Raw genomic sequence first — 72,089 nt, 5'->3', positions numbered from 1 at the left:
ACTTTAAAAGTTATTATGCAGATACAATATTATTCAAGACAGGTTGTTATACCTTCACTAAAAAACTTCATTAAAATATAGAAATAAAAAAAAAATCTGTTCCTAAAAAGAGCAGTCCTTAACAGCAGAGGGAAAATACAACTATACTCATCTGTTCTGGTAAGCAAACAGTGGAGGGGGGACATCAGCCGTTATTAATGAAACAGTTGATGTCCCACTCCACATTTTGGCCATCTGGCACATTTTGTATATCCAGTTAGTCTCAGCTCTGGATATAGTCCTCCTTCCATTGCTACCACGCCAGTGGGGTACATATTTTTCCAGCGCAATGAAGGTGGTACCCTTAGGATCCCTATTATGTTTTAAGTCATAATGCTTTGAAACATTGTGTTTATCGAAACCCTTGCGAATGTTGGTTATATGCTCCGCTAGTCTAATGTGTAACATCCAGGTAGTGCGCCCAACATACTCCAGGCCACAAGGGCACCTCAAAGATAAAAAACGCATTTTGTTGTGCATGTGATGAATGACCTTATAGGATGTGACTCCTGTGCCCAATGAAGTGAATTCAGTCATTCTCTTACCTCGGTGGGCATTAATTTTACACACTTGACATTTCCCACACAAATAGTACCCTTTAAGATCTCCAAAAAAGGTCGGTCTAGTTGGTGGGTCTGGGACATTAGGTGCTATGGAGTGCCTTAGATTAGAATTTCCCCTAAAGATGACACAAGTACGTTCTGATAATAAGGGACCGAGAACACGGTCATTCTTGATGATCGGCCAGTGTCTCTTATTAATAATTTAAAACACCCAGTGTTGGCTGGAATATGTGGTGAAAAAAGACAAACCAAAATCCTGCTTATTATCTCCTAAACAAGGTCTGTCAATCAAGAGATCATGACGATCTCTGTTGCCAACTTCCACTATGAGGGAATCTAGATCTTCACCATCATAACCCTAGCTTTTAGGACCGATGCCTCTTTAAAGAAATCAGTTAATTTGGTACAGTTCCTTTTGAGACGTAGAAACTGGCCACAAACTGCCATGAATGATGGTGGCAAGAGTCTAAAGGGATATACCCATATACCCAAGAAAGTGGAGGTAGTAATTCTCCCTTCTTGTACCGAGATTTTTAGGTCCAAGAAATGAATTTCAGTGGAACGTATCACATAGCTAAGGACTATGCCCCTGTCATTATTGTTTAAGTGAGTCAAAAAGGCGTGGACGGATTCAGATGTTGTCAATTAATCATTTCCGCAAGATCAATTCTGGTCGTTTGCTATGCAAAACCATATCTTCCTCCCACTTTGGACATGAAGAGATTAGCCATGCTTGGAGTAAATTTAGCTCCCATGGCTACTCCCTTGATTTGCAGGTAGCAAGCCCCATTGTGCCAAAAATAATTGTGTTTCATTGAGAAATCCAGCAATTCCATGATGAAGTTGCCCTGTGTAACTGAAATAGTAGAATCATGAAAAAGAAGAAAAGTGCCGTACTGCATTATGTCCCAGCTGGTGCGATATCGCCATGTACAGCGATGCAACATCATCAGTTATCAATAGATAAGTTGATTTCCATTCAGCAGTATCCAATGTATTGATAACATGTTTGGTAGCCTTTATAAACGATGGAGTACCCATCACCAGTGGTTGCAGGTAATGATCTACATATTTGCCAATACGCAAGGTTATAGAATCAATATCACTGATGATGGGTTATCCTGGGGGATTAACCAAGGTTTTATGAACCTTAGGGAGTGAAAATATCATTGGCAGACGAGGGGCTAGAGGCACTAGATATTCTTTCTCTTTTTTATTTAAAATTTCCACGTCAAAGCCCTTCTCTACAAGCTCTCTTAGCTTCTGTTTAAACTTGGACATAGGATCCATAGGAAGGAGAGAGTAAGTGTCAGAATCAGACAAGATTCTCATAATTTCCTGCGAATATACCTCTCTATCCAGGATCACAATTGCACCCCCTTTATCCGCAGGGCGAATAACAATGTCCTTCCTATTGCAAAGTGTGTCCGTTCCCATTTCAATATTTCGCTGGGGTTGCACCAATTTTGTTTTCAAAAGTTTCAGATCCTTGATCACCAATTCACGGAAAACATTTATATTAGGGAACACATTACCTGGAGGCTTGAAGAGCGATGCGTTAGATAAGCCCGAATAAGCAATAGCCGGTGAATCCCTAGCCAGTTGCCTGGCTGGGTTGGTTAAAAGATATGTTTTAATATTAAGTTTGCATGTATATTTCTGTATGTCAATGAACGTCTGGAACTTGTTAATGTTCCGCGGTGGTGCAAATTTTAATCCCTTACTAAGAGTGACCAATTCCTCTTTAGAGAGTTCTTTAGTGCTGAGATTGATAATACCACTTTCGCCTATATCCTCCTTCTCTTTGGGGTGAAGGTGCCTTCCCCCTCTGCTCCCTCTCCATTTCTTTTGTGCCCTCCTCTGAAGGCCCCCTGAAAATCCGGTTGATAGTGATTTTCCAACGGATGTTGGTTAAGAGAGGGGTGAAGGACTGGATAATTGTTAGCAATACCAGGTTCCATTGTTGTAGTGTCATTAGCAAGTGGGCTATACCTGTTACAAGTATCAAACTTATACTGGTCCGGGGGGTCCCTCATGTTGCGAGGGCCCCGCGGGTCAGTGTGGTTGTAATATATATCGTGACCCCCTCCATGTCTCCAAGGTGGAGATGACTGGTAAGATGGGTGTGAAAAAGAACCACCCCTGCCACCATGACCCTTATGGGTATTGGAATGCTGATGTGAACCAGTCCATCTACCATGGGGTTTAGGGGAAACACGATGCCCTTGACTATATGTATCATAAGAAATGGATTGATTATAATTTCTTATAGTTGTCCCAGAGGAGGCCACTGTAAGCGCCATAGTCTGTCCTGCCGAGTTATCGAGTTATCGGCAAATAAAGAATTGGCCTGGGGTGTAATTTGCCATTTACACAACACATTATCCTTGTAATCCTTTATATCTGTTATATTTCCTTTTTTTCTTTGTTTTTTGCTCTGATTCCTCCTTAATGAGTATAGTTTTCAAAGTTAATTTTCGTGTCTTTTTTGGTATTAAAAATTTTAAAAAATTAACACCAGCCTCATTGAAATATTTAAACCATTTGGCTATTTCACTATCCTCCTTCTGGGGATTGACTTCCCATCTGAGACTTCTGGGAACCATATTTTCCTTAACGTATTCCTCAGGGTATGCTATATCGCATCTAGTGTGAACCTCAGTGATAGTTAGATTTTTAAGTCTTAAAAAGCATCCTGATATATCATCCCAAGGGGCCATCATTGCCATCAATCATTGCAAGTATACACCAGCAGCGGATATAGTATATCAAAAAGTAAAAAAAAAAAAGTATAGAAAATGATATCTGCGCTAGGTGAATGAAATGATATAATAATTAAGTAATGAAAAATAAATTAATGAGATACCCTGCAGCTGTGCACTATAACCCCAATACTGGGCACCAAAATGCAATACAAATAACAGAGTGCAGAGCTGGGTTAGTGTAAGGAATACAGATATCCCGTATCAGATAAATTATGCAAACAAAAGGTATTACCCAAAGGTGCAATACAGTACTAATAATACGTAATAAAGTGCAAATGTGCAATGCAGTCATTTGAAATGAGCAAATGTGCAGTTCATATGCGATTAAATGCAAAAAATAAGTAAGTAAGTGAGTAAATAGAAAAGCTGCCAACAGAAACGCACGCTATATAGTGCTAAAGTAATGAATTCCATATGTGACCCAAAAGTTACAATGTCTACATGTGCAATCCTGTGTAATAAATGTCCAATAAGCAAAAAAGGGCATATAGGAAAAGTTTAATGCAGTAAATACTAAAAAAAAAGTGCAATATATGTGCAAACAAAGTTCTTAAGTGGCTGATGAGTGACTTCAAGTGCAGCATGGAGCTTCGATCAGCTGGTTGACCCCATGATACCCATCACCTTGATAAGATAAAAGGCTTACCAGAGAGCCTGCTTAATGAAATCAGGGATTTCCCCTCCCATCATCTGTTGGCAGCCGGCCATCGTAAACAGCAATGTGAGCAATGAAAGTTCATCAGTCCATAAGGTAACAGTTCTAAGAGTGGAATGGTAGGCGGCAGCTGTCCTCAGAGAAAAGCCAGCTATGTAAACAGATTTGAGAAGATGGAAACACAGGAAGCACCAACCTGAGTGTAGTATATTTGATGCAATTAGCAAGGTAAGTAATGCACTTACAGAACACAAGTTAAAAATTCATCTGTCTAGGGTGGCGTTGCAGGTGTAGTTCGGCATCCAACACGAGCGTCCATGGGTATGGCAGGTTGTAGGTGAGCCATGATCCATCCTGTGAACGAATAAAGCAGTTGCTTTATGTTTCTCAGTTTGGAAAAAAGCAATAAATGGTACGGATGGGTCGAACACCCCTCCGTTTCGGTTCGCACCAGAACACCTTGAACAGGCAAAAAGTTCTAGTGAACATGCAAACCCTATTAAAGTCTAAGGGACACGAACATGACAAATCAAAAGTCCTCATTTTAAAGGCTTATATGGATGTTATTGCCATAAAAAGTGCATGGGGACCCGGGTACTGCCCCAGGGTACACGTATCAATGCAAAAAAAGTTTTTAAAACAATTGTTTTTTCAGAAGCTGTGATTTTAATAATGCTTAAAGTGAAACAATGCAAATTAAATATTCCTTTAAATATCGTGCCTGGGGGTCCCCTTAGTCTGCCTATAAAGTGGCGCATATGTGTGATGTGTAGAACAGTGTCGCAGAAATAATGGCATTTCTAAAGGCAAAAATGTAATTTAAACTTGCTCGCGGCTGTAATGTATTGCTGGCTACCTGAAATATAGATGAAAAATCAATGAAAAAAACAGCGTGCACCCCCCCCCCCCAGTTCATACCAGGCCCCGAAGGGCCTGGTATGGGTTTTAAGGGAAACTGCACGCCAAAATTTTTTAAAAAATTAGCGTGGGGTCACCCCAAAATCCATACCAGACCCTTATCTGAGCATGCAGCATGGCAGGTCAGGATAGGGGGGGTGAGCGAGCGCCCCCCTTTAACCATACAAGGCCATATGCCCTCAACATTGGGGGGTGAATGCTTTGGGGCAGGTGGGGCTCTGCACCCCCCTGCCCCACAGTACCTTGTCCCCATGTTGATGGGGACAAGGGCCTCTTCCCGTCAACAATGGGCTGTGGTTGTCGGGGTCTGTGGGTAGGGAGCTTAGCAGAATCTGGAAGCCCACTTTAGCAAGGGGGCCCCCAGATCCCGCCCCCTCACTATGTGAATGGGTATCAGGTACATTGTACCCCTATCTATTCACCAAAAAGTCAAAAAGTAAAAACCACAAGAGACAATTCCTTAATTTAAAAAAAAAAAAAAAAAAAGTGTCCCGCGATGTAAATCCATCATCAATCACGCCGCCCGATGGACCCGAAAAAAAAGGAAAAACTCTGCTGTCTTTTCGCTTTGACACTCTTATATAGGCAAGGGCAGGGCCACCCGCTGATGTAACCGGATGACCCCACCCCCACTTACATCACATGACGTCAGAAAGGGTTGTGGTCACTCAGTTACGTCACCAGATGGCCCTGTCCTTGCCTATATAACAGCTGTCAAAGCCAAAAGACAGCAACCACCAGGAGGCCATGAAGGTGGAGCTTTTTTTTTTCGGGTCCGTTGGGCAACGGGATTGGATGGATGGACATTGCGGGACGCTTTTTTTTTTTTCAAGGAATTGTCAAAAACTGTATTTTTGGTAAATGGGTAGGTGTGCAATGTACCCGATTCCCATTCACATAGGAGAGGGTCGGGATCTGGGGGCCCCCCTTGTTAAAGGGGGCTTCCAGATTCCGATAAGCCCCCAACCCGTAGACCCCGACAACCACCGGTCAGGGTTGTCGAGAAGAGGCCCTTGTCCCCATCAACATGGGGACAAGGTGCTTTGGGGGAGCACTCAAAAGCACCCTCTCAATGTTGAGGGCAAGAGAGAAATGCCCCAAAAGGGATACTATGGGCAGAAAACCAACACAGGATCAAAGTATGGTAAATAGAAAAACAGATAAATATATAAATTTTATTCAATATAGAAAAATGACAAATAACATTACTAAAAGCATTGAATAGCAAATTAAGAACAGGAGTATTGCACAATATTACACGCTGCAGCAAAAACCACTTCTGAAAACTGGGAAACAGAGACCAGAAATGGCTGTATGAGGACCCAACATGTTTCGGAGAGCATAAAAAGATAAATTTCCTTTCATGACACTATATTTCCTTCTTCAGGGGTTCATATAAAGCGTGCTGTTGTGTTTCTAACAGAAAAAGAAAACATATATATGCACATAATAGGTATTGATTCCATACTTGTAATAATTAATCTGGCATTATCCAGAAAGACAGACATAAAAAGCATGTATCATTTACAATGGTACTCACAATAAACGCATGTTCCCCTGCAATGACAATGACAAGATACACAGCAATATTGATGATAGATGAACTCCCACATCCAAAAGTCCACTAGGTTGATTTATCAAGTTGGAATAACCCAGATAGATTTAACTTTTTACTGCCTGCTTGGGTGCAAAATGAGTGGGACATGCGTCAAAACATAACTTGGAGAGACAGGTGAGCTGGACCCCGAGAGATTGGAGCGGTAAGTCAGAGCTCACAGGAACCGCCAAGAAGATAAGGAGGGTGCGAGTCTAGCAAATAAAAAAATATATACATGCGTGTCATCAGTTTATGTGTATATTCCTGCCAAATATAGTATAGGTGCAGAGATAGGCTTGTTAATAGATAGTACCCAGAGTAGGAGTGAATATGTCATTTCAATGTGGATGGTAAAATACCAAAACACATAGTAATAGGTAAGAAACAAAAAAGGAAAAGAGGAGAAAGAAAAGGGAGAGACATAGAACAAAAGAAAAAGGAGAGAAAGAAAGAAAAGGAAAGAAAAAAGGGAAAGAAAAATACAGTGTTGTTTCTACCTCTGAATGAACTAGCCTCTCATTTTCCTGCAGGAGTGATGTTCATCTGGGCTGTGTAGCAGTGCTGTGCTGCGTTCACCTGAATTTAAATAGCTCCCAAAGTGGAGGTGGTGGTATGGCAACAGCCAATCGACTGAGTGTTGACCAAATAAGGGCCATAGGTAAAGCATGGCCTAGCAATTAGGCCTATTATATACAGAGAAATGCAGCGCTGGCAACTATAGCACACTCAAGAAATATATATATGAATATCTGTGATAGAACACATAAACAAAAAAATTTAAAAAATAAATATATGAATAAAAGGTGATCAAGGAAAATTAGTAAAGATAATATAAGTGACCAAAAGAGATTGGAATAAAAAATGTTGCAGCTGCTGCATGAAAAGTGCTAGACCTCAACATGTGGCAATGTTGAGGGCAAGTGGCCTGGTATGGTTCAGGAGGGAGGCGCTCACTCAACCCCTCCCTTTCCTGGTCTGCCAGGCTGCATGCTCGGATAAGGGTCTGGTATGGATTTTAGGGGGGGACCACACAGCAATTTTTTTTTCAATTTTGCCATGGAGTTCCCCTTAAAATTTATGCCAGATCCAAAGGGCCTGCTATGGATTTTGGAGGGGGGGCCCACACTGTTTTTTTTTATTTTGGCATGGAGTTCCCCTTAAAATGTATACCAGACCCAAAGGACTTAGTATAGATTTTGGGGGGGATGCCACGCTGTTTTTTTTTTTTAATGTTGGCATGGAGTTCCTCTTAAAATCTATACCAGACCCAAAGGGCCTGGTATGGATTTGGAGGGGACCCTATGCTGTTTTTTTTTCTTAATTCTGTCATAGGGTTCCCCTTAACCACTTCAATACAGGGCACATTTACCCCTTCCTGCCCAGACCAATTTTCATCTTTCGGTGCTCTCACACTTTTAATGACAATTACTCAGTCATGCAACACTGTACCCAAGCAATATTTTTTTTTTCACTTTTTTTTTTCACTTTTTTTTCTTTTTAATTTTCTATTATAAAATTTTGCAAACAAGTAATTTTTGTTCATACATTTGGGCCAAAATTTATACTGCTACATATCTTTGGTAAAAATAACCCAAATTAGTGGATATTATTCAGTCTGTGTGAAAGTTATACAGTCCACAAACTGTGCAAATCATAAAAACTTGATCACACCTGATATACTGAAGGCCTATCTCATTTCTTGAGGCCCTGAAATGTCAGGACAGTACAAACACCCCCAAAATAACCCCTTTTTGTAAAGTAGACAGTCCAAGATATTTAGTATTTGGTGGTGTGTTCACATATGCATTTTCCTTAATAAACTTACTTTCACCTATTTATTTCTGGTTCACTCAGTCGCAGTCACACAGTTCTGGTCACATCTGGTTTATGACAATATGCATACTTCCAATTAAACCCCAAAACACATTCTGCTACTCCTGAATATGGCAATACTACATTTGTGAGACTTTTTCACACCCTGGCCACATGCAGAGGCTCAACATGCAGGGAGCGTCATCAGGCGTTCTAGGAGCATAAATTACACATCTAATTTCATTCCTACCTATCACACTTTTGAAGGTCCTGGAGCACCAGGACAGTGGAATTACCCACAAAATGACCCCATTTTGGAAAGAAAACACCCCACGTATATTCTGTGAGGCATAGGCTGCAGATAGGTACTCGGGTACTCTGGTGGGCTGCAGGAGGGAGGGAGTGTTTCTGCTGGTGTCATTTTTACAATGCGCGGGTAAATTCCATAGCAGGCCCAAAGAGTCAACCCACAACAATTTTTCCCCAATTTTTTTGTACAATAATTTTTTTAAAATTTAGCTCTCAGCGGGGAAGCTTTAACAACCTATTGACTGTGCGCTCAGCGGGTGAACATCCCACTAAGTGCCCAGAAAATGCGGGTGTTAGGCGAGTACCTGAATGGGTGATGTTCAGGCCAAACTTTTGCTCGGCCCAAACCGTTCGCCCATCCCAAGTGGTGCCTAACCCCACACAGTTACTCTTGTTGGGCGCAGGAACAGGCCCTGCTGTTAAAAATTTGAAAAAAAATTGAACTTACATGCCCCCATCAAACAGGTGCAGAAAAATCGGACCTTGAGTGTTGGTGGTGCCTGAACACTGTAACCCCTCACAGTTACTCTTGTTGGGAGCAGGAACTGGCCCTGCTGCTAAAAATTAGCAAAATATTGTTGGAAGATAGCATAATCAAGATTCAGGAATAGGATAGGAAGCATAGGCAGTCTTCAAGGGATCCCAGATCCCTAGCAAATTCAATCAGTTACATCAGCATTAGGGGCTTGATAGCTGCTGAACCAGGACTGATTCATTTTGATAAATGTCAGCCTATCAATGAAGTCTGTGGACACTCTTTGATCTGTCACAAACCCTCCAGCAGCACTGAATGTCCATTCAGAAAGCATGCTGGATGCAGGACAGGCCAGTAGATCGATTGCATATTGAGCAAGGTCTGGCCAGTGGTCCATACCCAAGACTCAGTAACCCAGTGGATGCTCAGTTGTAAGGGTCTCCAAGTCTGCTCTTGCACCTAGATATTCCTGCACCATATAATGCAGATGCTGCTGATGGTTGCTTAAACCTGACAGCCCTGGGCACTGAGGACTAAAGAATTGCTTAAAGACATCGGTCAGCCGGCCACCTTCTCCACTACTCTTCCTCTGATCGAATGAAGCCTCAGAAACACGTTGTCCAGGAGATTGTAACCTCCCAAGGTCTGGAAAGGCATTACACAAATTTTTCTTTATGGGGTCCTGAAGATGTTTCATCCTCTGCTCCCTCTGTGAAGGCAGGATGAGCTCTGCAACTTTGCCCTTGTAACAGGGATCAAGAAGGGTTGCCAGCCTGTAATGATCCCTCTCCTTGATATCACAAATCCCCGGGACCTTTCGCAGGCTTTGCAGAATCAGGAAGCCCATGCAGCGTAAGTTTGAAAAGGCATGAGATTCTGAGTCCTCTGTGTCACTAAGGATGACGTTGTCAGGAACTACCTCCTCCCAGTCATGTACGACTCCTTGGGTTTCTTGGGACTGAAAACCATCCCTTGAAGACTGCTGTATGTTATCCTCCACATCCATGCTGACACAATCCTCCATCTCCACCTCTTCCTTCTGTGTGTTTGGCGACCCAGCAGGAATGGTATCTGCATGAAGGGGACCTTGAGAGAAAAAGAAATCCCAGTAAAGCAAACTAGTATGAGCCTGGATGACAGAGGATGCAGAGGATGAGGATGGCTTAGTCATCCACTCCACTAACTCTTCTGCATGTTGTGGCTCAATAACACGGCCAGCAGTGAAGAAAAAGAACAAGCGTGCCCCACCTGCAGGGATGCACAATGTTCGTGACCACCACTTTTCACTGTAGACACAGAGGCAGCTTGCCCTCTTTTAGTGGCCTGTGAGAGTCTGCCTCTCCTTGTTGGCATTCTAGACATGATGGGGATTTTTGGGGTTTTTTTTTTTTTTTTTGCTTGGTGGACTATAAACTGTTTTATTATTGTTTTTTATTTTTGGGGGGGCTTTTTATAACTCTTTATTACAGAGTGTGGGAAGGAAATATGGTGCTTGGGTGCTATACTTTTGTGCTTGATGCACTATAAACCGTTTTATTATATTTTTTTATAAAGAAAATAAGGATGCAACTGTGGAGAATTTCTCACTGCTGCTGCTGCAAAAAAGCTAAAATAAAATAAATGTAAAAAAAATAAGAAAGGCCAAAAAAAAGGGAACCACTGCTAATGCAGAAAGAGAAACACCTGCTATGCAGAAGGAGGGGACATCAATTATGCCCTAAGTATTCTTAGTGCTGCTGCGCCACAGAAAAAAAAAAAATCAAAGATGTACCACTGCTGTACTGACGCAGAAGGAATAACACCTGCGACACAGAAGGGGGAGTGCTAATAATACAACAACAGAACCTGATACTGCCAAAAAAAAAAAAGATTAATGAAAAAAAATGGGATCAGTGGTGACACACCAACACTTCAGTAGCACCACGACACTGTGTTATTCACACTACACTGCACTGTATTTTATACACTGCACTATATTGTGTGCACGCAGTGCACTGTATTATACACTTTGCACTGAATTATATACTGTGCACTGCACTGTAATATATACATTACACTGTAGTATGTACTCTGCACTGCACTATATACTGTGCACTGCACTGTAGTATATACTATGCACTGCACTATATACTCTGCACTGCAGTATATACACTCTGCACTACATTGTAGTATATACTATGCACTGTGTTTATACACTACACTGCCTGCACTGTATTATGTATTATACACTGCCTGCACTGTAAGTCTGTAATATATATATATATATATATATATATATATTACACTGACTGCACTGTACGATATATTCTACACTGACTGCACTGTAGTATGCATACTACACTGTCTGCACTGTACTATATACTACACTGACTGCATTATAATACAGTGGGGACGGGAAGTATTCAGACCCCCTTAACTTTTTCACTCTGTTATATTGCAGCCATTTTGCTAAAATCATTTAAGTTCATTTTTTTCCTCATTAATGCACACACAGAGCCCCATATTGACAGAAAAACACAGAATTGTTGACATTTTTGCAGATTTACGAAAAAAAGAAAAACTGAAATATCACATGGTCCTAAGTATTCAGACCCTTTGCTGTGACACTCATATATTTAACTCAGGTGCTGTCTATTTCTTCTGATCATCCTTGAGATGGTTCTACACCTTCATTTGAGTCCAGCTGTGTTTGATTATACTGATTGGACTTGATTAGGAAAGCCACACACCTGTCTATATAAGACCTTGCAGCTCACAGTGCATGTCAGAGCAAATGAGAATCATGAGGTCAAAGGAACTGCTTGAAGAGCTCAGAGACAGAATTGTGGCAAGGCACAGATCTGGCCAAGGTTACAAAAAAATTTCTGCTGCACTTAAGGTCCTAAGAGCACAGTGGCGTCCATAATCCTCAAATGGAAGACATTTGGGACGACCAGAACCCTTCCTAGAGCTGGCCGTCCAGCAAAACTGAGCTATCAAGGGAGAAGAGCCTTCGTGAGAGAGGTAAAGAAGAACCCAAAGATCACTGTGGCTGAGCTCCAGAGATGCAGTCGGGAGATGGCAGAAAGTTGTAGAAAGTCAATCATCACTGCAGCCCTCCACCAGTCGGGGCTTTATGGCAGAGTGGCCCGACGGAAGCCTCTCCTCAGTGCAAGACACATGAAATGGGGTTTGCTAAAAAACACCTAAAGGACTCCAAGATGTTGAGAAATAAGATTCTCTGGTCTGATGAGACCAAGATAGAACTTTTTGGCCTTAATTCTAAGCGGTATGTGTGGAGAAAACCAGGCACTGCTCGTCACCTGTCCAATACAGTCCCAACAGTGAAGCATGGTGGTGGCAGCATCATGCTGTGGGGGTGTTTTTCAGCTGTAGGGACAAGACAACAGGTTGCAATCGAGGGAAAGATGAATGCAGCCAAGTACAGGGATATCCTGGATGAAAACCTTCTCCAGAGTGCTCAGGACCTCAGACTGGACCGAAGGTTTACCTTCCAACAAGACAATGACCCTAAGCACACAGCTAAAATAATGAAGGAGTGGCTTCACAACAACTCCGTGACTGTTCTTGAATGGCCCAGCCAGAGCCCTGACTTAAACCCAAATGGCTGTCCACCAACGTTTACCATCCAACCTGTCAGAACTGGAGAGAATCTGCAAGAAGGAATGGCAGAGGATCCCCAAATCCAGGTGTGGAAAAACTTTTTGCATCTTTCCCAAAAAGACTGATGGCTGTATTAGATCAAAAGGGTGCTTCTACTAAATACTGAGCAAAGGGTCTGAGTACTTAGGACCATGTGACATTTCATTTTTTCTTTTTTAATAAATCTACAAAAATGTCAACAATTCTGTGTTTTTCTGTCAATATGGGGTGCTATGTGTACATTAATGAGGAAAAAAATGAACTTAAATGATTTTAGCAAATGGCTGCAATATAACAAAGAGTGAAAAATTTAAGGGGGTCTGAATACTTTCCGTCCCCACTGTATATATTCTACACTGCCTGCACTCTGTATATATACACTACACTGACTAGTCTACACACTCTATCCACTAACTAACTTTCCTAATCTAACTCCAGTTCTCCACTTCAACACACTACATATGCCCCCGCCGTGTAAGCAGCCTTATATGGTGTGGGGCGCGGACTTAGCCCCTGAGCCCAGATTGCAAAGTTACCCTGCATTTGGCCACTCAAAGCTCTAACAGCACATCACACTGTGATTGACCAAAGCATGCAGATCAGGTGCATGCTTTGGGCAATCAGCAGCCGTCAATGCACTGCAATCTAGGCGGGCGAACTTGCGGCAGGCACCCCATATGTTCATTTGTTCTAGGAACAAACGAACATCCAGCCCGTCCTTAGTAAAGGGGAATATTTTTCAGTCAAAATTACATGTCTGCCAATAGTATAAGATTATATACGTTTTTTCTTGAGTTACACCCTCAGAGTGCACAAGCTCCTCTTAGAAACAATGGCTTAGGTTTTAATTTTATGGGTTAGGTTATACTGTATGTTAAAAAAACCCTCTTGACACACACAAAAAAAAATTAAAATAAAACATTCCTGTAAAATAAGAAGGTTTTTTAGCAGGCCGTGTGAACAACTGGAAAGCAAAAGTAGGAGAGAGAAGCGCCAAGCCGATCCTTTAAACAGCTTAGGAATTTATTCAGTGTATATGTTTAAAACAACACTAAAAACGTGAAAAATCGTGAAAAATCTTGGAGCACTTGTAGAGTGCTAGAGCAGGTGGGAGCTATCATGTCCAGTGTCACAGGAGCACAGGAGGACTGCTGGGAAGTGTCTATTGAGGGATCCATGAGCCCCATGTGTTAGCTGCAGCTGTAGCCTCAGTAAGCCTCATGGAGACATTGGCTGTGTGTCTCTGGGTAGGAGTAGTCCTGGGCTGTCAAACTGGGGAGCCGCCCACACGTTGTCTGGCCAATAACAACGCGTTTCGAGGCACGGCCTTGCCTTCTTCATCAGCTGAAAAGCTGCTCAGGGCTGTGGTTTCTCCTGAAGACCTCTACATTACTGCACACACTGTGATTATTCTTTAAGAGTTTAATATAAAAGGTTTGTTAAGTATAACAAGAGAAATACAAAAATTGTATAAGAAATATACCCACAAACCAACTTGGTCATAAATACATTGATGTACCAAGAAAAAAGGTCTTGCTGTGGACCATGCACACACTGGCGATGGGACAGAATTAGCTGTCACTCCTCAGCAGACACAAGCTTACACATTTCAAGGGATATGTCTTTCTCATGAGATAAAGAGGGCATGTCCCTCAAAACGTGTAAGCTACTGTGTCTACTGTGGAGGAGTGTCACCTAAGTCTGCCCTATCGCCAGTGTGTGTGTGGTCCACAGCAAAGCCTTTTTTCTTAGTACATCTATGCATTTATGACCAAGCTGGTTTGTGAATATATTTCTTATATATTTTCTAAAATAAATGCTATCTGAGGTAATGCACAAGGCTGGTGCAACCCATTTTTGTTTCTTTTGTTCAATTTGAAGGATTCCCTTGATCTGAAGAGGACGGCAAGGCTAGAAGCTTCCATGGCTTCCTGTTGGAATTTGAAGGCTTTAAGATAGATGGTCAAGTCTGCAATGTGTACTTGTTGCTGACACTTTAGCATTGAAGACTTTTTATTGTTTTTTAAGTATTAAAGGAGTTGTAAAGTCTTGAAGTTTTTCACCTTTTTAACTGTAGCACCCTCTACCAATAGGTAGGTGCTAGTAATGGGTTTTTACTAGGAACTCTAATCACAGGCAAATTTAGGCAGGCCTATGCTGTAAGCTAGGCCTGTCTGTTTTGATCTGGGGGCTGGGAGTGGTCAGAGTAGCAGTGGGTGTGACTACCTGTGCTCCAGATCTGAGGTTCCTCCCCTGCTACCAGGGAGAAGGTTCTGGAAGAGGGGCTGGGCCTGGAACTGGAGTGGCAGGCAGCTCATGTGGGAACCCTGACGAATCCCCAATTGGTATTGGCAGGGGGCAGGCCTCCTATATAAACTGAGGTTATATGCCACTGGGGGGAGGTCAGCTGAGTGAAGTGAGGAATGGAATGCTAGGCAGCCGTAGGAGGACACCCCCATCTGGGGGGGTGTACCAATCACAGGAGAAGGCCCAGGGAGAGCTCTGAGGGAACTTTGCCTCTACACAGTCATTGGCAATGTCTTTTCCACCATGCGGTCGTTGGTAGAGAACTCCTAGAGCAGACGCATGGTCCAGTCAAGTTCCTCATCAAGGACTCAGGACAGTGGAAGGTCGGTGTGTGTTACCACAGTGGAGGGCTGGATGTGCCAGGAAGTCTGTGAGGGAACTCTGCTTCTACACGGTCATTAGCAGAGTCTTCATCATACACACGGTGAATGATGGGGAGTCCTGGATCAGAAAAGAGACTACGGGGATCTGTGTCAAGTCGATGTGGCCTGAGGGCACAGGATTTGTAAGTTGGGCTGGCTGGAAACAGTAGTCCACTATCAAGAAAAATGCTTTTAAACTACTAGGCTTCTGGGGAGAGGTACTGCAGGCCTCAGGCCTAGTGGCGGCGAGCAACCAGAGCCTGTCTAGGGGCTTATTCAGAGTGGGTCCCTATTACACCATAGAAGAAGATGTGATATGGCTCTAACTCAGTAATTACAAGTGTGTGCGGGAGGTAACAAGTCTGTGTAAGGAGGAAACAAGTTTGGGCTGGAGGAGAAAGAGTTCTAAGACCATCATTTTTACACGGTCAAAAGTGATGTCTTCATTCATCACACGGTGATGGGTGGGGATCCCTTAGAAGGAATATTCTGCGGGAGTTGTGTAGAGGAGGAGCAACAGTCTGCAGGTAAATGCAGGAGGAGATTCACACTCAGTTTAAATGCACATCTAATCTTCTGGCTCTAACTTTGTGCTGTTTTACTCAAATCTTAAAAATATGATGGCAATGATATTCTATGGGCATCCCATATCCCTATTCACTATCCAAGTTGTACCCCCCAATAAAACAACAAAAACAAAACCAGCAAAAGACTGTTCATTGTCTCTGGAAACGATGTATGAAGCGGGGAGAATTGGTGGATTGTTTGTTACTAGCGGGAACTACATCGCTACATAACCTAATGCATCTCACTGGCAGAACACTAGTTGCTACTGATGATACATACCGTTTATAAAATGCTCCTAGTGGGGGCATCTGTTAGTGAAGCAAATAGTTCATTTTGATCAGCTTGGTCAATACAAACTATTTAAAGTCAAAAGAAACGTACAGTCAGGCTTTGAGGCATTCATTATGCCTTGTTAATTTAAAAGAAACAAAACAACCACAAAACAGTAAAGCCGCGTAAACACGGCCAGAAAAAGTCCGATGGGAGCTCTCTGTTGGACATTCCGACCGTGTGTATGCCCCATCGGACTTTTTCTGTCGGCATTTCCGACGGACTCAGATATAGAACATGTTCTAAATCTTTCCGTTGGAAATGCCGACGGAGTTTAGCCCGTTGGCAAGTTCGGCCGTGTGTACGCGGCATTAGGGCTTATTTACACTTGCTTTGGCTTCAACAAACATTAACGGCTAGTTTACATTTGCATCAAAACGAGGCACTGGACAGGCTTTATTAAAGCTCTCTGAAATCTAGTTAAAGCTCCTGTTACTAAATAAAATGGTTAGCTTACAGTCCAGTTTACACCTGCTTTTGCTTTGCTCTGCTACGGCTTTGCTTCAAAAATTATACCCCATGTAGCTTCAGTAGTGCTTCAAACATCTTCAAAGCCTCCATAGAAGTCTATGGCAAAGCTCGCTTGAAGCTCCACTGAAGCCCCACCAAAGCCTCATGGAAGCATCAAGCAAAAGCAAGGTGTAAACAGGTCTGTAAGCTAACCATTTTATTTAATGACGGGATTTGACTGACGTTCAGAGAGCTTTTACAAAGCGTTTCCGAAGCCATGTTTTGAAGCAAGTGAACCAATTGTAAACTAGCCCTTAGAGAACAAATATCACTCCCCTTGATTTTTTGATCCTGTTTGAACAGATCTACTTCCTTGTAGAGTTAAATTAAGGCATAAGAAAACATTCAGTTGAAAGTGGCTGAATACATTCCAGGTATATCATATCAAAACATGTGCAAAGTCATACAGTTTGTTTTCTTTAAAAAACCATCCACGGGCTTGTTAAAAAGATGGCCTCTCTGCAGTGATCCCTAATGCATCACGGCTTAGGCACATAGGCCTAGGAAAAACCAACTATTGACATAATGAACAAAAATCTTGCCCCCCCCCCCATATAAGAAACCACACTTACAACCATTAGGTTGGAAAAGGGCAAGGCCACAGCTTTATTTTATTTATTTATTTTATTTATTTCAGGTACTTATATAGCGCCGTCAATTTACGCAGCGTTTTACATATACATTGTACATCCACATCAGTCCCTACCCTCAAGGAGCTTACAATCTAAGGTCCCTAACTCACATTCATACATACTAGGGACAATTTAGACAGGATCCAATTAACCTACCAGCATGTCTTTGGAGTGTGGGAGGAAACCGGAGTACCCGGAGGAAACCCACGCAGGCACAGGGAGAACATGCAAACTCCAAGCAGGTAGTGTGGCTGGGATACGAACCAGTGACCCTTCTTACTGCTAGGTGAGAGTGCTACCACTACACCACTGTGCATTTAGATTTCAACACAGGACATGTAAACACTTTAAACCAATGCCAGTCATAGTTGTACTGTAAGCATGCTTTAACATTACCTAGTCAAATTCCAAATAGGGGGGCCTGTCCTTACCATAAGTGCTGGACAGACAGCCTACTTTTTTCCATCAAGGGCATAGCCCAATACAGCAACTATAAATGCCGGCAATGTAAAAAAAACTGCTGCTAAAGCTGTGACAGACCATTCAAAAAGTGGGCGGGAGGGAGGACAGCTCTTTCAGCCATTTCTTCAAAAGGCCCAAAATTCTTTTGGAGCAGTACTTTTACTGAGCTCAGGCCAAACCCCATCACCCCATAACTTTATCCAGTCCTCTTTAACCACTTGCATACTGCTTACTTGCAGCTCTTGGCCATGCCCCCATCAGTCAAGGCTCTCTTTCCCTAAATGAGATCAAGTGGCCTTCATTCTGCTAAATCAGAGGTAGAGCTCTCCAATCAAAAGGAGGCATTGTTTTTGACCTCTGCGTAGAGACCACTGCAATCACACAGAAAGCAAGGCAGAGGCCTGAAATTTCTACACAGTCTGTGGCTGCTTTAAAGAGGAAAAAAATAATTTAATTAGGACTTAGGGCTGTCTCAGACAACGGTCTGTTTTTGTGAATGTCAATGTCATTCCATCAACAATGCAATAACAAGCAGCTTAATTCTATCAAGCAATGAAATCCTTTGCCTTTAGTAGTTAGACTATTTTATTTGTGACACAATATACCATATTACAACAGGTGTTTTTAAATGTAATCAGAAGGAGGCGGCCATTTTTCTATAGGCAAACCTCAGCTGAAGTATCCACGGAACAGAGATTATTTTATGCAATCTGTGTGTGCGCAAACCGCATTGCAAGCTTTGTGATCACAAAAAGAGATTACAGTAAATCAGCTTCAAGCCTGTTTATGCAACACTTTCAAAGTAACAAGATTATGCATGGCAAACAAGATTTAGTTTTCTCCTGACAAAGTGTAAAAAAAGTGTATAAAAAAATACATATATACATTTATATTGAAACCCCAGCCACACAAATAAAAAAGCATTACAAGTTGGTGCTGAAATTTCTAGAAGTATTGGGTAAGGATTGGAAAAGATTACAGCGAACCTAGCAAAAGAAACTTGACAAAGAAGAAAATTGGATAGGGCTGCGGAAACCATACATAAGCCGGTTGGGGAACAAGACTTAGGAAGAATGTCTTTGGTCAACACAAATATGCCATGTGATCTTAGTTTGCTATTAAAGCACTACTAACTTTTTTTTTTTTTTTTTGTAACTCAGCCTGAGCTAGCACAGCAGTAAAGAGACACAAAAACAACAACTTAAAAAAAGAGAAGTCAGAAGTTTACCAAGCAAAGTTCCAAATGGTGCCATGCTGTTTTCAGTCAGCACAAAATTGTCTCAATACATTTGCAATATATATGTTGCTAGTAGAAAAAACAGTTGTATTCAGTACTAGATGATTAAAATCAAATATGTGGTTTGCCCATACAAGGTTTGCTTTAATGCCCCCTCCCCAGCAGCACATGCTCACCTTACCTTTGCTCCTATGATCACCATGGTCATTAATCATATACTATTTTACAGACACAAGTAGATTTATCATATACAGTGGGGGTATTTACGAAAGGCAAATCCACTTTGCACTACAAGTGCAAACTACAAGTGCAAAGTGCACTTGAAATTGCACTGAAAGTGCACTTGGAAATGCAGTCACTGTAGATTAGAGGGGGACACGCAAGGAAATTAAAAACAGCATTTTAGCTTACACATGATTGGATGATCAAATCTGCAGAGCTTCCCCTCAGATTTACAGCGACTGCACTTCCAAGTGCACTTTTAGTGCAATTTCAAGTGCACTTTGCACTTGTAGTTTGCACTTGTAGTGCAAAGTGGATTTGCCTTTCGTAAATAACCCCCATTGTCTATAAATGGTGCTTGAATGATGCTGTTAATGTTATTTCTCCAAGAACACGAACCCCGTTCTCATAATGGTCTCTTTCTAGCATCTTTTACAGACAATGTAAATGATGTATCCACTTATATGAGTGAAACATATGATTTATGGTGAATATGTTGAAGCAATATATTTGACAAGCTTTTGAAGTGGATTACTCCACACAGTGGGGCTGATTTACGAAAGCCGCGCGCGATCAGTAGAGGCGCACGGCGAGGCGCAACGCACATTTTCATATTTACGAAACGGTGCGCCGAGAACAGAGCGCGAATCCCCCATTTACTATAGCTATCTCGGCGTACGGGAGAATGCAATCTGTGTGCCACTATGGAGACAGCGCACGGCATTTTCAATTCAATATTAACAGAAGATGGAGGTGCCAAAATTATGGGATGATGTTCGGACGTTTAGTAACAACTGCCCAAGTAACAAATATGCCCAAAATAGAATGAGAAAGTAACTTTTTCAAAGAAAGCCTGCTGTCCCCGCAAGTATGTTTAGAACTGTGTGAGATCAATGTTAGCAGTGTGCATTCGCAATCAGCTGTTGCGCTCGTTCACATGCGTTTTTTTCACTGCGCGGCCAAAATCTTAGTAAATGTTAAGCAACGTACATGCAATTGCACGGGTTGAACGGGCGCACCTCCAAACTTGACACTTTTTTTTTTTTTTTTACGCTGGTTCACCTTTATGTATTTTTTTAAGGAGATTTGTACACAGGTCATGTTAGCACGTTACGTTGCCAACATGTGACATGCACCTTGTTAAAATTATGTAAAATGACTCTCGCTCCTCTAGCTCCTCCTAAAAGGGCATTTAACCTTCCCCCTCTAATGCATATGATTTCCCTGGGCTAGCTTTTGCTTTTAAAGGGTTACTCCTCTCTCCATTCTCCAATGTTCTTGTCCCCCCCCCCCCTCTAACCACTTGGATTTCCATGGGCTAACTTTTGCTTTTAAAGGGAAAATCACACTCCACTCTATTCTCCAAAGGCTGTAAGCTGCCTTCACCAATCCAAACCACATCCTTTTTCAGAGCATACAACAGGGCCAGCTAGGAAAGGGGGAGAAGAGCAATCGCCCAACCCCCTCCTGAAGGCCACATGCACTCAACAAAGCTGGCTGCCTTTGGGGCATGTTGGGCTCAGTCCATTACCAACCACAAAGCACCTTGTGCACACTAGTTTAATGGGGTTTTCCACAGTCCGTAAAGCTCCCTGTCTGCAGCCCCCCACAACCCCAGTCTAGGGTTGGGTGGAAGAGGCCCTTGTCCCTCTGAATAGGGGAACAAGGTGGTTGACTTTTGGGGTGACCGAACTCCTCCTGCTCCCAAGCATCCACCCCCCATTAATGGGCTGGCTTGCTGTGTGTTTGGTGAGGGGTTTGTTAGTGTGTGGGAGGGGCACAATATTTTTTTTAATTTGGGGTGGTATTTTTCACGTGGGGGTTCTCATTTTAAGCCTTAACAGACCCAAATGGCCTTGTATGTATTGGAAGGCAGGCTATTTTTTTTTCTTTTGGGTTAAAATCTTGCAGCTGCAATGTAGATTTGTAAGTTTTCCCTAAAGCCGTACATCTTTGAAGCAGCATTTTGGATACATGTTACAGATGCACCACTTTACAGGCAGAGTAAGCCCCCCCCCCCCAAGTTACTAGCTTTGAAGCAATTTTGCATTTTTAAAGGCACTTCTCCTTGTTTTGTTTTTGGGGTTGTCCAAATTGGCGACATTGATATATGTCCCTCAGGGTGGGACCTGGGCCCCCATACCCATTTTAAGGCCAATAATTAGACTATAAGCCAGCCAAGTCAGTTCCCATAGACTGCAATGGTATTTGTTGTATAACGTTTGCCCATGTTAGGCTCTTGGTTTTCCCCCCTGGACCGGGGGGGGGTTTGTCCCATCTGTAAATTTTGTAGCATGCTAGATGATATGCTTAATTTTGGACAGGGGTGGCTTATTTTGTGCTAACTGCATTTGGGTTGTTCTGGGCATGCTCAGGGACTTTGTTTTTTTGCTGTGGCTTTTGGTGTATGAAAAGCATTTGGGTTGGTCTGGGCATTTTCAGGGACTTTGGGGTTTTTTTTGTGCTTTTTTTGTGTGAACAGCGCTTCAATTTTTCTGTGCATGCTCAGAGAGTGTTTTTTTTTTTGGTCAGTAATTTAAGGACATCCTTAACCGGTGTACCCACTTTGAAGTTCTTTCTCTACATTGGGTGAACTTGCATTTTGTGTGTTTCATTGACTGTGCATTGGTTTTCAATTGCCTCATTAGCACACAACCTATGTTATATAAAGGTGTGTGTGTGGGTGTGTGTGTCCAAATTTGGCACTTAAAGCGGGATTCCGGCCTTAAAAAAAAAATTTAAAAGTCAGCAGCTACAAACACTGTAGCTGCTGACTTTAAATAAGTACTTACCTGTCCTGGGTGTCCACGATGTCGGCCGCCCGAGGCCGACCCGTCCCTCAGCTCTCAGGTCCCGGCACCGCCATCCTAGGTAAGGGAATTAGGCAGTGGAGCCTTGCGGCTTCACTGCCAGTTTTGCTACTGCGCACGCGCAAGCGGCGCGGCGCTCTGTGAATGACTTTAAGATGGTCATGCACTATGCAATCTGATTAGCCAATCTCTGTACAAGTCGATATTTAGGCAAAATAGGTAATAGGAAGACGCACTTAAACAGTTCATTCAAAATATAAAATATAGGAAATTAAACAGGCTCTTGCATTAAATCTAATTTATTTAAGATCTAACTGATTGCAGTGTATGGTCACCTTTAAAGATCAAGATCTGAAAATATTAATTTATTGGGTTTAGAAACACTTCTCTGTTCTTTGTAATGTATTAAAAGATTTGGGTAAAAAAAGAAAAAAACACATTTCAAAGATACATTAGAAGTGATAGGAATGAGATTAGAATCAAAAGGTTTAATTAACTGAGAACACCTACTAATTGCCTAACAAGACATATTCAATGAGATGAAATTAACCAATTGTATTGGGCGTGAGCTATTATCAATGAGAAAAACGCAGTTACCCTAGTGCCAGTTTCAGCTTGCATATGCGGGTATTTATTATCTTTCTTTGCGCTTCAATGTGCACCGGTTTGCCGTTCAATTAATGACTTTTCCGGCGCACCAATTAATATATGAACTGGTGCAGTGCCTTCTTAGTAAATCACCCCCTTTGTACTGAAAAGTACAATTAAACTAGTTATAGTACCTTGATGTGGATTTCATTAGTACAGACTTTAATATAGATTCCACAATCTAGCCTTTGATGAACTTTCATCATTACATATGAGCTTTGAATACCGGCACCAGATGGTCAATGCTATATGGATGGCCTTACTATTTTAAATTGTACTCCCAAGTAGATGATTTCACATCTGGGACCACAAAATTATATATTTTTAATCTTTGCACCAGCTGGGGTCTTGGAGGGTGAGGTATTTTACAAGGTTTAGGATCATGGCTTTTCACAATATGTTATTTGTGGATAATAAAAATGACATATACAATATATATATATATATATATATATATATATATATATATATATATATATACACACACTATGTTGTTTACACGCACATGGACTTTAATGGAATCCCAGTCTTACTCGGTAGGGTTTAACATTGGGTTGGCCCACACTTTGTAGCTATCACAGCTTCAACTCTTTTGGGAAGGCTATCCACAAGGTTTAGGAGTGTGTCTATGGGAATGTTTAACCATTCTTCCAGAAACGCATTTGTGAGGTCAGGCACTGATGTTGGATGAGAAGGCCTGGTTTGCATTTTCCGCACTAATTCATTCGGTCTCTCAAAGCGAGTGGCATCTCGCGATCTCCACAGAAGGCCTCCGCATCTTCATCTGGTTCAACCAAGCACGGCAGATTCATCTCACCATCCCACGCCCCACTGGACACTATGGACTGACGGTAACCCCCCTAGCTAAATCTTCCATTTACCCATCATTGTTCGGTTGCACCCACCATGGGGCCCACCCATTCTCGGATACCCCCCTGAAAGGCATTTCACTGCCTGTTTCTGGGTATCTGAGACACCTTCCTGCAGACAGACTACTCCGCTACGTTTACTTTCTTTTCTGACAAAACCTACCACTAGGTCTCCTAATTCATCTTCACTGTTAGGTTTGTTATTTATTCATGTTCCCTGATCTGTTTGTAAGTTATCACGGCACCCATGATCTGTCAGAGACCCTTACCTCAACCTCCACCCAATATCCCACTCTCCTCCAGACCTCGCCCAGGTGAACTATCTCCCTACCCCCACCCCTACTCCCTCCACCATTTGATATATCTCTGAGAACTCATGGGCCCCCTGACTCAAGGGTCACTTTTTGTTGTGCTCCAGGAATTTGTAATACCACACCCCTGATGACTTGACTCTAAGTACCAACAAAACATTGTCAATCTACATTGGATACCACATACAGACCTAAAATGGTCGCTCTTAGTCTGATGAGTCAACCCCTCATATTTCACTCTCTGCTATCCACTTTGACTTCATTATGTTCACATGTGTTATTTAGCTTACGTTTCTTCATATTTTGAGGTAACTTGTACCCCACCCACACACAGCTCTGTCTGGGCATACCTGGTGAAGAGCTACCTGCACATCACATTTCCTGCAACGCTCACCCATAGACAGCGCCCTATCATATAACTTTTTCTTTAATAATCCTAAATCCTGAGTCACCTTATTGTTAATGGCCTGGCTATTCTCATTGGCATGCTACCCCAATATATTTTCATATAGACGGCTCCTGTGTCCCCCACGTCACTGCTGCCTGCCATTAGCCTGTGGATGTCCTCTACTGGACTCTCCCTAGGTTACACAACCCTCTCTTTTCAGGTACTTTTGACCTGCCCAGACAGGATTTGCACATCCCTCCTGTCCTTTCCACACCCTCCCTTCCTCCTTCTCCTGTATCTACCAACTACAATGCTCTTCCCCACTCTTCCCTGCTTTTCTCCCTCTAAACTTCCTTTCCTGGCTTCCTCTCTCTCTCCCCTCTCCATCTCTTATCTTCACCGGGAGGAGAAGACTAGATCTAGTCAACACATTTCTAACACCATGGTTCTGCTGAACATCCTCACACTTAATTTACAAACGCTGCTTGTTCGCGGATGACATCCTCCTCTTTTTCTCCTCCCCACTGACATACACTCCCACCCTTCTCTCAATCTTGGACTGATTCGCAGTAATTTCAGGACTAGTTGTGAACCAGCAGAAATCTAGAGCACTTAACATTTCACTACCCCAGCTGATGCTTTCACAACTTAAGCAGACCCTCCCTTTTTCCTGGTTGCCCCAATATATTTCATACCTGGGCATTAAACTGACCGCTGACCCTGCCACCCTATACTCTGCCAACTACCCACCCATGTTGACCCATTTATCTAATCTCATGTCTTCCTGGGCTGCCTTGCCCCTGGCGAGGCTGGGACGTCTTACAGTGACTAAAATGGCAATCCTCCCTAAAATTTTATATTTGTTGAGAGTTTTACCAATGCAAGTGCCATCTCACTTCCTCCATATACTACAACGCAGAGTCCTTGCCTACGTCTGGGGTAAGACCAGACCTCGTGTGGCAAGATCAATTATGTATTTACACAAACTGCAAGGTGGCCTTGGTCTCCCACACTTCTTCCAAAATATCATGCCTCCCACAAAACACCTCTCTGGGTAGCAGTGGAATCATAGAGTGTGATCCCCTTTCCATGGCCAACTTACTGTGGCTTCGCCCTAGCTACCGCAAGACAGTGAGGAATTCGGTCACCTGTCACTCCCTGCGAATATGGGATCATCTTAAAACCAAATTTAGATTTCAATCTCCCCATAACCCTTTTTTATCCTATTTAAGGTACCCCACCTTTTATCCGGCGTGGATGTCCCCTGCTTCCTTTAACCGATGGTCTGCAGCCAACCTAATCTGAGCTCACAAATTCACATCTCCTGACACATTTAAAACATTTCCCAATCTTTGCGAAACATACGCAATTCCCAATTCTGAAATCTTCCGCTACCTTCAACTTAAACACTTTTTCTCCTCATGCTTATGCACAGACTCCTCTCTAAACGACATGAACAGCTTTGAACATATCTGCAAAAAAGACCCTCATGCACAGTGCCTAATCTCCTCTTTCTACTCACAGTTGATAGACCCACCACCACATACATCCCCGCACTACGTTAAAAAATGGGAATCCGATTTGGGCCTCCAATTGAACATTACTAACTGGTCCAATATCTGGACCTCCACAAAATCGGCTTTGCAGAATGTTGTAGCCTCTGAAACAAATTACAAAGTAATGTTGCGCTGGCACCGGGTCCCCTCGCGGATTACCAAATATCTACCGTCATATTCCCGTGCTTGTTTCCAAGGATGTCCAGGCGAAGCCACACACCTACATATCTGGTGGAGTTGTCCACTAGTTCAATTATATTGGACAGACATCTTTCATATCCTTTCCACCCTTACTGGTAACACCATAGCCCCCTGACCCAACCATAGCCCTACTTAATAAGAAACCTCCCGATATAACCTATCTTCAGTTCAAGTTACTCTAATGCCCCGTACACACGGTCGGATTTTCCGATGGACATTGTCCGATCGGAGCGTGTTGTCGGAAATTCCGACCGTGTGTGGGCTCCATCGGACATTTTCCATCGGATTTTCCGACATACAAAGTTGGACAGCAGGAGATAAAATTTTCCGACAACAAAATCCGATCGCGTCAATTCCAACCGTGTGTGGCCTGTTCCGACAAACAAAGTGCCACGCATGCTCAGAAGAAATTCCGACACGGGACAGCTCGTTCTGGTAAACTTAGCGTTCGCAATGGATACAGCACTTTCGTCACGCTGCAATGTTCAAAATGGTTTAATACAGCGCACTCTCTTCTTCTTTATAATGTGACAAGAATAAAGTAGTTTTGCTGCTCATATTCACACACACTTCTCACAAACTTCTTTCATTACTATTTATCGGGATTCCCTCAATATATTTTGATTTCTCACATCTGACAACATATTTTTTATTTTTTTTTTTTGATTTGTACTCCCGAAAATGTTTGTGTGTTTTTTGTGACAAGTTCCCACAACACCATTGATATGTTGTTCTATTTAATCTGTAGGAGATTGTTTGGTGTTGTTGTCCCTTGTTAATTTCACATTTTATGTTAGAAATGTACCTGAATCGTCACCAACAAACTGTCCTTTTTGGATGAAAACACACACAGGAGAGTAGAATTTACCTAAAAATATTTTATTAAGGGGTCACAACTATAAACAAAGAGGGAGGCAACGCTGTAGAAACTGCAGAAGTAGGCGAAGCCTTGGACCCCCAGGGCAGACATCAATTATTTAAAAGCAAAATTGGTGGCCTGAGGAATCCATATCTAAGGGAGGGCAGTCTGGTCCAGAAGTCCCAGAGATCCGGAAAGCAGCAGATGACATCTGTGTCCCCAGGCTGTGGTCATACGAGAGACTGCATCTTCTGTCAGACCAGACTGAACCCAGGGCAATCACTCTTTGGTCTTCTTTCCACGCCTCCTTCCAGGCTTTGGCTGTGGTGGTGGAGTTGTGGCAGCAGGAGGAGGAGGAGGATCGTCGATCTCAATGACATCCATCTTGTGTGTCAGTTCCCCACTCTCCCCCTTACGTAGGACTTTATAAATCAGGTCCTCAGAGATCTTGCGTTGGCCCTCCTGCATGCCCAGCAATTTGGTGGCAGCCATGCAGGCAAAGGCCTCTTCAGGACTGGGGAAGGCTCTGAGGGACGCAGAAGCCTCCTGGATCAGCCTGTATGCTGAATCCTGCACAGGACTGGGAGTCATCTTCCTGGCTCGTTTATGTGGCAGGCGGAGGGGAGGAACCTGAGACTCAGTCAGGCTTGTCCCAGGCTTCTCTTGGCTGACACTTAGCCCCGCCTCCTCCTGGCTGACACTAATCCCCGCCTCCTCCTGGCTGACACTAATCCCCGCCTCCTCCTGGCTGCCACATTCCACAGCCTCCTCCTGGCTGAGGTCTTCCTGTGTATGAAAAAGGGACATAGTTTTAGTTTTTTTTACATCAATCACACACAATTTTCACCTCCTGACTGCTGCAAATTCAATGTTAACAAATATAACAGACTATCCTTCTGAGCCCAGCATTTTGCATTCTTGTCCCAATTTTGGGTGACCACTACTGTCTATTGATATGTAAAACACTTTTTTTAATCAGCAATTAATGATCAATAATAACATCTAGTAAACATCATTTATTTATTGCCCAGAAATCTGTCGAAGAATGCTATACCTGACTCCAGCTGGGCTCCTCCACTTCTTCCTGGCTGGAAGGCCCAGGTTGGACATCGGAAGCCTCAGCTGGGATGGAAGGAAGCGTGGAAGGAAGAGTAGAGAGGGATTCCCTGACTTCAGTGTGGTCTGACAGAAATCACAGTCTCTCGTAGTACCACAGCCTGGGGACATAAATGTCATCTGCTGCAGCTCCGGACCTCTGGGAATCTGTGACCTTCTTGCGCTCCCTAAGATAAGTGCTCCTCAGGCCACCAATTTTAGCTTTTAAATAAGGGATGGTTGCTGTGGGGACCACTGGCTTCACCAACTCCAGCAGTTTCTCCAGCGCTGCCTGCCTCTTCTGTTTGTGGTTATAGTGGGGGTGTCTCACTTGTCACAGACAGGGCAGCTCCCTGTACTTGTCAATAAACAGGGGCAGGAAATTGTGGTCGTTGAACCCATCCATTTTCTCTGCAAGACACAACACAAGACAAACCCTAATGTCAGGCCAAACTCCCCTAATCTTGTTACAATATAGGCTTCCATTTCGAAGCAGTATAGGCCCAAGTTTAGATCCTACCTTCGTTAGCACGATCGGCGTCTCCGATGCTCCTTCCTCCGCTCACAGATCGTACGTAAGACGCGCGCGTTACGATTTATACACACTGCGCATGCGTATAACTCCGCCCGCCCCTGACGTTCTTTCTATTCTATTCCCCGCCCCTTTTCGTTCGGCGCAGTGGAGGAAGAGCACATGGCGGATAGACAGCAGGATCGTGCTAATTACAGCAACGAGGAGGAGGAGGAGGAGGAAAGGCCGGAGCCTGAAACGTCCCGATCCAGAAAGAGATTAAAGGACTCAAATATGTCCTTTGGGGAGATGTTGGAGATGGTGGACATCCTAAAGAAGGCCGACTATGATGGAAAGTATGGGCCTTACCCCAACCACAATGTCCGAAAGGCCAAGATCATGGAGAAAGTGGTCAGAAGTCTGCACCGGAAATTCAGGGTATGACGATCGAAAGATCAGCTCAGGAAGCGGTGGTCGGACCTGAAATTATGAGAACATGAGCAGTACAGAAAGATCCGGAGAGTGCTGCAAAAAAGTAAGTAGTTGTGCTGTGTTCTTATTGTTCTTGTGTTTATTACGTTCGTGCTGCTCCATGTGCTTTTTAGGAACTGTTGTACAGTTTAAAATGGCAACTTTCATGTTCATGGGCACATTATTCGTTCGGATCACACATTTTTATTTCGGACGATAAAATACCATTGTTTAGGCCATATACATTTGGCCACCATTTTGAGGCCCTATACTTGTCTTCAAAGAATTGGGTTGTGTAGATGGGTTTGTTACTAGAATGAAATGCAAACTAGATTCTGTGTAAGGAGAGGACACTGAGCAGCTGTTTACACATCTGGACACTGGAGCACTAGTGTGGGACACAAGAACACCATTTTTATTAGGGGGGGGCACACAGGTGCTCCAGTGTATACTATAGGGGGGTCTCCATCTGTGAAGCTTGTACTAAACAGGTAAAGTATTGCAGGTTGACAAAGGACACTAAAAAAGCTACATCTTGGAACTCGGCTAAAATAGACAATTGTACCCCACTTCCAAGCAATGTTTCATCTTTATAGTTCTGCCATCAAATATCTGTGTGCTAAGTATACCATTTTTGATTTACATAGGGGAGAAAAGACTCGGAGGACACCCCTCATCTGAGGAGACCAGAGCCCCCCCCCTCTGGAAGAAGGGGAAATCCCCCCAACACAAGATGAGCAGGAGGACGAAGACGTGGTGGAACTAGTCACCACAACAGGTGAGTGTCTGCAACCACAGGCTCAGATAAGAGATGGATGGTTCCTCTCTTTTTAGGTGATCGTGAGGTTGTGGATGAAGATCCTTTCACATCCGAAAGTGCCCAGATCCTGATCGGGGAGATCATGGGGTGTAATTTACAATTGGAAAACATCAAGCAAAACATCAATGATGTTATTCCAAAATATAAAAACATCATTGATGTTTTGGGGCGAGTTTAAAACCCCTCCAAATCTGCTACAATGTGCGAAATGTTTTTGTGATTTTTCCCAAAACCAAATTTGGAGGATGCACACAGTGTGTCAACATGTGCTATCTGCCATCACGGGAGATCAATGGACGCGTTTTGAGGGTGCAACCCCTTCCTCAATAATAAAGTAGCGGTGAGGAAGGGCTTTCTCCCCCAAAACACGTCCCTTAATCTCCCCTGATGGCAGCTAGCACATGTTGACATTGTGAAATTTGTGTGCATCTTCCAAATTTGGCTTTTCCTGGGGTGATTTCACCCATCTGAACGCAATATCAAACCCAGTTCCTAAATACTCATGTCTGATATTGCCTTCAAGTTCTACCAAATGTGAACTTTGTAAGATCAAGATTTGTGTCTTTCTTGTTGGTTTTACACAGGCCTGTTTTCTATAAAATGCACATTTTGATTTTGGATAATGACACCACAAAAATTGTTATACAACATGCATGTTGGTTTGTCAGAAAAACCTTTGGTAAATGCACATGTGATTGTGCAGGTATTAAAAAGATTGTTCATCAAGAATGTGTGGATTATTGTCTCAACGCTACAACACTTTTGGGGTGATGTAATTGTTGTTTTATGATAAAATGGGGGTAATTTCCTAAGGGCAAATCCTCTTTGCACTACAAGTGCTGTTTCAGTCCAGTTGCAAGAGCACTTGTAGTGAAAAGTGTCTTTGCATTTAGTAAATAACAGCCAACAGTGCTTTGTATAAGGTTTTCTGCACTCCACACATTTCTGTCAGGGTCAGCTCAAACAAACACAAGCAGTAAATGTCCACAAAGAAGAGCCTGGGGGGAGATACCTGTCGAGAACTTGAGGTCCTGCAGACTTCTCCCTGTGGCCAAATACCGCAGGGTAGCGACCAACCTCTGCTCCGCAGTGATGGCTTGCCTCATGCAGGTATCCTGCCTGCTGATATAGGGGGTCAGCGAAGCCAACAAACGGTGAAATACGGGGTCCGTCATCTTGAGAAAGATCCTGAAATCATCAGGATTATTCTCACGGATCTCACAGAGCAAAGGCATATGAGAGAACTGGTCACGCTGAAGCAACCAATTCTTGGTCCATGAACTCCTCCCCACCCTGTTCATGGACTGGACTTGTGTCAAGGTCAGGACCCCAACACCAAGCCCCCCGCACAGCACGAACTCTACGAGGAGTACGCATACGAAACATGGGTAGAAAACGGTCGGCTGCTCAGAACGAAGTAACAGAATGCACTGAAGAACAGCAAGGCCTGTGAAGAGCGACCTGAAAACCAGTAACGAACGAACAAGAATACAATGACTACTTAAAGTCACGCGGAACTTGCTGCACGCACTGAAGAGCAGATACAAACCCACAAGCACAAACTGAATGGCAGAAAACGATCTGAAAGCCACGAGTCTGAAAAAGCGCGAATCGTCTCTCACCAAACTTTTACTAACACGAGATTAGCAAAAGGAGCCCAAAGGGTGCCGCGCTTGGTTCTGAACCGGCCTTTTCTAGTCTCGTCGTACGTGGTGTACGTGACCGCGTGGTTGTCGATCGGAAATTCCGACAACTTTGTGCGACCGTGTGTAGGCAAAACAAGTTTGAGACAACATCCGTCGGAAAAAATCCTAGGATTTTGTTGTCGGAATGTCCGAACAAAGTCCGACCGTGTGTACGGGGCATAACAAATAACAACTGCTGCAAAGCAAACCATCGCATAGGTCTGGGAAAACCCCACGCTTCACAGTTTTGGAAACAAAGAATAGAGTTAGCAAAGCCATGATTCACACCAAAATAGAAGCAGTTATTCTAGACAGGGTCCAAAAATGTGAACGACTTTGAAAACCTTGGGTCGACCATTATCTATTCCCTGACTTTAACAACGCCCTACTACTACCCTGAATAACCCCACCGACAACTTTGTTTACCCATAGAGACTAAATCCCCATCCCCACTCCCCTCCTCACGGTGAACCCCCCTCTTTTTTTTTCTCTTTGTCCCTCATCTTCTCTTTCTGAGCTGCCTTCCTCCTCTTCCTCTACTCCCCCTTCTCACCTCCTCTCCTCTCCTGGATTTAAACTTCTCAGCTCCAACCAACATCAATACGCATTTTTTTGTTGAAGCTAGGCATCTCTGTCGAACCACAATTTCCCTAAGTCAAGATCCATGAATGCTTACAGGCCCATCACACAATCTAACCTAGACCCAGTAAGAGGAAACCTGGTCCCTGGTAAACCTACAGGTGACTTCATCAGGAGTCACCAATAATCAACCAAGGTTCTCAGAGACTGGAATGGTTCCTAGACCTCCCCTAAGCATAATCCCCTGCATGTCTTTTACCTGGTCTGTGTAGTCATATGTTGCTTCATCTTACTTTGCTGATGTTTTCTGTATGTTTTGTTGCACAGGGCTGTGCCCCTACCTCTTCATTGACCTACCATTACCCACCCCCTCCATCCAGGGGAAATGTCTTTCAGTTGTATTCTGTTAACCCCTTGCTTAATGGGCACTTAAACCCCCTCCTGCCCAGACCAATTTTCAGCTTTCAGCGCTGACGCACTTTGAATGACAATTGCGTGGTCATACAACACTGTACCCAAATGAAATTTTTATCATTTTTTTCACACAAATAGAGCTTTCTTTTGGTGGTATTTAATCACATCTGGGGTTTTCATTTCTTGCTAAACAAACAAAAAAATATGGAAAATTTTGAAAAAAAAAAATCATGTTTCATAGTTTGTTATAAAATTTTGTAAACAGGTAATTTTTCTCCTTCATTGATATGCACTGATGAGGCAGCACTGTTTGGCACTGATAGGCTGCACTGATGGACACTGATAGGCACAGATAAGGCGGCACTGATGGGGACAGATAAGACGGCACCGATGGCCACTGATAAGATGACACTGATGGGCCCTGATGTGAAGGGCCCTGATGGGTGCCACTGATGGGTGGCACTGATGGGTGGCACCGATATGCACTGAAGGGCACTGATAGATGGAACTGATGGGCACTGATAGGTGGCAATGATAGGTGACACTGATGGGCAGCACTGTTGGTGAGGCACTGATAGGTGGCACTGTGGGTACTGATGGGTGGCACTGTGAGCACTGGTAGATGGCACTGTTATGCATGGTAGGTGGCACAGGTGAGCACAGATGAGCTGGCGGCAGCTCTCCATGATCGGGACAGATGTCCCTCTGAGAGCTGCCGGTGATCAGCTTATTTTTTTCTCCTCAAGCCATCAGCACGAGGAGAAAAAATAGCTGCTTACCGGCTTTGTTTACATCACACGATCAGCTGTCATTTGCTATGGTTATGTGGTGTTTTCAAAGTTATGCAACTGTGTGAGAGGCAACATTATGATAAGTGAGGTGTTTCAAGAATTAACAAAGATGTTATATGTTTGAGCTGCCTGTCCATCAATGTGCATGAAAAAATGTGAACACTGGAAGACAGGATGGTTTGCATATGTTGACCTTTCACACACCATCCCTTGGTCCTAAAATTGTTAAGTGATTGTTGTTGAAAACAATAACACTAAAATGCGGTATAGATTGCTTTATCCTGTGTGGCATTCCCATTAGTGTTTTAAGTACTAACAGATTGATAGCCTGCAGTGCTGATCAATCAAAAGTCGATCAGTAGATCAAGTTCTGTACAACCACAACACCCATACATGCTGTGGTTGTACTGAAATTAATCTAGTCTACCAGTCAGGAACTTGCAAGAAAAGAGATGATAGCTTACCCATAAAATCTAAAGTAATGGTAAAAAAGTCTTCTTCCTCTAACTGCTCTTAAAATGTAAGACTCTCAGTTCTGATAGATCTCACCAATGCTTACTTTTCAATTCCAATAAACCTAGAATGTCAGGGACAGTTTGCCTTTGGGTAGGGTGGCCATCAGTACATTTTAATCATGCTTCCTAAAGGGTGCCTTCATTCTCCAATAGTTTTTCATGGACTGATTGTGTGATATTTAGGTACAGTGAATTTGAAAGTCGCTGTGTTTCACTACATCAATTACATCATGATCTCTGGGATAAACTAAGGTGTGATGGAACACATGGAGAACAGAGGATGGGCTGTAAATAGGGACACAGTCCAAGGACCTGCCACAGAGGTAAAATTCCAGGGAATGATGTGGACTAGGCCACAGGGGACTTTTCCAGAGACAGTTGTGCAAACCATCCAGGGACTGGCACCTCCTGCTATGAAAAATGAGGCACAGAAATTAATTTAACTAAATGTTGTTAACCCCTGCACTGTTATATATATATATATAAGTTCTGTGAATAAACATACAAGACTGCTGCTGAGATAAAGAATGTGTATTCCTATCAAGTATGTTGTGTATGTGCCCAGCGCTGTCTAAACATAAAATATCTAATATATATCTTTAAATTGGTGCAATATTTCTCAAACAAAACATGATATTTATGCCATAATTCCTCATGCAAAAAAATAAAAATAAAAAAATGTTCAATCAGTGTTCTGTGCATCAATACATGCAAACAATAAGTCCGTCAAAGTGCATTTTATCCTCCAGTGCCAGTGATATCAATAAAGTGCCATGCCGTGCTCCCCTCCCTATGTGCCCTCTCTCATCAACTTATAGTGGGATTTTAAAAAACAGACTGGTTAAGAGTATCCCGGATCCACCATGCAAAACTGTCACGTTTTTAGATCAGATCAGATTTTCTAAGTGTGGAAGATGTGCAGCATGCAAAAATAGCAATAATCCCAAAGAAATCACACAGTTCAAATCTAACAACACGGGTGAAACATTTGAGATCAAGAAATTCATCACGTGCTATACTACACACGTTACTTACCTATTGGAATGTACATGTGGTTTACAGTTACAGTGCATGGTTAGAACCACCTGTGAATCGAGAATAAGATTAAGAAAACATAAAGGTGCGCATGTGCGGAGTTTCCAAGATGGCCGCTTGAACTGGAAGCTCCGTCACACTCAGACCTGATGGATTCCTAAAGCTTCACACAGAGCAGCTACAAACTAGCCAATTTTGGTGATCCGGACCCCGCAGCGACCAGGGACACTCCCCGTATGACTGGGATCCAGGTCCGCAGAGACCTCGGGCCTCAATTTGACCGAGCAGCGCCGGCGGGGTGTACCAAGATGGCCATCACAGCCCAGCAGCATGATACAGGTGCGGAGGGACAAGCAGACCTCAGGTAGGTGATTTCCTCTACTCCCCTCACACACACCCCTGCAAGCCAGAATATGGCTCAACAGCAAGTGAGAACTTCACCAGCATCCACCAAATCGTTAATCGGCCGAGGCTTTCTCCCCGGCAGGGCCTGCTCTAACACCACACCAGGGAGTTTCCTTCCCTGCAACCCCAGCTCAGGACACATACATGCATCTTGGCGACTTCTTCCTAAAGCTATCAGAATTACTGGAGAGGGGGCTTACCTCCACAGCAGCAAAGATAACTGCTGACATCAAAGCTGATTTCCAGAACCTGGGTTCAAGGATGGAAGCTATCGAGAGCAAATTGGACATGATGGTGGCAACCACCAACCAAAACTCCGACCACATTCAGACACTGCAAGACTCGATTATGCCCTCTCTAGGATCGATGAGCTAGAAAGCAGATCCAGAAGATACAATTTTAGGATTAGAGGCCTGCCTGAGTCCATTTCTGATGTCTCCCAGGCAACCCAGGAGATAATCAAATCCTTGATCCCCAACATCCCACAACACCACACAGAACTGGACAGAGTCCACAGAGCCTTAGGTCCCCCAAGAAAGGATTGGTTCCCCTAGGGACATCATCGCAAAACCTCACTTCTACCAGGCCAAGGAGGAGATAATGAAGCAATCCAGAGCGATGAAACAGATATCTTGTAGAGGTCACCCAGTGCTTATTTTTGCAGACTTGTCCCCCTCTACGATCCAGAGGAGATGGGCCCTGAAACCTCTCCTATCAGTCCTAACTCAAAAGGACATTAAGTACCGGTGGACCTTTCCATTTGCTGTTAAATTTTACTTCAAGAGCAAGCATTACTCCTTCACCAATCTTCAAGAAGGGGAGAGGACCCTCCTATCCTTTAAGCTAATTTCACTGGAAGCAGACATGGATACATCCAACCCTGCCCTCAACTCAGCAAAAGTCCACTGCCCACAAGTCCTCTGATCACCCCGTGGAAGAAGCTGAAGACGAAGAGAATGAAAGACAACGGTCTTACCTGAAGTGAAGTACTGACTGCTGCAATCTACACTTTTAGCCTCACCTCCTCGAGGTCATGGTCTCTAGGGACTTCCCACCCTGCTGAAAGGAGCTCCCGCTCCACAAGTTTTGTTCTGGACTCTTATTTTAGAAAAAGTTGGTTCTTCTCTTTTTTCCTAGTTTTCTTTTCCTTTTTTGACTCCTGGTCAACTGGGCGACCCCAGACTAAGCTTTCTTGGAGAACTGCTCTCTCCAATAAATTCAGTTTATAGGCTATTAACCAACCCCCCGACAAGGGAAGCCTCAGCAATTAGACAAGACTTTTAGCCTGTTGAGCCCTGGCCGGGCTCCAATGAGGGCTGTGTAACACATCTGGAGCCCACCTCCCTGCCTTCAGAAGGATAGGAGGGGGGGGCCCACCACAAAGAAATGTTTGAGGGTATGAAGTAATTCCTTGCAAGGGAATGTGTGTACTCTGTGTTCAATTGTTCTAAAGTTAACTACTATATAATTAGGTGCCCTGGTGCTGGGTGCCGGACATGCGCCTCCACCTATTTTTTCACTCATAAATTCTTTTCTCTTCCCCTCTCTCCTATCTCCAGTCACCCTAGGAGGAAATTAACAGTTGTTTTTTTCTCAGCAACCTTTCAGGTTCATCACAAGATCCCTAAGTTTACAATGTTACAGTTCGGATGGCTCTTCTATATGGGTAACCAATATCAGCTCCATCTGATGGTAAGTGACGCAGAGCAAGACAGCATCCACCCACACCTGCTCCATGGCTAATGCTTCCAGACCCACACTTAATATAGCTACACATAACGCCCAGGGCCTAAACTCTCCCCTCAAAAGGAGAAAGATATTCGATAGCTATAGCTCCCTCAAACTGGATATTATCATGGTTCAAGAAACCCACTTTCCTAACTGGTACAGCCCCACTTACCTGCACCATCAGTATCCCTTGTTCTACCTGGCAAAGTAGAGGGTAAGTAGCCATCTTATTTTCCAAAACTTTTAATTTTTCCTGGCAGGCGAACTACAAAGACCCTGAAGGCAGATTTATCCTTGTTAAAGGGTATATAGATGGCCATTTATTCTCCTTTATCTCCTATTATGTCACTGAAATCAATAAAGCGCTACTGGAATATTTCGCTCTGAATAATGTAGGGGATACCTCAGCAGAGGTACTTTGGGCTGCTCATAAAGTCACCATAAGGGGAAAGATTATCCAAATAGCCTCCCAAATCAAAAGAGGGAGGAAGGCAGATATAGTTAAACTGGAACAAGCTTACTCATCTACTTAACTAGATGCAGCCAGATTGGAGCTGAACCCAGCCCTCATAGCAAGAGCTAAGAAGCAGATTTGATGGAGTGGGGCCAAGTTTTACACCCAGAAGGATAAGTTTGGCCGATGCTAGCCACCAAACTTTCCCCCAGGGTGAGGATTCATTCTCTCCCTAAGATATGGGCTCACAGTCAGACCACAACGTCTGATCCCACCAAAATTCTTGTAGCCTTCAGGGACTTCTATAATAAACTTTATAGTTCCACTAAGCAGGGCAACAATAGCACCATCTCTCAATTCCTTGATACCCTCCCTATTCCCACACTCTCTGATAAGCATAAAACCATTACGGAAGAACCCATCACAGAAGAGGAAACTGAGGAGATCATTAAAAATCTAAAGAGGGGCTCCGCCCCTGGCCCTGACGGACTCTCAGTTCCATACTACAAAGCATTTTCAGACACACTAGCCCCCTATATGACTGAATTCTTCAATCCTGATCTGAATACAGCCTTCATCACTGTCATCCCGAAATCCAATAAAAACCCTGAAGAGTTAGGAAACTACAGACCGATATCACTAATAAATAACAACCTGAAAATCCTCACTAAAATCCTAGCGAACAGGCAAAACTCTTTTTATAAGTTCTTATATTCATAAGGAATAAGTGGGTTTTATCCTAGGGAGACAGGGCCCCGACCAAACCAGATGAGCCATAGATATAGTATCAATCCTACAATCCAACTGCCCTGGGGGAACCAGACAACAGGGAATGCTGCTCTCACTTGATATACAGAGGCATGAGACAGGGCTTTCCCTTTATCACCTTTGATAGGCATGAGACAGGGCTTGAGACAGGGCTTCCCTTTATCACCTTTGATATTCTTCATAGCCATAGAGACACTAGCGATAGCGATACGAGAAAATCCTGATATCAAAGAAGTCTCATGCAGTCCCCAGGTACACAAATGTGGTCTATTTGCCAACGACCTAATTCTGTTCTTTGCCTCACCTCTAACATCCCTCCCCAACCTGTGTAAGACTCTAAGCTCCTTTGCAAACATCTCAGGCCTTCATGTCAGCTATAGCAAATCTCAAGCCCTAAACATCTCCCTTGCCCCAGAGATGGTTTCTCTGTTAAAACTTAACTTCCAATTTGACTGGATTGACTCAGCCATCAAGTACTTAGGCATTTCCCTTACCTCTAAATTTGACGCCGGAAACTACCCTCCCATGTTTCATAAACAGGATCAAGACTTGAAGTCTTGGTCTAAACAAAACCTCTCATGGATAGGGAGAATAAATGCCATCAAAATGACAACGCTTCCTAGGTTGCTTTACCTTTTCCAATCTCTACCCATTCCACTGAGGAGGGACCACCTTAAGTCCTTCCAGAGCAAAATACTAAAGTTTATATAGGGAGGTTCCAGTTATAGAATAAAACAACAGACTCTTTATCTCTCTCATAAACATGGCGGGTTGGGCCATCCACACCTATACAGATATTATCTAGCATCCAAAATAGCCCAGCTCTCTATAATTTGCTTTAACAGGGAAAAACCAGACCGGATACAGATATAACGCCAGGCAGTACCGCAATACACATTGGACTTTGTACTCTGGAACTCCCCTAAAAATCCACCAATCCTTGTCTCCACGCTCTCACACTCCTTCACGCTGTGGGACAAATTAAGATTCAATCCAAATCTCATCTCAGAGAAGAAGCCCCTAACGCATTTGTACCGTAACTGGAAATTTCTTCCAGGGATGGCTATAAAGGCCATTCAGTGGTGGCTAGACAAGGGGCTGTACCCGATAGGACATTACTTTACATCTTGGGGGCCCCTCTCCCTAGCCCAATACCTCAGCAAACTGGACCTACCACAATCAGAAGGATTCCGATACAATCAAATAAATCACTTTCTCCACAGCATCTGGACAGATAAACTCGAACCCCCCAAAATCTCAACCTATGAGCTTTGATGTGGTCAAGCCATGGAGCAGAAGGGAGGCATCTCAGTCATCTATGCGTCACTTTCTCTGCCTTCAGGAAAATCCCCATAAATGTTAGCTGGGGAGGAAGACCTCCAATTCCAATGGAGCCTAGAGACTTGGCAATCGGCTCTAGCCACAGCGTTTAAGGGCATTACCAACGTTTCTCTAGTGGAAGCAAACATAAAGGTTGTGTCTAGGTGGTACAAGACCCCCGCCAGACTAGCCAGGATCTACCCATTAGTTAAACCCTTATACTTTAGGGGCTGCCAATTATTGGGTACGATTGCACACGTATGGTGGGAATGTCCTAGAATCATGACCTTCTGGAAGGGGATATTCAACCTCATTAAAGGGGTAACGGGCTGCGAGATTCCCAGGTCTCCTGAGTTCGCTCTACTGAATGCACATATCCCAAGGATCTCCAAATGTAACTGTAAATGAATACACTTTTTATTGTTAGGAGCCAAAATAACACTGGCTAAGGCATGGAAGCAACCTTCAGTCTCAACAAGGGCAGCCATTAGGAAAGTATCTTGGATCACTGCCCAGGAAAAACTGGCTAGTATCCTCACAGATTCAGTACACAAATTTGAACGCATCTGGGAACCTTGGGCTCTATTAATGGGAATATCTTTTATCCCAGGAATTCATCCCAACCAAAGCCCAGATCGAAGCCATGGTATATGAACCCTACTCCCCTCCCCGATCCCTCTTGTCTCTTTTCTACCTATCCTTTCTCTTTGGTTATTCTCTCTCCCATTCAGGGATCCTGACCTTCAACCAATGGTATATTACGGGGTTCTTCCCTAGAGACCGTTAGTCTTGAACGGTGTCCCGCCCTTGGAAGGATCGAAGGGAACAGGTGTCCCATCCCCGGCACAGAAAGCTCCCATTAGGGGTGGCGGGAGATAGATTCCCCTTCGCTTCTTCTATATCCCAGGTGGGGGAACACTCCTATAACTCCAAGACCCCCCTAACTGTAGCAGCTGCTTAGGCGGGAGGTGGGTAATATACAAGTCTGAAACAATTATTAGGAGAACAGTAATTCAATTCATGTGTTTTTGGTTTTCCACATATATCTCCACCTCGTGTGGCTGTTCTGTAGTCACAAGACTTGTAATTCGCTTTCCAACTCTGTACCTTGGATAAGTTTCTCATTCTTTTCTGTGTAAAAGTTACTCTTTGTTTTATTATAAGAAAATAAAAACATTTTGAAAGAAAGATTAAGAAAACATATAAATAATATAAAAAAAGGTTTCAAGTATCACAGCGTGTCAGAACACTTCAGAAAATATCACAATAGAGACCCAAAAGACTTGAGAATTAGCGTAATAGACAAAATTAAAGATCATTGGCGGGAAGTTCACAAAAAACAGGTGATTTCACAAAATGAATGGTTTTGGATCCACAGGCCACCATGACGCCTGTGGGTTTAAACGAAATACATATAAATTGCTTCATACATAACTTTTAGGGAATATAATATGAAATAAAATATCCATGAGTGCCCAAACACAAAATATAGGATTAGGTTTAAGAACAACAACAATAAAATTGGATATTATTTTTATGTGGATAGTTCCTATAAATTAGAGATATAGGTATTTTTATTATATAAAAAACTTTTTAAACATACACTTTCATTTTTTATTTTATTTGATATATTTTTATATAGTTGTTTTTGAATATATAAAGTACCGTATTTGTTTACAAAAGGTATTTAGTAATGCTGCACATGCACGTTCACAATCTCTTGGACAATATTTAATCATCAGGAAATCATCAGGAAAAATAAGTATATTGTCATTCGTAATATTATTTTTTTTGTAAATATGGGCATGTGTGACACCGCCCTGTAAATGAAAAAGCAAATAAAACACATAAAAAGCTGGAAAACAGATGAGGATGTAGACCCCTAAGATAAAACAATAAGTAACGCAGAGCATAATTTAGAGAAAGTGGGGTGTAACGTGGCGCGGGAGCGAATCTAGGGTAGGAGGTGGTCAATTGAGACAATAGGAAGGAGTTAGTGTGGGTGTACTGGGAGGTAAAGGAAGTTAAAAAATGGGTGTAGTAGGAGGAGTTAGCCACATGAGTAATGAACCTGTCACCGGTATTCCACAGCTTCTGAGTACGCTTCCTGGGCGGAGTGAGATGCATTAAGCAGGTGGATACTTCCAGTGACATCACGTCTGCTCTTTGGAATGCAGATCATGGGTTTGTTACATACATAGTTACATAGTTAGTCAGGTTGAAAAAAGACACAAGTCCATCCAGTCCAACCATAAAAAGAAAAAAAAAAAAAAAAAAAAAACGTACAATCCAATATACCCAATACTATAGCCACAGTTGATCCAGAGGAAGGCAAAAAACCCCAGCAGAGCATGCTCCAATTTGCTACAGCAGGGGAAAAAATTCCTTCCTGATTTCAGAGAGGCAATCGGATTTTCCCTGGATCAACTTTACCTATAATTGTCAGTACCCAGTTATATTATGTACATTTAGGAAAGTATCCAGGCCTTTCTTAAAGCAATCTACTGAGCTGGCCAGAACCACCTCTGGAGGGAGTCTATTCCACATTTTCACAGCTCTTACTGTGAAGAAACCTTTCCGTATTTGGAGATGAAATCTCTTTTCCTCCAGTCGTAAAGAGTGCCCCCTTGTCCTCTGTGTTGACCGTAAAGTGAATAACTTAACACCAAGTTCACTATATGGACCCCTTATATATTTAAACATGTTGATCATATCCCCCCTTATTCTCCTCTTCTCAAGAGTGAACAAATTCAGTTCCTCTAATCTTTCCTCATAGCTGAGCTCCTTCATGCCTCTTATCAGTTTGGTTGCCCTTCTCTGCACTTTCTCCAGTTCCCCGATATCCTTTTTGAGAACTGGTGTCCAAAACTGAACTGCATATTCCAGATGAGGTCTTACTAATGATTTGAACAGGGGCAAAATGATATCTCTCTCTCTGGAGTCCATACCTCTCTTAATACAAGAAAGAACTTTGCTCGCTTTGGAAACTGCAGCTTGGCATTGCATGCTATTATTGAGCTTATGATCCACCAAAACCCCCAGATCCTTCTCCACTACAGATTCCCCCAGTTGTACTCCCCCTAGCATGTATGATGCATGCATATTCTTAGCCCCCAAGTGCATAACTTTACATTTCTCAACATTAAACCTCATCTGCCACATAGTCGCCCAATTAGACAGTGCATTGAGGTCGGCTTGTAAATTGGAGACATCCTGTAAGGACGTTATTCCACTGCATAGCTTGGTGTCATCTGCAAAGACAGAAATGTTACTTTTGATCCCAGACCCAATATCATTTATAAAGATATTAAAGAGTAAGGGTCCCAGCACTGAACCTTGGGGTACACCACTGATAACCTTAGACCATTCAGAGTAAGAATCATTAACCACTACTCTCTGAATTCTGTCTTTTAGCCAGTTTTCTATCCATTTACAAACTGATATTTCCAAGCCTGTAGACTTTAACTTACACATGAGCCGTGTGTGGGGAACTGTATAAAAATGCTTTTGCAAAATCCAAATAAACCACGTCCACAGCCACCCCTCTGTCCAAGGTCTTACTTACCTCTTCATAAAAAGAAATCAGGTTTGTCTGACAACTTCTGTCTTTCATGAACCCATGCTGTCTGTTGCTTAAAATGTTTTTTTCCAGCAAGAACTCGTCTATGTGGTCTTTTATTAAACGCTCCAGTATCTTCCCGACTATAGAAGTTAAACTAACAGGTCTATAGTTACTTGGTAAAGTCTTTGATCCCTTTTTAAATATAGGCACCACATTCGCCCTGCGCCAATCCAGTGGTACCATTCCTGTCATTAATGAGTCCCTAAAAATTAGATACAATGGCTTTGAAATTACAGAGCTCAATTCTTTTAGGATCCGTGGGTGGATGCCATCAGGTCCAGGTGCTTTATCCACCTTTATTCTGTCTAAATATTTCTGGACCATATCCCTTTTGAGCCATTGTGGATCATTGGGGGCTGTGTCAATACCACCCCCATTATGGACATGAACTTCCCCATGCTCTTTTGTATACACAGAGCTGAAGAAAGTATTTAATAAATTAGCCTTCTCCTTGTCCCCAGTCACCCACTCTAGATTATTTTGTAAAGGGCCTACATGCTCAGACCTGACCTTTTTACTATTAATATATTTGAAGAATTTTTTGGGGTTTGTCCTACTATTTTTTGCGATCTGTCGTTCATTTTGAATTTTTGCACCCTTGATTTCCTTTTTACATATTCTGTTAAATTCTTTGTAGCATTTAAATGACACTAGTGTTCCTTCATTTTTATATTTTTTAAAAGCTCTTTTCTTATTGTTTATAGCTTTTCTAACTTTGACCGTGAGCCACATAGGTTTGTGTTCCACAGCGGTGTTTTCACATGCCAATATACAAGAGGAAAGCTTTGTAAGTGCGCAATTTGCTTTTAAATGTTTTTACACTAATAAAAACTAAATTATGCTATGAATTTCTCCTGGTTCTATTACCCCACACTTATGTGAGGCATTTCAACCTACCTGCTGGAACCATAAGAGGGATGAAAAATAGTTATCCATAAATGATTGGAGGATTGCAAGCCCTTTTAATTCAGGCCTTTAACCGACTATAAGTTGGTAAAGAAGGGAGCACAGCATGGCACTTTATTGATATCACTGGCACTGGAGGATAATAAGCACTTTGAAGGACTTATTGGTTGCGTATTTTGAAGCACAGAGCACTGATTAAACTTTTTTGGAATTTTTTGCATGAGGAATTATGGCATAAATTTCATGTTTTGTTTGAGAAATATTGCACCAATTTAAAGATACATATTAAATAGTATATGTTTAGACATGCATTGGGCATATACACAACATACAGAAATTCATTTGAGTTGCTAGATTCTGGAGATCATTCATCCTACAGTCTCTCACAAAAGTGAGTACACCCCTCACATTTTTGTAAATATTTTATTATATCCCTTCGAAGACTGGGTCGCAGGGCAGTTTTCCAACATGATAATGACCCCAAACACACCTCCAAGATGACCACTTCCTTTCTAAAGAGGCTGAGGGTAAAAGTGATGGACTGGCCAAGCATGTCTCCAGACCTAAACCCTATTGAATATCTGTGGGGCATCCTCAAATGGAAGGTGGATGAGTGCAAGGTCTCTAACATCCACCAGCTCTGTGATGTCGTGATGGAGGAGTGGAGAAGGACCCCAGTGGCAACCTGTGAAGCTCTGGTGAACTCCATGTCCAAGACAGTTAAAGGGGTTGTAAAGGTTTGTGTTTTTTCACCTTAATGAATCATATGCATTAAGGTGAAAAAACACCTGTTAGGGACCGACCCCCAGCCCCCCCCCTGTTTTACTTACCTGAACCCCCGCTGTCTCTCTGTTAGGGGGTTCTCGGCTGTTGATTGGATAGATTGATAGCAGCACAGCCATTGGTTCCCACTGCTGTCAATCAAATCCAATGATGTGGCCGCAGGGGGCGGGGCCAATTCCTGCATTCGACGTCTATGGACGCCGAATGCTGGACTCGGGAGCGCACCAGCAAGGTAACCTCCCCGGGTGAGTGCTTCTCCCAGGGGGTTAGCTGATGCAAGGAGGAGCCAAGAGAGCCGCAGAGGGACCCCAGAAGAGCAGGTTTAGGGCCACTCTGTGCAAAACAAGCTGCACAATGGAGGTAAGTATGATATGTTTGTTATTTAAAAAAAAAAATTAACCTTTAGTGTCACTTTAAGGCAGTGCTGGAAAATAAGGGTGGCCACACAAAATATTGACACTTTGGGCCCAATTTGGGCATTTTCACTTAGGGGTGTACTCACTTTTGTTGCCAGCAGTTTTTACATTAATGGCTGTGTGTTGAGTTATTTCGAGGGGACAGCAAATGTACACTGTTATACAAGCTATACACTTACTACTTTACATTGTAGCAAAGTGTAATTTCTTCAGTGTTGTCACATGAAAAGATAAAAAAATATTTACAAAAATGTGAGGGGTATACTTACCCACTTTTGTGAGATACTATACATCCTGGATTGATTCTGAGGCCTATATGCAATGTTACCGGAAAAAACAAAAAAATAATTTTCATGGGGTTCAGCGTAGTAGACCGCATAACCTGTTGCTTAGCAAGCCATCTGGCAGTACCAGGGCTGTAGTTGCAATATCCTGGAGTCTGTGGCAGCCAAATAAAAAGAATGGACAGTGGGCAATATTGGATTTTGGTCCATGCAACAGATAAGGGCACAAAAAAGATAGGCGCTCCTAGAGATGTACCTGTCTGTGGCCTACATAGCACTTCAGCAAAGACCATTACAGGAAAGGACCCTATCACCATCCATACTGCATTGCCAACAGCAGGATTGGTATGAGATGATGGCCTGACAAATAGGGTAACTACAGCCTAGAACCAGACACTGATGAAATGTAAGTGGTACCTTTAGAAAAGAGGGGTGTTGCAGCCAGGTATGTCAGAGACATATCAAAGCAACTTGTCAAAATGTTCTTCTCAGACTTTTCTCTTCTTTTCTGCAGAGTGGCAGACAAAAATGTAAAGGTGGCTGCATTTGTGCCAACTGATCCTGTCTTGATGAACTTGGCCAACTGGGTTACAGCAGAGAGGATTGCCCATAGCCATGGACATGATAAGGTCTGAAATATCAAACTGTGCTGTGTGTGACAATGGTTGTTTCAAAAGTACTCCACTGGTACAATTCAATTATTATTCACAGTAGAAAATAGGAAACGTATCAAATGTTCAAACTGAGAAAATGTACAATTTAAAGGAAAAAAAAAACATAAGGTATTTTGAAATTGATGTTGACAGTAGATGAAAAAATCCGGACAGCCGCACTCCAGGAAAATATAGTTCAAAATTCATTTATTGTAAATGCAGGATCATATAGCATACAAAGCACTGTGGCAGAAGGTACAGGCAATCAGCTAACGCGTTTCACACTTATGCGAAGTGCTTACTCATAGCTCAGAGCTATGAGTAAGCACTTCGCATAAGTGCGAAACGCGTTAGCTGATTGCCTGTACCTTCTGCCACAGTGCTTTGTATGCTATATGCTCCTGCATTTACAATAAATGAATTTTGAACTATATTTTCCTGGAGTGCGGCTGTCCGGATTTTTTCATCTACTTTCAACATGACTGAGCATTAGCCAGCACCTGGGGCTCTTTATCTTGGGAGACAACTGAGTTTACATCTGGTGTGGACCCATACCTGTGGGGTGAGAATCTTCCTGCTTCATCCTGATTCCGGTATTTTGAAATTGATGACAGCAACATGTTTTTAAAAAGTTGTGACAGGGCCATGTTTACCATGGTGCAGCATCCCCTCTTCTTTTAACAACTCTATAAACTCTATATGAGAACTAAGGAAACTAGTTGTTGGAGTTTTGGTAGAGAAATGTGGTCCCATTCTTGCCTGATAAAAGATTCCAACTACTCAACAGTCCTGGGTCTTCTTTGTTGTATTTTTTTGTTTCAAGATGTGCAAAATATTTTTAGTTGGTAAAAGGTATGAACTGCAGGCAGACCAATTAAGACTCTTCTACTACAAAGCTATGCTGTTGTCATAAAGTAGTATGTGGTTTAGCTTTGTCCTGCTGAAATATGCAAGGCACTCCCTAAAAAAGATGTTGCCTGGATGGGAGCATAAGCTGCTCTAAATCCTGGATGAATCTTTCACCATCAATCAGCATTGATGGTGCCTTTCCAGATGTGCAAGCTGCCCATCCCATACGCACTAATGCAATCCCATACCAACAGAGATGCAGGCTTTCGAACCAAGTACTTATAACAAACTAAAGTCCTCTTTAGTATGGAGGATGCACCGCCCATGATTGCCAAAAAAAATATCCAATTTCAATTTACCGTATCTGACCACAGAACAGCTTTCCATTTTGCAACAGATCATTTTAATGAGTTTTGGTCAAGAGAAGACGGTAGCATTTCTGAATCATGTTCAGATATTATTTCTTTGCATGATAGAGCTTTAACTTGCATTTTTAGATGGTACAGTGAACTGTGTCAATGGACAGTGATTTTTGGAAGTATTCCTGAGCCAATGCAGTGACGTCCATCACAAAATCATGCCTGTTTTTAATGCAGTGCCATCTGAGGGCCCAAAGATCACAGGCATCTAATATTACATTTTGGTCCTCCCACACAGAACATTTTCCACATTCTCAGAATCTTTTTGCTGATGTTATGTACTGTAGATGATGATATATTTCAAGTCTTTGCAATTCGACATTGAGGAACATTATTCTGAAAGTGTTTGACACTTTTTAGATGCACCTTTTCACAGATTGCTGAACCTTTGCCCATCTTTACTTCTGAGACACTTTAGAGTTGATTTACTAAAACTGGAGAGTAAAAAATCTGGTGCAGCTGTGCATAATAGCCAATCAGCGGATAACATCAGCTTTTATAGTTAAGCTTTGACACAAAAAATGGAAGTTAATTGGTTTCTATGCGGAATAGTGGAAAAGGGATGTGTCAGGGGCTACTCCAAAATATTGCCCCACGACAACGAGAATGTTGAGGACTAGCTCGGTACCCAGGGATTCAGACAAGGTAAATATAAAAAATAGAAATTTATTGAAAAATAGGACGTAGATAAAAAACATTAAGTACAAAAGTACCTATAATAGTTATTGCATACAGTTACAGGTGGTTCAAAAGAATCCCCCCCCCCATCCTTTTGTTTCTGTGTTCCTGTCCACAGATTATTTAGACCCATAATAGAATGCCCTATATATATTCTTTGATTCCTGTTATAGCACCTTCTAGTGTCTCCCGTGTTCGCCGCGGGGGGGATTACCTGTTTTTTGTGCCACTAATTGTGTCGTCTGGTTACCCCTTTGGGCCTCCACTGTAAGCTATGCCTGATCATAACACTCCAAAATGACCTAATTTACTGTATTTTGCTTTTTCTTTATTGCCTTAAATACCTGTGATTATGTAATCATGAGATTGTGTTTTTCTGTAGATGTATATGGTCGTTCTCTCCTGAAGAAGCGACTTAGTCACAAAACATGTACGTCAGGACCTACATTTGTATTCCCCATATATCTGTGGGGTTTAATTGTTCTCTTTTGAACCACCTGTAACTGTATGCAATAACTATTATATGTACTTTTGTACTTAATGTTTTTTATCTACTATCTATTTATATTTTTTATATTTACCTTGTCTGAATCACTGGGTACCGAGATAATCCTCAACATTCTCGTTGTCATGGGGCAATATCTTGGAGTAGGCCCTGACACATCCCTTTTCCACTATCCTAATACTAAGGATGATGGTACCCACCCTTATTGCTTTAATTACCTAGTTTGAGGCAATACCCTATGGTTTATATGCAGAACTTTACCAGATTTTGCACTCCAGTTTTAGTAAGTCAAGCCTTCTGACCCTCTAAAATGCTCTTTTTATACCAAATCATGTTACTGACCTGTTGCCAATTACCTATTCAGTTGCAAAATGTTCCTCCAGCCCTACCTAGTTAGTACCACTTACTTTACCAGCTTTTTGTTGCCCTGTCCCAACTTTTTTGAGACGTGTTGCTGCCATCAGTTTAATAGTTACATAGTTGGTGAGGTTGAATCCATCCATCCAGTTCAGCCTGTGTGGGTGTGTGTGTTTATTCCCATATCCTTGTATATTGTATCCATTAAGATGTCCTTCTAATGCCCTGTACACACGGTCGGATTTTCCAACGGAAAATGTGTGATGGGACCTTGTTGTCAGAAATTCCGACCATGTGTGGGCTCCATCACACATTTTCCATCGGAATTTCCGACACACAAAGTTTGGGAGCAGGCTATAAAATTTTCCGACAACAAAATCCGTTGTCGTAAATTCCGATCGTGTGCACACAAATCCGACGCACAAAGTGCCACGCATGCTCAGAATAAATTAAGAGATAAAAGCTATTGGCTACAGCCCCGTTTATAGTCCCGACGTACGTGTTTTACGTCACCGCGTTCAGAACGATCGGATTTTCTGACAACTTTGTGTGACCGTGTGTATGCAAGACAAGTTTGAGCCAACATCCGTCGGAAAAAATCCATGGATTTTGTTGTCGGAATGTCCGATCAATGTCCTATCGTGTGTACAGGGCATAAGAGTTTCTTTTTAAAGTATCAACAGTACTTCCCACTGACACCACTGATTGTTTAACACAGGAGTTCCACAGCCTTCCCACTAAGTTAAACCACTTCTCCAATTTCATTGAGTGGCCATGTGTCTTTTTAAGCTCCCTGAAGCTGAATACTGTAGCTTTTCCCCTATGCTATAATCACCATTGAGGTATTTCAAAATTACCTTATTTTTTTCTTAAAATGATACCATTTCTCAGTTTAAACATTTGATGGATTTTCTATTTTCTATTGTGAATAAAATATGGGTTTGTGAGATTTGCAAATCATTGCATTCTGTTTTTATGTAAATTTTATATAGCATCCCAACTTTTTTTTGGAGTTGGGCTTGTAAATGCTAAGAATGCTGATGCTCTTTATGCTTTAAGTAGACAGCCCCTTTAAATGCAAATGTTTAGGAATTAATTGTGAACAATAGTCTCATTTAATCGTCTTAGAAAACATAATGAAAATACATATAAAAATGTATCCTCTGAGAACACAGTTCCAAGGTAGTGCTTAGTGATAGATATGTTCCAGGCCGGAAGTTATTAAAACCCTCTGCATGAAACGACCTAATGCTCTAATTCACCACGCCAGGAATACTCCACGAATTAGGTATTAAAATGCGCAGCTTGAGCTGCATTTAGCAGACATGTGATTATACTACTCGGCAGGGATAATATATTTGAATATAGTTCTTACCTCTACATTAGAGGAAGTTCCTTTCTAAGATGCCTGTAGTATAGAGCACTGAATGTACTCCAATGTGCTCTTATATAAAGGGATTATAAAATAATGACATCAAAGGTCAAACAGGATTGCATTGTGATATTTGTCTGAACACATGCATAGAATGACTGGAGTAAAAACAAGGAGTGTAGAATTCTGGGAAATGCCTGTGAACTAGAGTGACCATGACAAACTCTCCGAAAACATTGCTTCTATAAGCCTCTTTCACGCCCCGTCAGGTCCCACCAAATGCTTAGGTTAAAAGGGCCCGCTCATTTGCCACTGCCTGTCTCTTAACAGCCGTCAATGGATACAGTAAACAGGCTCCACAGAACTGGAAGGCACTCATGCACACAGTAACTTCCGTCAGCTGAACTCACCAAACTTTATTATATATGCAAATAATTAAAGCTGAGGTTTAATCTGCTTTTATTATGCTTCCCTTGGTTCCCCCCCCCCCCCCCTCATCAAAATGCTAATACAATTTAAATGAAAACTTTCTATTTTCATGAAATACTTTTTTTTTTAGATGCAGCAACATTATCACTGGGTCTCTGTACTTTTCTATGCAATGCCTAGGTAACCCACATGTGAAGCTGAGACTCCATGTATGAAAGAGTTAAACCGGTAGTAAACCTTGGTCATTTTTACCTACAGATAGGCCTATAATAAGGCTAATCTGTAGGTAAAATGAATATATCAGTGGCGGCTGGTGTTTTTTTTTTTTTGGGGGGGAGTGGGGGATGGCAAACAACCACGACCCCCCCGGTGGCACCTCAACCTACCCCCCCGCCTGCTTAGTGTCTGCCAGTTGGCCTGGTCACTTACCCGCTATGTGGCAGGTGGCAGGCAGCGGGCAGTGGGCAGTGGCTCCTGTGTCCTCTCCTCCTCATCGCTTCTGCCTTGCATCTCCTCTCTTCCTCCTAGGCGTAAAATAGGATTGCCTGTCCTTTCATCCAATCGGGTGATGGGTCCCGCTTCCTGGCTGGCCGGGAGGAGGATCAGTGTTACAATAGCAAATATTCATTCGCTATTGCAACACACCTGGGTGGGCTCGGTTTGCATTCTCTGCGCCCCGAGCCCACCCTATTTTAAAGCCTATTAGAGCCTCTGGCTCTAATCAGGTGCTTCAAAAAAACATCCCCCCCATTGGAATTCATGCATCCAGTGTACTGCAAGGGGCCGGACGCATAGATAGGGGGTGGCACCCGTGCACCCTTAATGTATGGGCCACCCCTGGAATATATCCTAAACGTGCACCGTTTAGGTAGGAGATAGTCACACTGCATGCAACCAGTGACATCACTAGTCCTTGCGCTCTGAAGGTCTGGCATACCTTGCTGGAACTTTAGAGTTTTATGCTGGAACCAAAGGCTCCCATGCACTTGCGCGGGAGTGATGTCATCATGACATCATAGCTGGAGCACGTAAACCCAGAAGAAATATGGGGGGCAGATGTCAGCCCTCTCAGCAGTGACAGTACAACACTAGAGGGCTTCATTCCAAGGTGAGTATTTCATAATGTGCTAGCATGCTATGCATACTAGCACCTTATGCCAGTCCCTTGCAGGTTGTTTTTTTTTTTTTTTTTACAACATCCATGGTTTACAACCACTTTAAGATCCAATGAATGAAAGGGGCTTGCCAAGACTGGTAATGCTGGGGAGGAAAGGAATAGATGATTCTGGCTGTCCTCCAGCCAGGAAATTAGACTGGTTCTATCTGACTTGATGCAGCCTCCACAAGACGGTCACAGTGTGCAGTACAAACAGAGTAAGAAATTTCATACAGCATTGAAGCCTCTACAACTATGCAATAATCATAAAAAATGGAAACGTGCTGGCATATACAAAGAAAGCCACTAACAGAGACAGTCAGACTGTTCACTCAGCAAAATAAGCAAAAATTCTTCCTCGCTAATAGTAATATCAACCACAATAATACAGAGAAAAACGTATGTGAAAAAATATATAAATTAGAAGTCTGTTTATAATGTGCATAGATCAAAAACAACAGTCCCAATCAAAAGTGACATCCCCCGCTGTGTAATGAGGAATGTCATAAAGCTTCTATATTCACCACGAGGGACCATCACCAGTAGTTATATGGACTCTTACCAGAATCTATGGACTCTATAATGGAGTCAGATAGGCCTGCAAAAAATATCCTAGTATTCGGTGCTTGGACCCAGATGGCTATATCTACTCCACGATACCTCCAGTTCCTCAGGATTATATTGGATATATATGGTCACGATGATGGTACAAGATTCCTCATAGAATCAAAACACATATGTCCACATAATGTAAATCCATAAAACACATTTATTAAAAGTAAAGTTCAAGGCTACTCACATGAAGATCATAAAAACAGCACTGTGTATTCAAAACATAGTAGTAAAGGAATCCAATGTCCTGATGATGTCAATTATGATGAAATATGTTGGGTCGAGTTAACGCACGTGACGTCGCCACTAGACATGTGCAGAACAAAAAAATTTGTTTTGTTTAGTTTCGTTTCAATTCGTTATTTACATAAATTTGTTTGCTTAAATTTGTTTAATCCGTTTTCGGAATTTGTTTCATTTATTTGTTTCATTTATTCGTATCGATTCGAATTTTCAGAATTCGAATTCGAATAGTTTTTAAATCAATTTGGAATAGTTTTCAAATTTGAATATTTTCAAATCAGTTTCAAATAGCTTTCCAATTCAAATAGTTTTCAAACTCAAATTTGAATCGTATTCAAATAGTTTTCTAATTCAAATAGTTTTCTATTTTCCAAAGAGAAAAAAATAGAATAGAAAATAAAGGAATAGAATAAAAAAAAAATATAATGAAATAGAAAGAATATAACCATCTTCTGAAATTCTAATAGAAAAGAATATAATTAAAAAAACAATAGAATAAAATAGAAACAACATAGCCATTTCCAAAATTCAAATAGAATCAATTTGAATTTGAATAGAATGGAAAAGAATAGAACAGAAAATAACAGAATAGTATAGAAAAAAAGAATAGAATAGAATAGAAAGAATATAACCATCTTCCTATTCTAATCTATTCTTTTCTATTCTATTAAAATTCCAATTGATTCTATTTGAATTTTGGGAAATGGTTATATTCTTTCTATTCTTTTCTATTTGTCTATTCTATTCTATTCTATTCTATTCTATTCTTTTCTTTTCTGTTCAAATTCAAATTTATTCTATTTAAAATTCGAATTTCAGAAGATGGTTATCTTTGTTCTATTTTATTCTATTATTTGTATTCTATTCTATTCTATTCTATTCTGTTCTTTTATTTTCTATTTTGTTCTGTTTTACTATATTATATTATATTCTTTTATTTTCTATTCTATTCTATTTTTCTCTAATTTATTCCTTTATTTTCTATTCTATTTTATTCTCTTTGGAAATTGGAAAACTATTTTAAATTGCCTAACTGCCTAACTGACTTCATACTAGATTCCATAGATTCTGGTAATTTTCCATCCAACTACTGGTGATGGCCCACGTGGTGAATATAGAAGCTTTCTGACACGCCTCATTACACAGCGGGGGATTCCACTTTTGATCAGGACTGTTGTTTTCATCTATGCACATTTTAAATAGACATAATTTATATATTTTTTTTTTCACATAAGTTTTCACTCTATTAATGTGGTTTACAGTGCCTCCGGAACATTTTCACAGCACTTGACTTTTTCCACATTTTGTTATGTTACAACATTATTCGAAATGGATCAAATTCATAATTTTCCTCAAAATTCTACAAACAATACCTCGTAAAGACGTTTGAAATCTTTGCAAATCTTAGCAAAGAAAAAAAATGAAAAAATCCCTAGTACATAAGTATTCACAGCCTTTGCCATGACACTCGAAATTGAGCTCCGGTGCATCCTGTTTCCACTGATCATCCTTGAGATGTTTCTACAACTTGATTGGAGTCCACCTGTGGTAAACTCAGTTGATTGGACATGATTTGAAAAGGCACACACCTGTCTATATAAGGTCCCACAGTTAACAGTGCATGTCTGAGTACAAACCAAACCATGAAGTCCAAGGAATTGTCTGTAGACCTCCGAGACAGGATTGCATCAAGGCATAGATCTGGGGAAAGGTTCAGAAAAATTTCTGCAGCATTGAAGGTCCCAATGAGCAAAGTGGCCTGAAAGAAGTTTTGAATCACCAGGACTCTTCCTAGAGGAGGCCGCCTGACCAAACTGAGTGATTGGGGGAGAAGGGCCTTAGTCAGGGAGGTGTCCAAGAACTCGATGGTCACTCTGACAGAGCTCCAGCATTTCTCTGTGGAGAGAGGAGAACCTCCTAGAAGAACAACCATCTCTGCAGCACTCCACCAATCAGGCCTGTATGATAGAGTGGCCAGACGGAAGCCACTCCTCAGTAAAAGACACATGACAGGAGTGGCTATGGGACAACTCTGTGAATGTCCTTGAGTGGCCCAGCCAGAGCCCAGACTTGAACCCGATTGAACATCTCTGGAGAGATCTGAAAATGGCTGTGCACCGATGCTCCCCATCCAACCTAATGGAACTTGAGAGGTCCTGCAAAGAAGAATGGGAGAAACTGCCCAAAAATAGGTGTGCCAAGCTTGTAGCATCATACTCAAAAAGACTTGAGGCTGTAATTGGTGCTAAAGGTGCTTCAACAAAGTGAGCAAAGGCTGTGAATATTTATGTACATGGGATTTTTTTTGTTTTTTATTTTAATAAACTTGCAACTATTTCAAACAACCTTCTTTCACGTTGTCATTATGGAGTATTGTTTGAAGAATTTTGAGGAAAATAATTAATTTAATCCGTTTTGGAATAAGGCTGTAACATTCCAAAATGTAGAAAAAGTGAAGTGCTGTGAATACTTTCCGGATGAACTGTATATTAATATTAGCACAGCAGAATTTATTTATTTATTTATTTTGTACAACTATACAAGACTCAGGTTAAGACTGGAAGTTTAGCTTATCGAAAAACAAAATAATGGGCAAAGCCTCTTGAGTGCACAGCATTACTGCCACGATGAAAACAGTGGTGAAGGAACAATAAGATTTAAGATTGATTTCTATATAGTGCTATAGTGGATACAGTGCATCCCCATGTCCAGTTTCAATGATAAGAATAACAGAATTTTATTAGTTCAGCGGTCATAAACGTTGTAATAAATATTATATGATGTTTATAATATTATAAATGTTTTCACACGATTCACATAACTTTCACTAAGGTTTCCAACATTTTTCTAATTCAATTAAATTAGAAACATGTGAATCTTGGGGAAGGTTGTGTGAAAACACTTATAAATGGACCCAAAATGATTCTTTTCTTAATTACAGGGCCCAAGCGAACTTTCAGGTTAAATTGGCTATATACATTCCATCAAATATATTCCATCGTACAAAAGGTGTGTAAAGTCTTTCAATTGTGTTTCTTTAGAAAGCTTTCCCCTGTTGAGTAGAAAAATTAGTTCCTTGTCAGCATACTGTAGAGAAGGGCCCTTGCTCTTTGTGTGAAAGCAGCAACCTCTATGCAGGGTTCTTAACCCCTTAACGCTGACATTTATGAAGCTGCTCAGTAGGTGGACTTTCTATGCCGAGTGGCTGAATATATGCAGCTCAGTTAAAACAACTTACCATGCTGAGAGTGTGCTCCCTGCACGCTCCCAGCATGGTAGCAGGTGGGTTCCAGAAAGCTCCCAATGCATACTTGCAATCGGAGCTTTCCGATCATGTGACTGCTGTGATAGCCAATCACAGCAGTCACATGACCCAAATGCCCACCTCCACCTCCCCGCTTTTAGAACATTTAAAGTGCCGAGAGGTGGTCAGCACTAAGAGGTTAACATGGGCCAATGTAGGAGGCTGTTGTAGAGTTGATGGTGCACCCAGTGCTGCTTGAGCAGGTGACAGCAAGGATAGTAATGCAGCAATCCGCTGATCGCTCACTCACTTCCTGGCTAGCTGGCAGAAGTATTCACCACTCACAATTGCTGGTTATCGTTAATGCTAGGGTAACCTGGCAGAGGACTGACTTGTCCTCTGCACTGGGCCTCAGGCAGCCATCTTGGGGGAGACTGTGTTTGACTGGACACAGCATTCCAAAGATTTAAGTGACCATTTTAGACATAGAGATGCTATATATAGCTTCTGGTGGATCTTGGTGGCTCACCCACAGTGTGGGAAGTGAATAGAGAGGGGCAGACCCCAACTGGTTAGAGAACACTAGACTAAGCCTAGACACCCACTGGTTAAAGAAAGATAGACCAAGCTTAGGGAAAGGTTCCTGAACAGAAGGGATGAGGGAATATCCTGTACATGCTCAAAAGAATACCTGGTGTTAGGGGAGAGACCCTTGAGCACAACCTGCTATATGATTGGCACATTCTGTGCACTGTACTTCTAACACAGTACCCTGTCTTGAAGGTGTTAGCCTCAGGGGTACCGGCCTGAATAAGCAATCCTCAAGCACACTTCCATATGCAAGTTCTTTTATTACTGTATGGGATTCTGACAGACGTACCTTACTGTACATAGTGCACTTTGAGAAAGCAAACACATTGTTGCAACTACTGACTATTTTTTACATGAACAAGAAAATCAAAAGAAGAAGATGTCTCCCTGTAGCTGTGGCCCAGACTCACTGCTCACAGGGGAAGGAAACTCACATGGAGACTGGTTGATTCATCAAGGTATATTAATGTATAGATGTGGACAGAGAACAGCGAACTCTGCAGACATGGCCACACCTGGCCAGAACATTTACAATAATCCAGACAGAGATTACATTGCACAATGGAAACACCCGACAGCATCCAGCAAGGGAGGTAGATAGAAGGCAGATCAAAATCCGGGCCAGGCACAGGAAGACTTTTGATGGTACAAAGCGTAAGTTCCTGCTCTGTCCCTATTCCACGGAACCTGACCCTATGCTACTCCGACTGTCCCTATCCAGCAGCAGATCTGTTCCTAACCTATCCACTACACTGAATGCGTGTCAACCTAAAGGGGACATAGCTTTTTATAAGCACTACCCACCTTAAAGATTACCGCAAGGTCAACCAGGGCAGCAGCATCCAACTGGACAGCTACTTCCCTGAAGAGACCTACAGAGGCCTCAGTGGGACTGGGTTACCCCTTGTCCTCTGCCCTCTCTGCACGACAGCTGCCGAATAGCGCCACCCTTGCAGGGAGGTTGCACTGCACCTGCCTACATCCCCAATTCACCTTCCACATCCTCACCATTATCACACCCTTCTAAGTCCCATAGCCCTGCAATCTGCAAAGCTCACATTTCCTGTGGCGTGAAGAGCTCTAGCTGTGACTCAACAGAGGATATGTTTGAGGAAGTCAATCGTAGGTAGGAATCCCCTGTGAAGAACCTCAGAAGCATCTTAGATTAATTTCAAAAGCATACTGAATGCACTTGAAAGCATGCTACATTTCCCCATCTACACTTAGGTCCTGTTTAAACATGCTGCTGTCACTATAGCAACTCTGAAAAGTGATTAGTAGTTGATTGCTTCTCAGAGGCATTTGATAGGCAGCAAGGAGGCAAAATGTTGCCTCCACCTATTTTAATCCCATAAATACCACACCAACACACCGCAACCGTAGGTACAAAGGCATTGGAAATGGCTATGGTGTGGCCCTAATCACTTGAATGGGTCACATTCCTCAAGGAGTACTGCCCACCAAATACAACATAGGGAATTGTTTTTTGCTATGGCTATGGCATGTGTGCACCCCTGCCCATTGTCTTTGCAGCTTAAGGGGGGACCACATGTTTTAACTGGCCTCCCTTGCAAATGCAAATGTAAATGAGCCCTTACCCAGCCCCCACTTGAATGCAGAGTTTTTCTTGCTAAGGCATGTTGATAACGTCATTAGCCCCATAATGGGTGTATAGCTTACAGATTTTAAGCATTGGTGATGTGTAACATTAGAGGTCAAAGCCAAAAGAGCTTTAGTGGTGATTAGAATTTAAGAACACATACCCAAGGTGCTAGGACTATGACAGCAAAGGACTGCTCAACTGGAAGACCTTCTGATAAACAGCAAGTATAAGATATTTTAGACACCTTTCTGCCATGTCCAGACAATATTTCAAAACAAATTTAATCTATGCATAGTTACACGGTCACCTGAGTAATTGTTAAACTCATGTATTTTATTTGAGGCTGACCATGTTTCTTAAAGGAGCTAATGAAAAAAAAATGACTTATTTAAATATAACTCAAAGTCTCCACCACTACGTTTTAGAATGACTTTTCCTACTAAATACATAGCAAATAGCAATATAATTGGCAGAAAATGGCCTACGCAGGTCATTGCCAAGGTCAATTATAATTAAATATTGGCCTGTACCATATAGAAATGGTAAAAGCATTTAAGTGGTGTTTAAGCAAAATATCAAAACACTCAGGAGTCTGCTAAGGGTTATCATTATAGCGATAGAAATGCTTTTCACTCATTAGTCCCCCTTGTTTGCACAGCTTACACAGCTCTCCATATTTGTCAATCAATGGATTCATATCTTTCTAACTTGACTGCTGGTAATGATATAAAGTAGCATACAGTAATTAGAAAGAAGAGAAAGAGAAGGTTGCTGCATATATACAAAGTGAGGCATTGGTCAACCAACAGGGCGAGTGCTGGATACAGCTGCTGTGAGCTGATCAGCTTACATGCAGCCTGTTCATTTTGACTTTGTCTCTTCTTCAATGCATGGAGGAGGTAATTTATAATTAAATATTGATTGTTTAATACAGAAACAGTAAAATAATTTAAATGGCAAGCAAAATACCAAAACATTCAGGAGTTTCTCTGTGATACATCATTTGTTGAACCAAGGCTCCTACTCCATTTCTGACATTTACAAACCTTTAAATGTTAAATTTACATCCTCCTTCCATTCCTCCTCAGCTGCAAACTGGGGCAAAGACATCCCCTTCGACACAATCACTGATAAGCTGCTCCAAGGATAGGCCAAAATCCTTCACCTAATTCCGAATGAATCCTGGAGGGAGACACAACTGAAATTAATACACTGTCCTTTCATTCCTTTCCTCCCTGAGAAATCCAACCCTCAATCTGCTTTAAGCCTGCTATGCTCCCAGCCAAGGCCCTCTCTCGCACATTGCCTACGATCGTGTCTCCACATATCGCTTTTCTGGGACCCAATGATCACCTTTATTTATGGAGTCACTCTCATTCAACTTTCAAAAGATCCCTTTCTCCTTGTATTTGGTCACTGGACCTCCTCCCCTGGCCTCCCTACTACATTGCATGAGAGTCTTCACCACCTACCTTGGACCCTCATATGCATTTTGGTGGCCCACAGAGCCATACTGAAAAAGGGACCTCCCCAGTTTATAGAACTATTTCTCTTGTGAAACGGGAACTAACATTATTGCCATACTGAGAAAAACTTGCCACGGACTTCAATAAAGCTTCTTCCAATCACAGCTTTAATCAGAGATGGCAAGCATTCATGTCGACAACTTTATCATCGGAGGATTCAAATTCTCTCATGAACTCCTTCAACTACTTTCAAGGACTTCAACAACTCTACTAGGATAACAATGACATCTCTCAATGGGATCCCCTCTATGGACCTACCACTAGCATCATCATCTCATGATTGCTCATTAATGCAACTATTCTCTACTTTTCCTTATTTTATTTCTGTTCTCTACTGATGCCGGACTTTGGGATGGTAATAGCCACATGCTACAACCCTACACGTTTACATTTGCTTCCATTTACTGAGTGTTAGGTGAGCAGATTCCCCTACTCCCCCACCTGCCCCCACACTCCTTAACATGATCTATCCAGGTCTCCTTTTATTTCTTCATTAGTGCCTATGGAAAATTCCTCTCTGTCTGGTTATCCATCTAAAGATATATATTATTTACATTCTATTCTTTAAAAAATGTAAGCTCTTTTGTGACAGTGATTCTGTTTGAATTCTCTTTGGTACTTTGCAAAACTTCCAATAAATTTCTTTGAAGAAAAAAAATTCAGGAGTTTGCTAAGGGTTATAATTATAGCAACAGAAATGCTTTTCAATCACTTTAACTTTGTCTCCTCAATGCATTACTTTGCAATAAAAACAACCAGAAAACACTCTTTACCAAATTTTCTATAGTAAACTAAAAATTGGTTAACTGCACCTTACACATAGTTATGACACATTACGCTAGCGTATATAAAACTGATCTCCAGACAAACAGCTATGGATTAAAAACATATAAGGGAGCTGTTTTTCCTGCCAAAAGATTTGTATTTCTGTTCTAAGGTTTACACAGTTTTATCACACAACACAACCCTGTCCAGCAGGTTAGGAAACCTAATTTTTCGCTGCTGTTGTTATGTAACATTTGCAAGTCTTGTCTGACACTTGTAGTATTTAGATTTCAGTCGGTTAGGAGTATTGTTATTCCAGCAGCTAAACCTGGGAGGCGCAGGAGTAACAGAACAGCAGTAATTAAGACGGATCAAACAAAGAGTGGTGTTTGATATTGTGTAATATATGGGGGATTGAAATTAATGATTGTTGTAATAAAGTTAATGGCCCCTAGGATAGATGATACCCTATGTAGAAAGAAGATAGCTAGGTCTACTGATGGGCCTGCATGGGCTAGGTTCCCCGTCAAGGGGGGGAGTAAACAGTTCAGTCTGTACCAACCCCAGCCTCAACCATAGAAGATGCAAGGAGATTGTTCATTCAGGGAAGGCTATATTAGGGGCTTCAATCATTAGGGGGAGCAGTCAGTTCATGACTATGAAGAAAATCATTACAAATGCGTGAGCAGTTACAATGACGTTGTAGATTTGGTAGTTGCCAAGGAGCTTCATTCTGCTCGAATAAGCAGGCTTAGGGCTGTTCCAACTATTCCTGCCCAGATGCCAAAGATTAAGTATAGGATTCCAATGTCTTTATGTTAGTAGAGAAGAATCAGTGGGTGAATATCACAGGTAAAGTGGTGGATTGTACCTCAGAGGATAGAGATTCAAGCCCTCTCTTTAGCAGGCCCTGGGGTGTTAACACGTGTGGTTGCAAACCTCGCGATGCAGAATAATACCTGCTGGGGCTTCTCCTGTTTTTTAAGTGGGAGAAGTAGAATAAAGCTTGCTGGATAGCGTGTTTAGCTGTTAACTAAAATAATACGGGATCAAGGCCCATCATTCTAGAAGGTTTTATCTTAATTTAAAGGGCCTGAGTTGCATTCAGGAGATGTAGGTTAGTATCCTGCAAGTCCTACAGAAACTGAAGGGATTTAACCTCTGCTTCAGGCTTTGAAGGCCTTTGGTCTGTGCTAGCCTGTTTCTATATAAGGAGGGTTTGGGTAAGAGGGAGGAGAACAAGAGCAAGGGTGTTAGTGATGGCAGTAGTTGAGTGTGATTTTGTGGTGATATGTTAGGTGGATAGTGAATTAGAGGTGTTTGGAGAAAGGGTTAGGGCAACAATGTGCATTAGTTGGAGGTAGAAAAAGAGAGCTAGTAGAGAGGTGAGTATAATTAATGCGGCAAGTAGAGTTGCATTTTGCTTTATTAGTTCAAGGGTAATTAAGAGTTTTGGGGCAAAACCTGTGTGGGGTGGGAGGCCTGCTAGGGAGAGTAAAATAAGTATTGTGTTTGCAGATAAGTCAGGGGTCTTAGGCTATAAGGTCGAGATTTCTGATATTTTTGTGGTAAAAATTGTGATTAGGGATATAAATATGGCAGCTGTTAAAATAATATATAGCAGAAAGGTAAAAAGGGCACATTTTAAGAAAATGACTATTCACCAGAGGTGGCTAATTTAAGAAAAGGCTATGATTTCGAAGTTAGCTTTGGTCAATTCCGCCTCATCCTCCAATTAGAATATAGAGGTGAGGCGTAGAGCAATTGTTACGTTTATTAATGAGGTGAGAAGTTTGAAGGAGTAGGGTCATTGGGGCAATTTTTCGTCAGGTTGATAGAATGAGGCCTGTGGGAAGTGAAATATCTTGAAGGACTTCAGGCATTCAGAAGTGTAATGGGGCTAAGCCAAGTTTTATTATGAGGGCAAGGAGAGGGCCTTTATTGGTAAGTGAGTGAGGGAATTATTGTTTCATTCTCCAGTTTGTCATGCGTTGATGAGGCTTCTGAATAAATTTAAAGCAGAAGCTGCAGCTTGAGTCAGGAAATATTTTGTGGCAGCTTCAATGCTTTGTGGGTGTGACGTTTTTGTTATAATAGGGAGGGTATTCTTTCTAGGCCGACTCAGAAGAGGAGTCAGTGGTAGCTGGATAGGGTAATAGTAGTTCCGATATTGAGGCTAAGCAGAAAAATTGTTAGGGCCATGGGGTTAATTAGTAAAGGAAGGATTTTAACCAACATTGTTGGGGTATAGGCCCAAAAGCTTATTTAGCTGACTTTACTAAGGAGCATAAGTGTGTGCAGCCTATTGAATTAGGGTGTGCACCCCAAATGTATTAAAACATGGACGGTGTTAGAAGGACAGTAGATGGTGTCAGTAGAGCCGTGGACTTGTCAGCAGGGCAGAGATTGGTGTCAGTAGGGCAGTGGACGATGTCAGTAGTTTTTTATTGTTATTATTTTATTTTGTTTATTATTTTTTACAATTTTTTTTAGGAGCTTTGGTGAGGCGGGAGCTTTGGTGAAATATCAGCAGGGGGAATCTTCGCCACACAGGGTTATTAGGGTGTGCCCAGGCATACCTGGCACACCCCCTGCGCACACCTATGCTAAGGAGTAGTATAAAGGAAGTACAGAGGGCTTTGATCTCTTGGGTGTAGGTTCAATTCCTATCTCTTTAGAGGAAGTGAGGGGGTTTGAACCCCTATAAGCCTCCCTATCAAAAAGGTCCTTAGCTTTCAGGCACCCCTCCAGGGTAGTGGTGGAGTGAAGAGGAGGGAGAAATAGAAATGTAAAAGATAATCAGTGAAAGTGTTAAGGGGAGAAAGTATTTTCATACAAGGTGCATGAATTGGTCATAGCGGAATCGTATTCATAGGAAACAGAGGTATAGGCTAGAGGCCTTAGTCATAGGTAAGGTTGTAGAGAGGGTTAATAACGATATGTGGGAACCAAGAAAGATAATAGCCGAAAGGGTATTTATTATTCAAATATTAGCATATTCTGCAAGGAAAAACAAGGCGAAAGGTCCTCCTGCATATTCGACAATGAAGTCTGGGACTAGTTCTTATTCACCTCTTGTGAGGTCGAAATGGGATCGGTTCATTTTGGCTAGTGTGGTGACAAATTATATGAAAGTTGAGGGTCAGGGGCGCATGCACGGCAGCTCACAAGATGGCCTCAGGCTTCTAGAGCTCTGCTCCACCACGGTCCCACAATAGTCGCCGAAGCTTGCAGAGTGGTCCCGCCAGCCTGTCACGGGTCAATCAAGCAGGGGAGACACTCAGGAATCCTCTGATGTCGTCCGCACAAGCCAGGAGGAATCTCAGCAGCCAGATGTCTGCGACGGCCGTTCCCCTCAGTTATGCAAAGATGGCAGTGGCCCCACGAGGCACTCACAGCACGAAGGCCTCAGAGGAATCCATTGCGGATCAGGACCTGCTAGCCCCACATTCTCCAGGTACCTCCTCCCCACCCCAGGCCATGACTGCTTCTCCTGCCTCGACGGAGTCCCTGCTGGGCAGCATGAACGCTGGTCTCCCCTCCACCCCATGCTAGACCCTCATACAGGCATGCTTTTGTCAGTAAGTGAAGCTAATGATGCTACCCCCATTCCTAATGACTTCCCCTCAATGATGGCAGCGTTTTCTCAATTACTCTCTAAAAGCCTGGCATTAAATGCACCCCAAATTACTTCATCCATCCATGCTGACCTGCAGAGAATAGGGATGCAGCACTATAGAAAAGAGAGCTGATCAGTCAGTGGCACAGATTAATCAGAACTCAGCCAGGATTCAAGATGTTCAGGATCAGTTGGAAGCTGCATTTGCAAAGATCGACGACCTTGAGAACAGATCGAGACGCTATAACTTTAGAATCAGGGGGCTCCCCGAGTCTGAGAAGGATGTACATGCAGCTGTAAAATCTTTCATCAAGGGCCTTATCCCAGACATCTCTGATCACCGTATGGAGTTGGATAGAGCCCACAGAGCCCTGCAACCCCCCCCCGTGCAGATGGCCTCCCTAGGGATATCATCGTTAAACCACATTTTTATTCGGTGAAGGAGGAGGTGATGAAAAAGTCCAGGTTTTCAGACGACCTCAAGCTGTTGGACCACAAAATCCAGGTTTTTGCAGACCTATCACCATACACAGTACAGAAGAGACGTGCGCTGAAACCACTCCTGCAAATTCTGATGGAAAAAGAAATCACATATAGGTGGTCTTTCCCTCTCCGTTTGAATTTTTCTTACAGAAACAAGAGCTACGGCTTCTCATCATTTGCCGAAGGTGAACGCCTGTTTCTGCAATTGGGCCTGATCATGCAGGAACCTCCCAGCACCAAGTCCCTCAGGGGAACCACACCGTCCTCTAAGAGACCCCCACCAGCTAGCCCGCTGCAACCCACCTGGCTTCAACAGAACCACAAGCGGTCCAAGGAGAATGTTACGCCATAAATCACAGGCCTCTTACAGGGCCTTACGCCCTAAACTGGGACTTTCTTGTTTCCTCCTCTCTCCGCTTCTGTATGCCTTTTTGGGGCTTCCTTACAACACCCCCCACTAGTTGGCTCCTTTTAGGAACTACTTCCTCACCAGGTTTGACTCGGATGGGGAAAATTCTCAACCTTTACTGGTCTGAATGTCAACTAAGCACGGAGGCTCCGAACATTGCCATGGGGGAGGGGGAGGGGTAGTTTTTACCTACTGGCTCTTCAGAGAACTCCAACGATCAGTTACCTAGTTTATACGGTAATACACTATCTTTACATGCCTTAGTCCTTATGGTCAGGCTTTGAGTTCTCATCACTTGTGGGAGTCCTAGCAGGGTTTAAACTGTTTAAAGTTTTTTCAGGTTTTTACTTTTGAATACCCCTCTACGAGGTCGGTGAAGGTCGCTTCGCAGGTGGCGTAGAGGGACAGACCCACAAGCCTCCGGGGGGTCTTCTCCAGCTTCGTTTCCAAGGCCTCTGAACTCCCTCCGGATGGTGCCTGTCGGCTCCCTTAGGCCCCTAGCCTCATTGGCTGGGGCACTGGGCGCTAATTGGGCACGGTTTGAGGCAATTGGTGATTTAAAAGGTTTAAGGTGGATAATTTTGCTTGGGACGTTCTGCATGTTAATTATCATGGGCTCTAGGACAGCCTTTAGTTAAAGTTTTTTTTTTTCGGTGTCGGGGCTGTGGTGGACCCAGTACGCCTCCAGTGGAAACCAGGAACACAGCTGGTTCTCTTGGTTTCTTTCCCGGATATCCCCTAGTTGGTGTTTTCCGGTCCTCTCAGGATTAGGAGTTAGAAATGGCTAGTTCACTTCACCCCGGGGGTGGGAAGGGGTCTGGGGAACCCCAGGTATATTGTTTCCACAGGCTATATTTGACTGACAATCCTTTATTTAAGGTCTCTGTAATGTCTTTGTCTCTCTTCTTTTCTTTTTTCATTCCTTTCTTCTATCCCTTTGTCTATGCTCATCTGAGTGTTCCCAGGTTCCGGGTGCATTTGTGGTCTCCCTCCTCAGGTCCAAATCATTCAGCTCAATTGTCCATCGGGCTGCTCAACTTGATCTCCTCGTTCAGCAGATGTAAGATACAGTTTCCACTTATAGGTCTACTCCCTCTGATCCATGGCTAATTCACACTGCCCCCCCACCCTCAAAATCATATCCCACAATGCTCAGGGTCTCAATTCACCCCTAAAACGTAGGAAACTATTTCAATTGTACCATTCCATGAATGCAGACATTCTCTTCATTCCGGAGACCCACTTTCCATCTTCATATAAGCCCACTTTCCTACACCAACGCTTCCCCCAATTTTTTCTGGCATCCGCAGCTAACAAAACTAAAGGGGTGGCCATCTGCTTTGCCAAACACATTAATCTATCACAATCGGAGGTTATAATTGACCCGCTGGGTCGGCATGTACTGGTGTCTGGCCACATAGATGGGGTACTCTATACCTTTGTCTCATACTACTCCCCTAACAAGGGGCAGAAAACATTTTTTGGTTCCCTAATACGCAAATTACAACTTCACATTTTAATGCGCCCCTCCTCGATCCCCCTAATTAGGAGGTCCAGGATAGTTGATACTCCCTTGTCCGACCACTCGATGGTGACTCTGACCACACAGAGGTCTGCGGGTTCCAGCGGTCCCCCTCGCTGGTGCCTGCAGGAATCCTTACTGAGTGACCCAGTACAATGTTCCTTACTGGAAGAGGCCATCAAGAAATACTTTTAAATAAACATGACGAATGATGTCTCACCGGTAACTGTTTGGGCAGCTCATAAGACCGTAATTAGGGTGAAATTGATCCAACTGTCGTCTAAACTTAAAGCGGAACATAAAGCAGACACAATTAGATTAACGGAGGACTTCCATAATTCTGCGAAGGCACATAAACAACACCCCACACCCAAATCCTTAGCAACTTTAGATAAAGCCAGGGCCCTCCTTAATCTAAACTTGACTACAGCTGCGGAAAGACATCTCAGGTGGACAGGGCAAATATTTACTCCCAAAAGGACAGGATAGGTTCAAAACTGGCAGTCAAACTGAGCCCCAAACCCCGCTCCTTGGCATTCCTGAAAATTAGGCTACCCTCAGGGGACCTGACCCAGAACCCAGACAAGATCATGGCAGCTTTCCATCAATTTTATTCTGACCTTTACAAACCGAACCTCACATCCTCCTGTCTGACTCAGAATACCTTCCTAGACTCCCTTACATTACCTACTCTGTCGTCTGAACACAGGGACCTCCTGGAGGACCCCTTCACCCAATCGGAGGTCAAGATGGCTTCTCAAATGGGTACTATAAAAAGTTTGGCCCCTGTTTGGCCCCACACTTGACGAGACTCTTTAACGCACTTAGGGAAGGGACTGCCTTTGGTGAGGATCTAAATTCAGCATACATCTCGGTTATACCTAAACCGGACAAAGACATGAGCGAGGTGGGCAATTACCGTCCTATTTCACTGATAAATAACAACATCAAAATTATGACAAAGATACTGGCAAATAGAGTCGCAAGTTTCATCCCTTCATATATACATAGAGATCAGGTGGGTTTTATCCCTGGGAGACAGGGCCCAGACCAGATCCGTCGGACCATCGACGTAATTTCTCTCCTGAAGTCCCAATGGGATGGAGGACCCCCTCAGAAAGGTTTTCTTCTCTCGTTTGATCTACACAAAGCCTTTGACTCTGTAGACTGGGCATACCTGTCTGCTATCCTCCGGAGGTGGGGATTTGGCACCTAATTTTTGAACTTAATCAATTCGCTCTACTCTAACCCATCAGCTCAGGTACACCTGATGGGCAGATACTCAGCCTCTTTTAAAATCAGTAGGGGTACCAGACAGGGATGCCCTCTCTCCCCCCTCCTTTTTGCAATGGTCATCGAAACGCTGACCATAGCAATTAGATTGAATCCTGACATTAAGGGGGTTACATGCGGGGACCAGGAACATAAATGTGCACTCTATGCCGACGACCTCCTCCTTTTCATAACCTTCCCTTTAATTTCCACGCCTATGATCTACAGGACGCTGAAGAGTTCACTGAGATCTCTGGTCTGAAGGTCAATATGAATAAGTCATTGGCTTTAAACATAACGGTCCCTAGCGATTTACTTACACACCTTTCTAATAACTTTGACTTTTCGTGGGACCTAGGCCAGTTGTAATTCCTTATCTAGGGATAAAACTAACACCAGACATTAATAACCTCTTTAAAGCTAATTATCCTCCTATGATTATCAAATGCAAAGAGGAGCTGATCAAGTGGTCTAGATGTGGTCTATCCTGGCTAGGTAGGGTGCATGCAGTGAAGATGACGCTTCTCCCACGCCTCCTATATCTTTTTCGCTCCCTCCCGGTCCCGATCAAGAAGCAATTTCTCAGTAAGTTTCAATCAGAAATAATACGCTTTGTTTGGGGAAAAAAGGGGTATAGGTGCTCAACTAGAACTCTTTTGCCCCTAAAGTCACAGGGAGGTTTGGGGTTACCAGATTTGTGGGGTTACTATCAGGCAGCACAATTATCACAAATTTCAATGGTCTTCTCCAGGAGCTCAAAACCTGATTGGCTTTCTATAGAAAGGAAAGCCGTCCCCCTTAATACTATTGATTATCGCTTATGGTCTGACCCCAAAAGTAGGCCGGCCATAATGGCCCCCACCCTATCCCGCTCGGTTGCCTTAAGCTCCAAGCTTTACACAAATCATTTCCTGATTTCCCCTCTGAAACCATTGGCTCGTCTATTCAATAACCCGAACTTCCCTCCGGGACTCAATATAAAAGTGTTCCGCTGGTGGATGGACAAGGGCCTTTATCGCATAGGTCACTTCCTTTAACCAGCAGGTCCACTTACCCTGTCCCATTGTAGGAAGAACCTGGACATGCCGGATATGGAACGGTTCAGATTCTCACAAATCTCCCATTTTCTGAACACCATCTGGACTAACAAGAGGGATCCTCCCTCCATAACTCCTTATGAGCAATGGTGCTCTAATACTATGGACCAGAGGGGAGGCATCTCCCTGACATATGCAGCCCTTCAAACTAATCTGGACAAACCGTCCTACGCTCGGGCCTGGGAGGAGGACACGGGCAGCACTTGGAATGCTTCTGAATGGTTTCAGGTCTCAAAATGCTCCTTTAAAGGTATCTGTAATGTATAATTAATTGAAGCTAGCCTAAAAGTTCTGACTAGGTGGTACTACGTTCCTTCAAGATTAGCATTAATATACTCAGGAACTTCACCGCTTTGCTTCAGAGGATGTGAGCTAGAAGGTTCTATGACCCATATTTGGTGGACATGCCCCAGCATTAGATCTTTTGGAGGAAAATTTTCCGCAACATTAGCTCCTTAGCGGAGGTAACGGTCACTCCTAACCCCAGTATAGCCTTACTTAATCACTACATACCTAACCTGACTAAGCATTTACAAGCACTCTCCTTCTTTATCCTGCTGGGAGCTAAAATCACAATAGCCAAAGCCTGGAAGAGGCCCACTGTCTCCTTCCAAGCCTGCAGGACAAAAATCTCATGGATTATGGCCCAAGAACGCATAGTAGCTAAACTTAATGATAAAATTGAGAGATTTAATGCCACCTGGGAGCCATGGGCAACACTTTTTAACATTCCATTTCTCCCTGGTGTGGAGTTTGAATCAAGGAACCTCTTCCCCCCTCATTGACCTCTTCTTTGACTCACTCCTTTCCTTTCACACGTTTTCTCTTTTCTTTCTGGGCACCCTGCCCCTATCTCAACTAACCAGTTGACTTACCTGAAATGACTCCTATTGGGGATTTTCTCTTCTGCCCGGGTTGGATTGTCAGGGAAGTGTTCTCCCCTCCAGGGAGTTCAGATTCTTAAACTTAAGGGAGGTTGTTTTTTGTCCAAGAGGGCTCTACCTATTATCTCTTTCCACTGGATGAGCAAAGCACCTTCTGGAAGTCTCAGTTGTGGGCCCCAGGGAGGTTTCCAGACGTTCCCACAGTAAGTTCCCAAAGGGGTGGGGTGTTTGGGTCCCCCGGGGGGTTCTGACGATAGCTCCCTAGGACTTCGTGATTTTTCTCGCCCAGTAACCAACCTTTGGGGCGGGCACTCCCTGACAGTCCTGACCCTTTACATGGATGTCCTTGATGATTGAACTGTTTATGTTTATCTACTGCCAACTTCAGCAAATCTTGTTCATATATGATATATACATGGTTGACCCACTGTATAGCAGAGAAAGCTGACTGTTCCACGATTTGTTATTTCTCACTCTGCTTTGGATATTTGTCTTTGACTTGTATGTTACTTTTGTCCAATAAATATTTTGAAATTAAAAAAAAAAAAAAAAAGTTGAGGATCAGAGAGGAAGAATAAGTCATATATATTGTTGTGAAAACCTGAAGGCAGAGAGGGTGCCTGCTAAAAAGACAGCGCATAAGATGATTAAGGCTAGGGTAACTTCATAGGAGATGGTTTGAGCAACAGCTCGAAGGGCACCAATTAGGGCGTACTTGGAGTTGGAGGCTCAGCCCGTGCCCAGAATTGTGCAAACGGTCAGGCTGGAGATGGCAGGGATGAATAAAATACTGAGGTTTAGGTCTGAATACGGAATTGGGAGAGGAAAGGGGGTTCATATAATTATAGCAAGGGTTAGGGCAAGGGTTGGGCTAGGATAAATAAAATTTGAGAAGATGTTGATGGACGGATGGGTTCTTTAATGAATAGTTTTATGCCATCAGCAATTGACTGAAGAAGCCCGAATGGTCCAACAACATTATGGTCTTTATGATGTTGTTTATAGCCAAGAATTTTCCGTTTGATTAAAGTTAGAAATGCCACTGCGAGAAGAATGGGGGCAACATATATGGTAAAAGGTGCATGAGTGGGAGTTTGCCACACTAACTACCCTGGTCCGGGGTGAGGTACTAGGCCTTAGCTAATTAAGATTATTTCATTAGTGGAAGAGTGTGGCTTGTTTATACATTGGCCATGTTGCCCAATCCTTTTGTACTAGGTGGAAGAACTTTATAGATAGAAACCGACCTGGATTGCTCCAGTCTGAACTCAGATCACTTAGGGTTTTAATCATTGAACAAATGAACCATTTGCACCACTAGGATACCCGATCCAACATCGAGGTCGTAAACCTACTTGTTGATAAGGGCTCTTGAAGTTATCTGTTATCCCCAGAGTAACTTGATTAATTAATCAAATTATCGGGTCATTAAACATCAGTTTGGTGATTCTTATGCCCCGTACACACGGTCGGATTTTACGATGGACAATGTCCGATCGGAGCGTGTTGTCGGAAATTCCGACCGTGTGTGGGCGCCATCGGACATTTTCCATCGGATTTTCCGACACACAAAGTTGGACAGCAGGAGATAAAATTTTCCGACAACAAAATCCGATCGCGTCAATTCCGACCGTGTGTGGCCTGTTCCGACGCACAAAGTGCCACGCATGCTCAGAAGAAATTCCGACACGGGACAGCTCGTTCTGGTAAACTTAGCATTCGGAATGGATACAGCACTTTCGTCACGCTGCAATGTTAAAAATGGTTTAATACAGCGCACTCTCTTCTTCTTTATAATGTGACAAGAATTAAGTCGTTTTGCTGCTCATATTCACACACACTTCTCACAAAGTTTTATTTGTGTTTTTTTAGTGGGATTCCCTCAATATATTGTTATTAGTTGTCACATCTGACAGTTTTTTATTTTTTTTTTATTTTTTTTTGTTGGATTTTCAGCCTTTTTTTTCTTTAATGTTTGGATTTTTTCCAAGGCTGATCTTTGTTCAATGTTATTTTTATTTTTACTCCAGAATATTTTTGGGTGTGTTTTGTGTGTCAAGTTACCCCAACACCATTGATATCTTTTATTATTTAATCTCAAGGAGATTGTTTGGTGTTGGTGTCCCTTGTTCATTTCACATTGTATATTTGAA

This window comes from Aquarana catesbeiana, linkage group LG07, assembly GCF_042186555.1.
Source record: "Aquarana catesbeiana isolate 2022-GZ linkage group LG07, ASM4218655v1, whole genome shotgun sequence".
Taxonomy (NCBI): domain Eukaryota; kingdom Metazoa; phylum Chordata; class Amphibia; order Anura; family Ranidae; genus Aquarana; species Aquarana catesbeiana.
The sequence above is the reverse complement of the archived record's forward strand: the minus strand, read 5'-3'. Positions refer to the sequence as shown.